The 72,089-nt window shown below is 34.2% G+C and overlaps 1 protein-coding gene across 1 annotated transcript; it reads left to right on the top strand.

The window, feature by feature from the left end:
• Positions 1-23,637: 23,637 nt before the first annotated feature.
• On the top strand, positions 23,638-49,151 carry LOC139873497 (aldehyde dehydrogenase family 2 member C4-like). The gene is made up of 9 exons (XM_071861425.1): positions 23,638-23,897; positions 23,989-24,131; positions 46,541-46,683; positions 46,784-47,024; positions 47,146-47,409; positions 47,942-48,079; positions 48,166-48,303; positions 48,391-48,452; positions 48,629-49,151. The coding sequence occupies exons 1-9, from the start codon at positions 23,789-23,791 to the stop codon at positions 48,939-48,941; spliced, it is 1,551 nt and encodes a 516-aa protein (XP_071717526.1). The 5' UTR covers positions 23,638-23,788; the 3' UTR covers positions 48,942-49,151.
• The last annotated feature ends 22,938 nt before the right edge of the window (positions 49,152-72,089 follow it).

Here is a 72,089-nt window from a genome sequence, read left to right as displayed (position 1 = left end):
TCACTCAAAATCATGCAATCCTAATTCTACCATTCGTGAAGGTTTAAAATTTGAGTCGCTTCACTCGACTCTTCCCCCAAACTTAGGTAGCTTTGGGGTCGAAGATGAGGTTGACCTCATCTTCAATGTTCATGGGTCCATCAACATATAGTTTGACCCTGTGCCCGTTTACCTTAAACGTGTCACCTTTTGCGTTTCTTAACTCCACCGTTCCATATGGAAAAACCTTATTAACCACAAATGGTCCCATCCATCGGGACTTGAGTTTTTCAGGGAAAATATTAAATCGTGAGTTAAATAACAAGAGACGATCACCCTCTTTAAAATCTTTTGGATTCCTGAGACGGTTATCGTGCCAAACTTTGGTCTTTTCCTTGTAAATGAGTGAGTTTTCATAGGCATTTTGTCTCAACTCATCCAACTCATTAAGTTGGTTTAGACGGAGGTTTCCCGCTTCCGTAAGATCGAGATTACATGTCTTAAGAGCCCAATGTGATTTGTGCTCTATCTCCAAAGGGAGATGACATGCCTTCCCATAGACTAGGCGGTAAGGTGTGGTTCCAATAGGAGTTTTGTAGGCGGTTCTAAACGCCCACAAAGCATCGTCAAGCTTTGTTGACCACACCTTAGGATTTGATCCAACTGTTTTCTCAAGGATCCTTTTCAATGCCCGATTCGTGTTTTCAACTTGCCCACTTGTTTGTGGGTGATAAGATGTAGAAATTTTATGGGTTACCCCATATCGTTTCAACACCTTTTCCAATTGGGTGTTGCAAAAATGGGTACCTCGGTCACTAATTAATGATTTCGGGGTACCAAATCGGGCAAAAAGCTCTTTAAGAAAAATTATAACAACTCGTGCATCGTTTGTGGGGAGAGCCTTTGCCTCCGCCCATTTTGACACGTAGTCAACTGCAACGAGTATGTATTGGTTGGAATTAGATTTTGGGAATGGTCCCATGAAATCAATGCCCCAAATGTCGAAAACCTCACAAACTTGGATTATGTTTTGAGGCATTTCGTCTTTCTGACTAATTTTTCCTGCCCTTTGGCAAGAATCGCATGATTTACATACTTGGTGGGCATCCTTGAAGATGGTAGGCCAATAAAAACCGGCCTCATAGACTTTTCTCCCCGTGACTTGGGGTCCGAAATGTCCACCAGTGGGACCAAGATGACATTGGAAAAGAATCTGATTGCATTCTTCCCCGGAGACACATCGACGGATTATCCCATCGGGACACCGTTTGAAGAGATACGGGTTTTCCCAAAAATAGTATTTTATGTCACTGAAAATCTTTTTTCGTTTCTGATGTGACATACCGGTTTCTAGGAATCCACCCGCAAGATAGTTGGCTATGTATACAAACCATGGATCATCAATTTTCTCAATCTTCATGAGATTTTCGTCTGGAAAGTTATCTTGGATAACAGTCTCATGGAGAACCCCAAGATTCGGGTTCTCAAGTCGAGAAAGGTGATTGGCAGCTAGGTTTTCGGCCCCCTTTTTGTCTTTAATATCGATGTCGAATTCTTGCAAAAGAAAGACCCAACGTATTAACCGAGGTTTAGCATCTTGCTTAGCAAGCAAGTACTTCAATGCCGAGTGGTCTGTATAGACAACCGTCTTTGCTAGTACCAAATAGGATCGGAATTTATCAAACGAAAAGACGATTGCCAGGAGTTCCTTCTCGGTGGTAGTGTAATTAAGTTGGGCTCCTTGCAATGTCTTGCTAGCATAATAAATGGGCTTGAAATGTTTTTCAATTCTTTGCCCCAAGACGGCACCAATAGCAAAGTCACTAGCGTTACACATAAGTTCGAATGGTATTGACCAATTCGGTGATATGAGAATGGGTGATTGTGTGAGCTTTGCCTTAAGTAGGTTAAAGGCGGTAAGACACTCGTCCGTAAAGACAAATGGAGCGTCTTTCTCAAGAAGTTTGTTCATGGGGGTTGCAATTTTGGAAAAATCTTTAATGAACCGCCGGTAAAAACTGGCGTGCCCCAGAAAACTTCTTACGCCTTTTACATTTGACGGTGGTGGTAATTTGGCTATGACTTCCACTTTAGCTCTATCCACCTCCAGACCTGCACAAGAAATTTTATGACCCAATACAATGCCCTCTTTTACCATAAAATGGCATTTTTCCCAGTTTAGCACAAGATTTGATTCTTCACACCTAATCAACATACGCTCAAGATTATGAAGACATGAGTCAAAAGAATCACCGAAGACTGAAAAGTCATCCATGAATACTTCCATAAAGTCTTCAATCATATCATGAAAAATAGCTACCATACACCTTTGAAAGGTAGCAGGAGCATTGCATAAGCCAAAGGGCATACGTCGATAGGAGAAAGTACCATAAGGGCATGTAAAGGTCGTTTTCTCTTGGTCCTCTGGTGCTATAGGGATTTGGAAATATCCCGAGAAACCGTCAAGAAAACAATAAAAGTTCTTTCCTGCCAACCTTTCCAACATTTGATCAATGTAAGGAAGACGAAAATGGTCTTTTCGGGTAGCATCATTTAATTTTCTGTAATCAATACATACCCTCCAACCCGTGATAGTCCTGGTAGAAATTAATTGGTCGTCTTCATTTGTGACAACGGTCATGCCACCCTTTTTGGGCACGCATTGGACCGGACTCACCCAAGGGCTATCCGAAATTGGATAAATGAGACCTGCATCTAGGAGTTTGACAATCTCCTTTTTAACAACTTCTTGCATATTAGGGTTGAGTCGCCTTTGTCTTTGTACACATGGCTTATAGTTATCTTCCATTAATATCTTATGCGTACAATAAGAGGGACTTATACCCTTGATGTCATGAATTTTCCATGCTAGAGCCGTTTTATGGGCTTTTAACATGGAAACAAGTTTAGACTTCTCACTTACAGAGAGTTCAGATGAAATGATAACCGGGAGAGTAGAACCTTCTTGTAGGTAAGCATATTCCAAGTGTTTTGGAAGTGGCTTGAGTTCTAAAACGGGAGGTTCTTCAATCGATGTTTTACATCGGTACTCATTTCCTAAATCCAACTTTCTGTATTCTTCATCATTTGGCTCATAACTGTTAGCCATCAAGGTGGTCAACATCTCCATTTCTTCCAACATATTCTCTTCATCACCTTCCGCAAAAATGCATTCTCCCGTACCTTGCAATTCTGGAAATTCCTGCAACAACTCCGAATATGTGTCTATGGTTTGCACATAATAACATTGATCATCAGTAGACTCGGGGTATTGTAGGGCATGGTCAACGGAAAAGGTAACCTTCATATCCTCAATACTAAGGGTCAATTTCTGCCCATGAACATCTATCATAGCTCTAGCGGTATTGAGGAAAGGTCGACCTAATATAAGAGGCACACGTGTGACCTCCTCCATGTCCAAAATTACAAAGTCAGCCGGAAATACTAGGGTACCTACTTTTACTAACATATTCTCTAAAATTCCACTAGGGAATTTAACAGAGCGGTCCGCTAGTTGAATTGCCATTCGGGTTGGTTTTAGTACCCCGGGGTTTAGCTTAACATATAATGAATAAGGCATTAAATTTATGCTAGCCCCTAAATCCGCTAATGCTTTAATGCATTCCAAATCTCCCAGGAGACATGGTATGGTAAAACTTCCAGGATCTGCTAATTTCTTTGGTATTTTGTTCATTAAAATTGCTGAACAATTAGCATTCATGGTGACGGATGAAAGTTCCTCCATTTTCTTCCGATTAGTAAGTAAGTCTTTTAAGAACTTAGCATACTTGGGCTTACATGAGATTACATCAATGAAAGGCATATTTATGTTAATTTGTTTAAACATATCTAGGAATTTTGACCTTTCGGCCTCTAGCCTTTCTTGTTGTTGTTTTCTTGGGTATGGGAGCGGTGGTTGATATGGTTTCACTACGGATTTTTCCCGTTCTTCCTTTTTAACCACTTTTTCTGGCTCCTTAACCGGTTCATCATTTCGGTTCAACGGAACACTAAAATCAGAATTTTCGGGCATTTTTGGAGCATCGTATGCTAAACCACTCCGTGTGGTGATAACATTGGCGTGCTCATTTCGAGGGTTCTTATTTGTATCGCCCGGTAAACTACCTGGTTTTCTCTCACTAAGTAAATTCGCTAAACCACTCATTTGTTTCTCTAAATTCTGAATTGAGGCTTGTTGATTTCGAAACTGGTGTTCATTTTTCTCGTTGGTTTGGTTTATATTTGTGACAAGCTGAGTTTGTGATGAAATCAACTTTTCCAACATACTCTCCAAATTTGACTTTTTTTCTTCCTGTTGTGGTTTTTGATAAAAACCCAGAGTTTGTTGTTGGAACCCACTACTTGACCCTTGTTGGTAATTGGAATTTTGACCTTGAGGGTTGTAGGGGTTGTTAAAGTTCCGGTTAAATTGGGCTCTTCCTTGAAATTGATTGTTATTTCTTTAGCTTATGAAAGCCACTTCTTCTTTTTGAGCCATTGTTAAACCGGCATCACAATCTTTTCCTAAATGAAGACCACCACAGTATTCACAACCTACTTTCATACTATGAATTTCCTTGGTGATTTTATCCATGGTTCGAGCAACACCGTCTATTTTAACACTTAGGGAACTAAGGTCATCATAGGCGCCGGCGCTCTGGACTTGAGCATTACGAGTAATTGGGCGTTCTTGATGCCACTCATGAGAATAATCGGCTAGCTTCTCGATTATTTCATAAGCCTCTTGCTCGGTTTTGTCCATAAGAGAACCACCGGCCGCTTGGTCAATTGAAATTCGGGTTGCTACATCACAACCTTTGTAAAAGATTTGGACCTTTTGAAAGGTATCCAAACCATGGTTTGGACAACCTCTTAGCATTTTGGAAAATCAATTCCATGCTTCGTACAGAGTTTCCATCGGCTTTTGACAGAATTGGGTAATTTCGTGTTGGAGTCTCGCGGACTTGGATGCTGGAAAATATTTCTTAAGAAATTTTTCCAACATACCATCCCACGTTTCTATCGTAGCCTCGGCCAATGAATCTAACCAACTTCATGCTTCCCCTTGGAGTGTCCAAGGGAAAAGTCTTAATAATATAGCCTGGTCAGTTTCTGGTTTAAGTTTAAAAAGAAGACATATCTCTTGAAAGAGACGAATATGTTCGTTTGCATCTTCATTCGGACCACCACCAAATTGACACCTGTTATTAATCATTTGAAGAATAGGTCCTTTTATTTCAAAAGTTACCTCACCAGTAGGTGGAGTAATAGCACTACCTTGTCCGGTCCGGGTTGCTTTCATCTTTGCTGCCATTGATTGTCGTGGTACCAATGGTCTTTCTCCTTCCATTTCAAAATTTGGGGGTTGAACGGGTTTACCAAAGTCTGAATATCGAGGCTTGGTCGTACTTGATTCTGAATCAAAGGTTTCTTGCTTTGATGAAGATTCAAAAATTTCAAGTACTTCTTTTGAAATCCTACCAAGCTTTCTATCAGGTTCTGTAAACGGTGTAAGTAATGGAGATTCTGAACTTCGGGTATGTGGCATATGCGACCTATAAACTGTCAATCACACAACTAACAAAAACTATTAAACATACCGATTCTATAAGTTTAAAAAAAATCAAAGACTTTTAATAATTTAAAATAATTAAGAAACTACTTAATCACGAATCAGTTAATAATTCTATTTTGACACAAAACTGCTCCCCGGCAGCGGCGCCAAAAACTTGATGTGCGAAAAGTGGTATATGAATTGTTGTATGGAAAATACCGGTTTTAAAGATTACACACACTAACGGGCAGTGTACCCGATCGTGTAGTAGTATAGATAATGGTAAAATCCGTGTATCGTTCCAAGGACAGTTGTATTAGTCAAACTAGAATTATAAACTATATTATGATTAACTAAGCAAATGAAGCTTAAAGGTACAAGTTTTATGTTTTGTGGCTTATTTAACGATTAGCCAAATCAGAGAAGAGTAAAAGTAAAAACAATATTTTTGGTCTTTTAAATTTATAAGTGCAAGGAAAGCAATTAAGATAGTTTTGATATCAAAGAGATGAAATATGCTCATCTAGACTTTTTACCCTCGATGTGAATGTTTATTTATGATTAAGATTGGATTGATTGGTTATGCACGAGAACTAATTGATCGGTTTACCAAGAGTAGTCTTGAATAAACACTCAAACGGGATTACACGACGCAAGTGATTTTCTTGTCATCTAAGACCTCCTATTTGTAATCAACTAATTCAACTAGTCTAAAGACTTGAAGAATGATCAAGTCAATGGTGTGTTGATCATGATCCACTCCTATGTCAACTAATGGTTTAGCTTAGTTCATTCCCTTAGTCTGGTTAAATGTTCAATTCACCCAACCCAAGTAAACAATTAAGTGTGGTAATAAGATCCCTATAAACGTCACTAGATAAGGCAAATTACTAACACCTATTAGTTATATGGAATTGAGTAGTGAAAATATGTATAACAGATTCTAGGGAATTGATCGTTCACCTAGACAACTAAACATATCAATTAAGCTATCTGAGAGTATCTACAAGAGTCGTTCTTACATTCCTATATAGATTAACCGTTTGAACGCAACTTACCCCTTTTGATAAAAGATGGGTAAACACTTGTCACTAGGTGTAAATCAATATACTAAATCAGCAAGATGGTGTTTCTTAGTTGAACAAGTATACTAACTAGTTGAATCGAAAAGATTAAACTTAACAAGAATGGTTCTTGTATTCAAACATCAAACTATCGTGCATGGTAACTATCAATCAAAAGTAAACATTCAACATCTCGGTTATTTATCTAGATGAACATAAAAGGAACTAGCCAACAATCATGCTAGAAAACTTAAACATAACAGTAACAAAGATAGAATTCATTGTAAATACAAGATTGACCTTTTTAGAGTAATCTTGGATGAAGCCCTTGAATGATCCTTGAATCTTCAATAATTTTAGTGTTTAGATGCAATTTGATAAGCTCAAGAACTGTTTTGAATGATATGTTTTCGTCTCTGAACAGAAAGAAAACTGGCACACTTGGAATGAAGCTGGAAAGAGGTTTAAAAAGGCTGAAAAGTAGCTGGAAAGCACTGTGCGCGGCGCGCACATAAGGGGTGCGCGGGGCGCACCACTCACCTACCACACTTTTACTTTCCAGTTCACGATCGCACTCCAATTAGAACGTTTCAGGTATTTGTGCGCGGCGAAGTGCGCGGCGCGCTCTCTTGTGCGCGGCGCGCTCTGTTGAAATTGCGCGGGGCGCTCTCTGGTTTCCATTTTAATCAAATGTTCTGATCAAAGTCTTAAGTGCGCGGTGGTGTGCGCGGATAGTGCGCGGCACGCACTGTAGCTTTCATTTTTCTGTTTCTTCATTTCTTGTTCTGGTTTTGATCTTTGAGTTGTTTCATTCATTATCTTCAACATTTCTTCAAGTGTTTAATGATTCTATGCTTAATTACAATACAACGGAATAATAATGGAAATATTACATATTCGTATGAAATAACCGACGATAGGACTTGATATTGTGACTAATGATATGTCTATTTTGAGTAATATCAATGATCTTCATGGAACTTAAAGATCTAGCTTTATGCATTCAAGATCTTCAAGAACATAAAAGATTCAAGCTTTCTAGCTTTGCAATCTCATAAATTTTGTTAAAAGGATCCAAGCTCTCTAGCTTAGGGTTCCATTACTTTGTTTGATCAAATCTATGTCTTGTTTGTTTGATTGAATGAAAATTTGTAGCTTTTGTTGTAAATAGAAATTCTGTTTGTGTTAAGACTAAGGATATGATGTAACCTTGGTTCATCATCCTTCTAAAACTCTTAAGTGAGTTGTATTCTTACTTGGTCTTAACATTTTGTGTGTTGATGGTTGAATCTTGGTCAAAGTGATGCTACTACATCAATGAGTTGTACACTTGAGGCTACAAGCATCAAGGATGAGAACCGTGATGAGCACCAACCACTAAAAATCCCACCGGAGCACTTGTTTACTGTTTTTCGGGGTCTGATCAGACTCTTTGTATCATGTCCGAAGGAGGATCCTGGAATGATGGGGATATTCTTATATGCATATTGTGAATGTCGGTTACAGGTGTTCAATCCATATGAATAATTATTTTTGTCTCTATGTATGGGACGTATATTTATGAGAACTGAAAATGAAATCTTGTGGTCTATTAAAATGATGGAAATGATTATTTATGTTAAACTAATGAACTCACCAACCTTTTGGTTGACACTTTAAAGCATGTTTATTCTCAGGTACGAAAGAAATCTTCCGCTGTGCATTTGCTCATTTTATAGATATTACTTGGAGTCATTCATGGCATATTTCAAAAGACGTTGCATTCGAGTCGTCGAGTTCATCAAGATTATTATCAAGTCAATTATAGTTGGATATATTATGAAATGGTATGCATGCCTGTCAACTTTCGATGTAATGAAAGATTGTCTTTTCAAAAACGAATGCAATGTTTGTAAAATGTATCATATAGAGGTCAAGTACCTCGCGATGTAATCAACTGTTGTGAATCGTTTATAATCGATATGGACTTCGTCCGGATGGATTATGTAATGACCCGGATTTTTCCGATCGTTCTATACTTATAAGACTAATATTTACATAAATTAAACCTTACCAACATGATAAGCAATCCCAATTTGTTAAGACTTATGTTTTTTTTTTGAAAAGAGTTTTACACAACGTTTGACCGTCCAATTTGACCGATGATATCATGAACTATATAACACACGATAATTATATGATTATGTATATATACATGTCTATAGGGCTGTGCATGGTCCATACCCGGACCGAACCAAGCAATACCCGAACCGGACCGAAACCCAAATTTTTGTGAAAATAGGAACCGAGGACCGGACCATAAATATATGGTTCGGTCCGGTCCGGTTTTAGCATTGGTCCAAATGGTTCGAGTAAAACCCGACCCGTTTTATCATTTTGAAAAAATAATATATATATATATATATATATATATATATATATATATATATATATATATATATATATATATATATATATATATATATATATATATATATATATTATTTTATTCTCATATTTAAAATGCACTTCATATAATTATCAATATACGACATACATAAATGGCAAAACTTAACATATAGATAAAACTAATCCAAGTTTAAAATTAAAATAATAACCAGAACTTCAAAGGACTATATCACGATAATATCTAATAGAATAGTTTTTGTTTACAATAGGTACCCAATCACAATAACTACTAAGATATTTTTTTTACAGTTGTTATCACGTACAAGTTTTGATTATTCAAAACCTACTATGAACATAATGTGTATCGAATGAGGAAGAAAACAAGAAACACAAGAATACAAGATACATGCCTAAACGTAATATAGTATTAAGAAATCGTAGATTGTAATTCGCAATTGTCTTGAAAAAAGAGAAGATATATAGTAACCTTAGAGTTTTTAATCAATTATTAAAGCAAAGAAAATTAATAATACATATAATGTTAATTTATGAAGAAAATAATTCTATGAAGAATACATGTATATATATAAGACCAGTTACTATAGATACTAAGGAATCTGTATTTAGTACAAATTTTACAATATTCATACTTGTTATATATCTAGAGAAGAAGATTATGCACATATATATCGGTTCGGTCCAAAACCATGGTTTTTCGGGTATGACCCGGACCGGACCGAAACCCGAAATAATCAAAATATATGGATCAAGGACCGGACCAAATATTCTCGGGTATTTCGGTTTCGGTTCGGTTCCTCTTCGGTCCTCGGTTTTTTTCGGTTCTACCCGAACCATGAACACCCCTACATGTCTATACATATTTAACTTGATTTAAGGATGGTTTAACATTTCATTGTGAACTAACAACAATGAGTTATAAGTATACTTTGAGACCACTAACTTAAGTTTTCAAAACGATAACTATATGTAACGTTCTTTGACATATATACTTACAATCTATAATGTGTTGGTGATTTATGTCACCAATATGATTTAAGTATAATGGGTTTAATTTGTAACCAAAATAATCTTGATAAATATCGAACAATTTTGGGAAGTGTGGAGTGCACACCTGTTTGAACTTATCTTGATTATAACGGGGGTTCGGGGGCAGCTCCCTCGATAAGTGGGGTCCAAGGGGTGGCAACCCCTGGCGGGGTCCAAGGGTAGAGCTTTATTAAAAATGTCTTAAAATTTTATTTTCGGCCCGGGTTGACCCAAAATAAAAGCCCGGTTTTGAGCTTCTTTTACCGTATCATACCCAGCATCTATACGTATTTACTATTGGTAAATACACATCAAATCCACATCCTTATCAGCCTTAGATCTGCCCTAGATAAGAGGGAATCTTATTTGTAAGCTAGCATACATTATTACTCAAAAATTCAACACAAAAATTTGTCCTTGTTCCCTCAACAACCAGACTGTCCTATAAGTATCACCATCACCTTGGTTTTTCATTTCATTTTTACAACCATCTTTCTCTAACCAAAAACACACTCTTAGGAACTCTAAGTGTTCTTCACAATCTCAGCAAATACTCATGAAGAACTAGCTTCGAGAACAACCTATAATCATCATAAGAAAGTTTAATCAAGATTATTTCCTATCTTTTCCAGTAGCTTTATCCAAGTAACTTGAGGTAGTAACCTTATTCATAATCTTATTCGATTCATATTTATATAGCTATCTTATTTTGTGTTATAAAATTTTTAACAACAAGAACATAGTTTGAATGATTTCAAACCTGTTCGCAAACTAAATAGATCCTTCTAACTTAAATTTTAAAACAAAATTGGGTATCCGAAGCTAGTTTAGCTACGAAATTAATTAGAGTAAAACTAAACTAATCATATCTTTGCTAATTAATATGATATTTTATATATATTTACTTATGATTTGATTTTATATATTTCAGGGCCACCCGTAAACAACACGAGAAGATTAATCATAAGACCTCATGATTGTACGCAACACGTCATTTGACAACACGGTACTTTATGTACGCAACACGTCATTTGACAACATGGTACCATGGGTCGAGATTAATTCTGATCAATACGAATACGATGGGGTCTTTATTTATTTTATTGAGCAACTAATTGTGGACCATTAACAACAGACTGCTAACTACGGACTAAGAAAATATTAAAAGTATTATAAGTATATATATATATGTAACGATTACTTGAAAAGAAAATATGTTGATATATTATATATATGGTTAGGTTCGTGATATCAATCGGAGACCAAGTCGTGTTATATATCTTCAAGGCAAAAGTGAGTATATAGTCCCATTTTTAAACTCTAAATATTTCGGGATGAGAATACATGCATTTTATGATTTACGTTATGGACACAAGTGATTAAAAATATATATTCTACGTTGAGTTGTACCACTGGCATACCTCCCTGTAACTTGGTAACTACTATTTACATGCGGTATTGTAAACGCGAATCCTGTTGATAGATCTATCGGGCCTGACAACCCCAACCGGACTGGACGACCAGTATTCAACGGTTGCACAGTACTTCGTTTCGGTGACTACACTTGGTACGGTGTAGTAAGATTTCATAATAAAGGGAATATGCGACGTTGATTAAATGTTAAGTATGGTTATCAAGTGCTCAACAACTTAGAATATTTTTTATTAAAACGTTTATATATGAAATCTTGTGGTCTATATTTATAACACTGCCGGCATTAAACCTATATCTCACCAACTTTATGTTGACGTTTTAAGCATGTTTATTCTCAGGTGATAACTAAAAGCTTCTGCTGCAACATGTTGAATTTAAGCAAGATCTTGAGTATGCATATTTGTGTCAAAAATAAAACTGCATATCGGAGAATTTGTAATGTAAAATACGTTGGAAATCGTGTTGTTATCATCACATGTAAAATTTGTAAGGCTAAGATTATCGCTAAACGATAATCATTATTATGTTGTTTAAACCTTGTATTTGTAATAAAAGCTATGGTTTGTATTGTAAAAACGAATGCAGTTTTTGAAAAACGTCGCATATAGAGGTCAATACCTCGCGATGAAATCATATGTTATTGTATTCGTCCTTATGGTTAAGGTCGGGTTATGACAGATTAGGATGGGTCTCTACACTTTGGGCTTCTGGAAAATTGATTTTCAGATAGTTCATTTCGAGTAGATGACTTTTTGTTTAAGACTCACCTAAATTCGATATATGGTTTAGGATTTATAGCCTTTTAAAAATCACTACACATTTGTAACGTTGTGCTGAAATTTCTGACCTACTCGCACTTAAACAGTCGCCACGGTTAAACGAAGATGAGTTAGGTTCTGAAACTTGGTCAGCGGTTAGAGGACTCACATACGGAGCCATGGCCACTGACTACGCATCTTTTTGATTCGTATAGAGGTCGTAACAGCTCTCCAAAGTCAGACTATTGTTTCGATCTCTACTCTTGTTAAACTTACTTAGCTTTTATGATGATGATGATGATGACACTTAAACTTAATTTATGCACTTTTAAACTTATGGGAACAACATACTGACCTAGTGACCTTTGACTTAGGTTGATGATCTCTCAGACCGACTTACTACTTGCATACATTTCATATCAACTTTTACTGCTTATTCACTGTGAGTTATAGCATCCCTTTTTACTTTAACTATTTTTTAGACTGAGAATACATGCGCTTTTTATGTTATACATACTAGACACGAGTACTTAAACTTTACATATGTGTGGGTAACCCCTTAGCTCGGTAACGTTTAATCATTGGTTTTCTAACCGTGAATGCGAATCTTAGATATGGATCCATAGGGTTTGACAACCCCACTCGGGCTAGTCGCGCTAGCAGACAACGGGTGTTTAATACTTCGAGGACAAACGCACTCGCCAAGTGCACTTAAAGGGGGTGATATACATTGTAGTGACCCGAACTTTTCCATGTTTATATATATTAATTGAGATTGATATTTACATGATTAAATGTTTCCAACATGTTAAGCAATCAAACTTGTTAAGACTTGATTAATTGAAATATGTTTCATATAGACAATTGACCACCCAAGTTGACCGGCGATTCACGAACGTTAAAACTTGTAAAAATGACATGAGGATATATATATGGATATACATATGGTTAACATGAGATTATGATAAGTAAGTATCTCCATAAGTACATTAACAATGAGTATATACATATAAACAAGACTACTAACTTAAGGATTTCGAAACGAGACATATATGTAACGATTATCGTTGTAACGACATTTAAATGTATATATATCATATTAAGATATATTAATATATCATAATATCATGATAATATAATAATTTAACATCTCATTAGATATAATAAACAATGGGTTAACAACATTAACTGAGATCGTTAACTTAAAGGTTTCAAAACAACACTTACATGTAACGACTAACGATGACTTAACGACTCAGTTAAAATGTATATACATGTAGTGTATTTAGATGTATTAAAATACTTTTGGAAGACTTCAAGACATATATCAAAACACTCATACTTAACAAAAATGGTTACAGTTACTTTTCCATTCTTTTCTTTCATCAAGAATTCTAGTCGTATTCTTACCCGTATTATACACAGCTTCAAAACGTACTTACTATGAGTATATACCAATAGGAACTAGCATGGGATTTCACTCTTGATTATGTCATGCATGACTAATCAATTTTAACTTCTACCATGAGCTAGTCAACTAACTAGAACTCCTTTTAACCCCACTCACCACTCACCAATTACCACTCATCATTCACTCCATTTCACTTCCAATTCTCTTTCTAATTCTCTCTCAACACACACACACTATTATGAACGTATTTTTCCAGTAGTTAATAATCATCTTCATCAAAAATCACTTCAAGAATCAAGCTATAATCATCATAGGAAGAACACTTCAAGAACACTTCAAAAATCCCTTCAAGTTTACTAATTTACTTCCAAGCTTTCTAATCCATTCCAAGTAATCATCTAAGATCAAGAAACCTTTGTTATATACAGTAGGTTATCTTTCTTATTCAAGGTAATATTCATATTCAAACTTTGAATTCAATTTCTATAACTATAAACTATCTTAATTCGAGTAAAAATCTTACTTGAACTTGTTTTTGTGTCATGATCCTACTTCAAGAACTTTCAAGCCATCCAAGATCCTTTGAAGCTAGATCATTTCTTGTCACTTCCAGTAGGTTTACCTACTAAAATTGAGGTAGTAATGATGTTCATAATATCATTCGATTCATATATATAAAACTATCTTATTCGAAGGTTTAAACTCGTAATCACTAGAACATAGTTTAGTTAATTCTAAACTTGTTCGCAAACAAAAGTTAATCCTTCTAACTTGGCTTTTAAAATTAACTACACACATGTTCTATATCTATATGATATGCTAACTTAATGATTTAAAACCTGGAAACACGAAAAACACCGTAAAATCGGATTTACGCCGTCGTAGTAACACCGCGGGCTGTTTTGGGTTAGTTAATTAAAAACTATGATAAACTTTGATTTAAAAGTTGTTATTCTGAGAAAATGATTTTTATTATGAACATGAAACTATATCCAAAAATTATGGTTAAACTCAAAGTAGAAGTATGTTTTCTAAAATGGTCATCTAGACGTCGTTCTTTCGACTGAAATGACTACCTTTACAAAAATTACTTGTAACTTATTTTTCCGACTATAAACCTATACTTTTTCTGTTTAGATTCATAAAATAGAGTTCAATATGAAACCATAGCAATTTGATTCACTCAAAACGGATTTAAAATGAAGAAGTTATGGGTAAAACAAGATTGGATAATTTTTCTCATTTTAGCTACGTGAAAATTGGTAACAAATCGATTCCAACCATAACTTAATCAACTTGTATTGTATATTATGTAATCTTGAGATACCATATACACGTATACAATGTTTCGACCTATCATGTCGACACATCTATATATATTTCGGAACAACCATAGACACTCTATATGTGAATGATGGAGTTAGCTATACAGGGTTGAGGTTGATTCCAAAATATATATAGTTTGAGTTGTGATCAATACTGAGATACGTATACACTGGGTCGTGGATTGATTCAAGATAATATTTATCGATTTATTTCTGTACATCTAACTGTGGACAACTAGTTGTAGGTTACTAACGAGGACAGCTGACTTAATAAACTTAAAACATCAAAATATATTAAAAGTGTTGTAAATATATTTTAAACATACTTTGATATATATGTATATATTGTTATAGGTTCGTGAATCAACCAGTGGCCAAGTCTTACTTCTCGACGAAGTAAAAATCTGTGAAAGTGAGTTATAGTCCCACTTTTAAAATCTAATATTTTTGGGATGAGAATACATGCAGGTTTTATAAATGATTTACAAAATAGACACAAGTACGTGAAACTACATTCTATGGTTGAATTATCGAAATCGAATATGCCCCTTTTTATTAAGTCTGGTAATCTAAGAATTAGGGAACAGACACCCTAATTGACGCGAATTCTAAAGATAGATCTATCGGGCCCAACAAGCCCCATCCAAAGTACCGGATGCTTTAGTACTTCGAAATTTATATCATATCCGAAGGGTGTCCCGGAATGATGGGGATATTCTTATATATATGCATCTTGTTAATGTCGGTTACCAGGTGTTCACCATATGAATGATTTTTATCTCTATGTATGGGATGTGTATTGAAATATGAAATCTTGTGGTCTATTGTTACGATTTGATACATATAGGTTAAACCTATAACTCACCAACATTTTTGTTGACGTTTAAAGCATGTTTATTCTCAGGTGAATACTAAGAGCTTCCGCTGTTGCATACTAAAATAAGGACAAGATTTGGAGTCCATGTTTGTATGATATTGTGTAAAAACTGCATTCAAGAAACTGATTTCGATGTAACATATTTGTATTGTAAACCATTATGTAATGGTCGTGTGTAAACAGGATATTTTAGATTATCATTATTTGATAATCTACGTAAAGCTTTTAAATCTTTATTTATGAAATAAAGGTTATGGTTTGTTTTAAAAATGAATGCAGTCTTTGAAAAACGTCTCATATAGAGGTCAAAACCTCGCAACGAAATCAATTAATATGGAACGTTTTTAATCAATAAGAACGGGACATTTCATACATACGTTAAGTCTAGTTACCGGGTGCCCACGGTTAAGCATATTCTTTATACTGATTTGAAGTGCTGATCTAAACTGTTGGTTGAAGCACTGAAATCTCGTGGTCTACATTACATTACTGATTACAAACAAACTATAGCTCACCAACATTCGTGTTGACTTTTTAAGCGTGTATTTCTCAGGTGCTTAGACGTTGTTGCTTCTGCTGTTAGACTTGCTGTCTTGGTTTTATAGACTTGCTGTTACGGACCTGCTGTGTTAGATTTCTGCTGCATTACTTAGAGATGTCTCAATCATGGAACTTTTATTTTGCATTCGTAACTTACGTTATTTTCAAATAATGGCTTTGTAACGACCTTTGGGTCACATATTTATGTTTATGCTTCTATTCATAGGAAGCACGTTATCTTTTGTAAAACAATTGAAGTTATCTTTTTATGAATGCAAAACTGGTTTTTAAACAGCATATAGTGTTTGACCTTGTAATGGTCCTGTTGTTGATGATCCGTACACGATAATTTTGTACGGGGCGTCACATAGAACTTTCATCATCTTCTTCATCGATATCATCTTTATTAATTCCAATAACGCTTTCAATAATTTCTTCATCAGTCAACAACTGTGCAACTACATTTTCTTCTAGGTGAGTCAGAACATCTTCGACATCCATTGCATTGTGATAACCCAACTCTTTGATCAAATTCTGGAGTTCTTGAGTACTATTAATATATGAATTATTAATTATTAATTTATCGATTAATTAATAATTTTTTTAATTAATAAATTTTAATGATCCCAAGTGTATTATTTTATAGAGTTTCTACTATACTACTCTTTTGTAAATTCACAATCTACCTTTTACCTACCAGTTTTCTAGTTACAGTATTTCTTTGAGGCAAAATATTGTAAATAAAAACACGTTAACATCTAATTTAGTTTGTATTCTAGTTTGTGTTTTTGGGTGAAAGGCCCGCTTTCACCTCTGAAAAGTCGTCCATGCTCATATCAATATCCATTTAAATAATCCATATCCGTATCTAAATTATTTAAGTTCATCCATATCAATTACGAAGCGAGTGAATCCGATGAATATTCACTAAATCGAATGGCCATTCACATCCATATCCATTAACACCTGAAATACATATACAAATACATAAATATAGATATATGCTTACATATTTACTATTACAAATGCATTTACCGTAAGATTTATATCTTGCTTTCAATCTTATAATGAAATAATTATGATATGTTACAGTAAACACGTATAACAAAATAAACATACAAATTACATATTTAATGTTTTAAAGTATATGTTTAATAGTAAATTTAAAAATTATGGTCTATCTTCGTCAAAGATCACACATTCTTGTTGATTATATTTATATTTGTTATACTACGTTCTTTTTTTGTCATCTAAGAAATAATATAACATTATTTTAAATTAATATTCATTATCTCGCTTAATTTAATGGATATGAATATGGATAGATGTACCAAAATTAAATGGATATGAATATAAATAAAAATGAAAAAAACTTAATGAATATAAATAGGAATATGGCATTACCCGATTCATATAGAATCCATTGGCATACAATATTTATTATTCCATATTATATCACTTTTGTTATAATTCAGTAGGCTTATAACTACCTTTAGTGGTTTGATTCTTGATTTAGAATATTAATAATGAAGTGTAAGAACAAAGATGATAATGGAGAGAAAGAAAGAAACACTTTGTAAGTGTGAGAAATGGTGCAAGTTTAATGCTTGCATTCATGAGTATTTATAGCCTAAAATCTCAATATAAAAATACATACTTTGTGTACCAAAATTGACTATATGTATACACCAAAATTGACTATCCATATCTATATTATTATTATTATTATAACACTCCCCCTTGGATAGCAATTTTATTTTGTTGAAGATCAACTATAAATTACTGCCTCGTTAAAAACCTTGCTAAAGAAAACCCAGTGGGAAAAAACTTTAGCTAAGGGAAAAAGAGTGCAGCATGGAGTTGACTCCCCCTCAAGTAGACATCGCTTCAGCTGTTACATCTTTTGAACATGTCTCATGCCAATGTTATGAACGTGTGTTCTGAAAATAGCAGTTGGAAGTGCTTTCGTGAAAAGATCAGCAGAGTTTTTGCTGGATTGAACATATCTCATTTCAATCTCGTTGTCCTTAATGAGATTTTGAGTGTATGAGAAGAATCTAGGAGGTATGTGTTTGGTTCGGTCACTTTTGATATACCCTTCTTTCATCTGTGCTATGCAAGCTGCATTATCTTCATAGATAATTGTTGGACTTTTATCGCGTTCTAGTCCACAAGAATCAGTAATGATTTGTGTCATTGATCTCAACCAAAAACATTCCCGAGTAGCTTCATGTAATGCAATCACTTCGGCATGATTTGACGATGTAGCAACAAGTGTTTGTTTTTGAGAACGCCATGATATTGCAGTACCTCCATTTAGGAATACATATCCAGTTTGAGATTTAGCTTTATGTGGATCAGATAAATAACCTGCATCTGCATAACCAACCAAATCTTGTTTTGATTCGTTAGAATAAAATAATCCTAAATCAGTAGTTCCTCGAAGGTATCGAAATATGTGTTTGATCCCATTCCAGTGTCTTTTGGTAGGAGCAGAGCTGAACCTTGCCAACAAATTAACTGCAAAAGAAATGTCAGGTCTTGTACAATTTGTAAGATACATAAGAGCTCCAATTGCACTAAGATATGGTACTTCTGGTCCAAGAATGTCTTCTTGATCTTCACATGGACGAAATGGATCAGCTTCAACATTGAGTGATCTAACAACCATAGGAGTACTTAATGGTTTTGCCTTGTCCATATTGAAACGTTTCAAAATCTTTTCAGTATATGTTATTTGATGTACAAGTAAACCATTAGGCATATGCTCAATTTGTAAACCAAGGCAATACTTGGTTTTTCCGAGATCTTTCATTTCAAATTCTTTCTTTAGAAGTTGAATGGCTTCATGGATCTCTTTATTTGTACCTATGATGTTAAGATCATCAACATAAACAGCTATGATCACATATCCGGATGTTGTTTTCTTAATGAAAACACAAGGGCAAGTAAGATTATTTGTATACCCTTTGTTATCAAGTAATCACTTAATCGGTTATACCACATACGTCCCGATTGTTTTAACCCATATAAAGATCTTTGTAATTTAATCGAATACATTTCTTTGGGTTTTGCATTTGATGCTTCTGGTACCTTAAATCCTTCAGGTATCTTCATATATATATCACTATCAAGTGATCCATATAGATAAGCAGTCACAACATCCATGAGATGCATTTCTAAATTTTTAGAAACTGCCAGACTGATTAAGTACCTAAAAGTAATTGCATCCATAACAGGGGAATAAGTTTCTTCATAATCAATTCCCGGTCTTTGAGAAAAACCTTGAGCTACAAGTCTAGCTTTATACCTTGTAACTTCATTTTTCTCATTTCTTTTTCGGACAAAAATCCATCTGTATCCTACAGGTTTCACATCTTTAGGAGTGAGAATGATGGATCCGAAAACTTTTCTTTTATTGAGTGATTCTAATTCAGCTCGTATTGCTTCTTTCCATTGAGCCCAATCATGTCTATTTTGACATTCAACCATAGATGTTGGTTCTGGATCATCATCATTATTCATGATGTCATATGCAACATTAAATGAAAATTTCTCATCAAGATTTTTCATTTCATTTCGGTTCCATAATATTTTTGAATATGCATAATTGATTGCAATTTCTGTATTGACATCATCAATCTCCTCTGCAGTAGGAGTACTGATTTGTGGTTCTTCTTGAACACTTTCTTTTACTTCATTATCAGCTGATTTTCTTTTTCGAGGATTTTTATCCTTTGAACCGATTGGTCTTCCACGTTTCTGACGTGGCAAAGATTCATGAGTGACGTTATTGCCAGCTTTTGGAATTTCAATTCGAGCTGGAGTATTTACTGCTGGTATATATGATTTTGTCACCGTTTTTGTATCTGTAAATGCATCAGGCAATTGATTTGCAAGTTCTTGTATATGCATTATCTTTTGAACTTCTGTCTCGCATTCTTTTGTGCGAGGATCAAGATACTTTAATTGAGGTTCACACCATGAAACATCATTTTCTTTATTTTTCATTTCTCCCCCTAATCTAGGGAACAATGTTTCATTAAAATGACAATCAGCAAAACGTACTGTAAAAACGTCACCTGTCATAGGTTCAATATACCTTAATATTGAAGATGTTTCATATCCAACATATATTCCCAACCTCCTTTGAGGACCCATTTTTGTACGTTGTGGTGTCGCAATTGGAACATACACTGCACAACCAAATGTTCTAAGATGGGAAATATTTGGCTCTTGACCAAAAGCAAGTTGTAGGGGGGAATATTTATGACTTGCACTTGGTCTGATGCGAATCAATGCAGCAGCATGTAAAATTGCATGACCCCATATAGATACAGGGAGTTTTGTTCTCATTATCAATGGTCTAGCGATTAACTGTAAACGTTTAATCAATGACTCGGCTAAACCATTTTGTGTATGCACATGAGCAACAGAATGTTCAACAACAATTCCTATAGACATGCAATAGTCATTAAATGCTTGAGATGTAAATTCACCAGCATTATCAAGTCTCACCCTTTTAATGGTGTAATCAGGAAAATGAGCTCTCAATTTAATAATTTGGGCAAGAAATTTTGCAAATGCCACATTACGGCTTGATAACAGACAAACATGAGACCATCTGCTAGATGCGTCTATTAGAACCATGAAATATCTAAATGGTCCACATGGTGGATGAATTGGTCCACATATATCACCTTGAATTCTTTCAAGAAACATTGGTGATTCTTTCTCAACCTTAAGTGGTGAGGGTCTAGTTATCAATTTTCCAAGAGAGCAAGATGTACATGGAACCATTGTATCATGATGGATTTTTCTATCCTTTAGTGGATGTCCATGAGTACATTCAATAATCCTTTTCATCATTGTTGATCCTGGATGGCCTAATCTGTTATGCCATAAACTGAATACACCAGGATCAATATATTTTTCGTTAACTACCATATGTATTTCTGGTACATTTATATGTGTATAATGTAATCCAGAACTAAGTCTTGGCAGTTTTTCAACCACATGACTCTTGTCAGTGATACTTAAATATTTCTCATTTTCTGTTGTCACTGACTGATAATCATACCCGTTAAGGTATATGTCGGAGAAACTCAATAAATTTCTGCTTGACTTGGGAGAAAATAAGGCATCATTTATTAAAAATTTTGTACCATTTGGTAGTATGAAATTTGCCTTTCCTATCCCTTTTATCAAGTTAGCAGGTCCTGATATTGTATGTATAGTTCCTTCCGTTGGTTTTAGATCAATAAAATATTTCTCGGATTTAAGTATAGTGTGTGTAGTTCCACTGTCTGCTATACAGAGATCTCCACCACTTGATTGATGTTGTATTCCAGCAAAATTCATATTGAACTTCATATATAAGAAATAAATAGTGAGTACATTAATATTACACAATATTTTAAACGCAAATAGATAGTACTGAAACATTTAGCAAACATAATGACAAAGACAGACGATATTAAATCGTTTATTTTTCGAAAGACACACAACTTAAACATTCAAGAAATCTTCATATAAATCAGATGGTTTCTCAGTGACTGTTGGATCGACGTTATCCACAAAGTTTACTTCCTTTTCTTTATCTTTCAGCGAATCCTGATACATCTTAACAAGATGTTTAGATGTTCGGCAAGTATTAGCCCAGTGGCCCATTCTACCACATCTGTAGCAAGATTCTTCAGAATTTTTAGAAGAATTTTCTTCAACATCTTGTTTAATGGGCTTGTTTTGTGGTTGATATTTATATTTTCGTGGATTACTATTTCTTTGACCACCACGGCCACGACCACGACCACGTCCACGCCCATTACCATTACCATAAGGATGGTTTCTACCATAGTTATGGCTTTTGGCATGATGATGGTGATGGTTATTATAACCACGACCTTGCCCGCGTCCTTGTCCCTGTTTATAATTATTTGCAGTATTTGCTTCAGGGATTGCAAGTGTACCAGTAGGACGGGATTGCTGATTTTTCATTAATAGCTCATCATTTTGCTCTGCAACTAAGAGATATGAATTAAGTTCAGGATATGTTTTGAACTTTAGCATTCTCAAATTTCTTTGCACTGTGATGTTTGCAGCATTCATTGTGGAGAAAGTTTTCTCCATCATGTCTGCATCACTAATTTCATGTCCACAGAATTTAAGTTGTGAACATGTATTATACAGAGCTGAGCTGTATTCATTTACTTTCTTAAAGTCTTGGAACCTTAATGTTCTCCATTGTTCCATTGCAGCTGGAAGTAAAATTTCTCTTTGATTATTGAATCTGCTTTTGAGACCTTCCCATAAAACATGGGGATCTTCTACAGTCACATAATTATTTTGTAAGCATTCATCAATATGTTGATGAATAAAGCAACATGCCGTAGCTTGTTCTTTTTCAGAACAAGTGTTGTTTTCATTTATGGTTTCAAGAATGCCCATTGATTTAAGATGCATTTTTACTTTTATAACCCATGGCATGTAGTTGTTTCCAGTTGATTCTAAAGGAGTAAATTTAAGCTTTTCCAGATTCGACATTTTCTATTATCAAAAATTAAAACAAACATCATGATAAATTAGAGTCAATTTATATTCATAAGTATATAAACATTAAACATAAATTTAATATAACATAAATGATAAGTAGGTGACAGTGTCGACCATGTGTAAGCAATCATAAATAAATGTTATATAACAAAAATATAAATATTAGTAAACATAAATGAAAATTTGGCGACAGTGTCGACCATATATTTTTTCAGGTGGTATAACCGACCTATATCATTCTGGTGGTATAACCGACCATATATCATTTTGGTGGTATAACCGACCATATATCATTTTGGTGGCAGAGCCAACCATATTTAGTATTAAGATTATCGTGCTGATAACGTGTTATAATTCAGTAGGCTTATAACTACCTTTAGTGGTTTGATTCTTGATTTAGAATATTAATAATGAAGTGTAAGAACAAAGATGATAATGGAGAGAAAGAAAGAAACACTTTGTAAGTGTGAGAAATGGTGCAAGTTTAATGCTTGCATTCATGAGTATTTATAGCCTAAAATCTCAATATAAAAATACATACTTTGTGTACCAAAATTGACTATATGTATACACCAAAATTGACTATCCATATCTATATTATTATTATTATTATAACAACTTTTATCTAGTTTAGTTTAATTTAATGAGAAGACGGCTGATATTTTTGTTTAGAGGTTAACAGAGTATTATTCTTCCACTATCTTGCACTCCGTAGGACACGACAAAAAGTAGTAACATGGGTATCTAATCAAACGGCAGATTGAGTATCGTTCACAACATAAATATACACCACGTACCATTCGAAACATATATTATCCACCTTCAATAACAACCATTAGAACATAAATCAAAAAACATAATGGCAGCTGAAAATTACACTAATGGCAACTCCAAATCCTCATTCAAAATCCCTGAAATAAAGTTCACAAAGCTGTTTATTAATGGAGAGTTTGTTGATTCTGTTTCAGGTGTAATTGTTGTTACTAAGTTCATCAAGTTCTTTAATTTGTTACCTATTAAGTCTTGTTTTTGATTTTGTAATGTTTTGTTATGCAACAGGAAAAACGTTCGAAACGATTGATCCAAGAAGTGAAGAAGTTATTGCGAATATAGCCGAAGGAGATAAAGAAGATGTTGATTTGGCTGTTAAGGCTGCTCGTGAAGCTTTTGATCATGGCCCATGGCCTCGTATGCCCGGTTCGGTACGTATTCCAATACCGTTTTGTCCCTTAGCTATTATCATCAACAAATTCGAGTTGTTTTGGTTTATGGTTTTTGGGTCAAGCTGAAGTAACTTTCAACTGATCTGAACTATGTGTATCATTCTTAATCAATCAATAATAATATACTGTACCAAAATTGATACTGGTAGTTATTAATCCCTACTTCCCATATTTATTATTCCCCACAAAAATCACAAACTTTAGAAAAATTGAATGCACTCTTTTATTAACTTTTCATTTTTACATCTTATTTTTGTACATTTTTTTTTTGTTTTTTTTTTGTTTTACATGCCTAGAGTAAGGGGATAAAAGAATCTTGTTATTCTTATACTTCATATTTTTGAAAGTTGACAATTATTTTGAGTCAACCTAAAAATCAATAAGGAGTAGTAGACAATAGATAAAAAAGGAGTTGGCGTAGTTGTGATGACCTAACTTTCCACATGGGAGGTCGTCAGGGGTTCGACTACCACACGCTGCAGAATTTTCCTTGTTGTTACCCGTCCATTCCACGGGCCTTTGCGGATGTTGTTGGAGTATGGAGACCTTTAAACAACAAGAAAAGTGGTCCTGGTGAGCGATGAGGCGCATCGCTCAAGCGATGAGGCGCATCTGTGATGACCCGGAAATTTCTGACAAAATTTAAACTTAATCCGACACGATAAGCAAAGTCTATGAAGTTGAATCTCAAAATTTTAAACTATTCAAATACCTTTCGATTGTTCTCAACGATTCGCGAACCATTATATGTAAATAGATACATATATATACTATAACTTGAAAACGTAACAAAGTTTTAATTGCATGATACCGTACATTAAACTTATTGGTTTATATATCTATTTGAATATATATAATTTCAAGTTATTTAGTAAACGATAGTAACATTCGTTTATTGATTCGATTGATATTTAGATAAGTTAACTAAAGCGTTTAAGATGAACCAGTAAAACACTAATTTGCTACAGTGTTTTCAAATTGCCACATTACTCAAAATGCTACAGTGTTTTCGAAAATCACTATTTGCTACAGTGAAATTGACTTTGCTACAGTGAATTGCTACAGTAAACACTATTTTAAAATGTATTTTAACAAATAGCGAGACGATGATTTATAGAAGTAAATGACCAAAACACTCAAATGTATAAGTTATAATTTGAGTGATATAATTTAGGGATAATTTAAGTTTATATTGTGACAAAGGTACGAGTCACAAAACGAAAAGTACTAGTTTTATAAGCGTACGAAAATGCGTTCGAGAAACCGGAACCGGGACATAAGTCGATTGATGACGTACGACTTATCGGAACGAAAATTACAAATCAACTATGCACGTGAATTTAATATAATATATAATTAATTATATAAATTATATATATTATATTAATATTTAATTATGTCGACGAACTACAAAACAAATCAAATGTGAGCTGTCATTTAAGCTCATGCGATCGCATGAACATACCAAAGAAGCTCCATGCGATCGCATGGAGGCTGGATCCAGAAAACATCTATAAATTCAGTCGAATTCGTTCCATTTTTTTTCACATATATTACTCCGTATAATATTTATTATTATTATTATTATTATTATTATTATTATTATTATTATTATTATTATTAAGATTATTATTAATCTTATTATTTTTATTATTAGTGTTATTATTTTTGCGATACAAAAATAATAATGTACATAAAATATTACAACGGAGTGCTGTCCAAGTAATTTTCAAAAAGAGTTTCCAAGCGAGCTAGAGCTAAGGAAAATATGGGTTATTACCAAGGAGATTATGGGTAATGTTCGAGGGTATTTTTGTGAAGCAAACCTCGTGTTTATCATTTCCGATGCGTCTACGTGCTTTCCTACAATATTGTATATCAATATTAAACAGTGAGTTTCATTGATCCTTTTTTATACATATTTTTGGGCTGAGAATACATGCGCAGTTTTATAAACTGTTTTACTAAATGGATACAAATACTAAAACTGATTTTGTGTGAGTTTCATTGATCCCTTTTTATACATATTTTTGGGCTGAGAATACATGCGCAGTTTTATAAACTGTTTTACTAAATGGATACAAATACTAAAACTGATTTTGTGTGAGTTTCATTGATCCCTTTTTATACATATTTTTGGGCTGAGAATACATGCGCAGTTTTATAAACTGTTTTACTAAATGGATACAAATACTAAAACTGATTTTGTGTGAGTTTCATATGATCCCTTTTACCCTTTACATTTTTGGGCTGAGAATACATGCAAATGCTTTAATAACTGTTTTACAATAATTATAAAGTGTGAGTTTCATTGCTCCCTTTTTAATTGCTTTTGCAATATATATTTTTGGGCTGAGAATATATGCAATTTATTTTAAACGCAATTGATACAAGTACATACTTAATTCTACACTGAGTTTGAACCGAAAATCCCTTAGCTTTGGTAACTAGTAGCTGCCAGTACATAGGATATGGACTGGTGGGCGCGAATAACAGTATATGGATCCATAGGGCTTGACATCCCCGTCTGTTCCAGGTATAGAAAGAAACTCTAGCCTGAACTATAAAACAGACGTATGCTATTTGAAGTTAGTACACGTTGGATTGCGTGTATTGTACATGTTGGTTGCATGTTAAACGAGGGGTACTTATTATAAACGTTAAGGCTTGGTTACCAGGGTGCTCAACTTTGTAGAACCGATTGATAAACGTTTCGGATGAAACAACTGAAATCTTGTGGTCCACCTTTTATTTAAAACATATTGAAAACGTTTTGAATGAAACAACTGAACTTTTGTAATCCACATTGATATACGGATTATGTGTAATATTAAAACTATGAACTCACCAACCTTTGTGTTGACACTTGAAGCATGTTTATTCTCAGGTTTCTAGAAGTCTTCCGCTGTTTGCTGATACGTGATACAAGTTATGTGCTTGGAGTCATACATGCTATATACAGGAAACTTGCATTCACCAACCATTACCATGTACCTTATTTTGACTATATTGTCAACAGATGTATTATTGTAAACCATTTAAATGGTGATTATCTATACGTAGGAATCATCAGATGTTAAAAACCTGGAATTTATATATTCATTTATGAAATACCTTTTCAAACGAATGCAATGTTACAAAACGTATCACATAGAGGTCAAAACCTCGCAATGGAACCAGATGTTGATGTATTCGTCCAGGTGGATTAGGACGGGTCATCACAGCATCGCTCAAGCGATGAGGCGCATCCATGCAGTGTTTTTTGCCGAAGGTTTTAGATGCGGGGTTTTCAACTGATATGGCGCATCAAACTAGTGAGATGCGACGCATCGTGAGATAGATGTGGCGCATCTTGACCTGGCACTTGAACCTGCAGTTGCAAACTTGGATCTGTCGTAGAAAAGCAAGGTGATGCGGCGCATCGACCTGGAAATCAGCAAGTTGATCAAGTTGCTCAAATGGGTTCCGTATTTTATTGACTAACCTTTTGCTTTAGGTGCAAAGTGGGTACTTTACACCTTGAATTGAGGATGTGATCATGCTAATTCAAGGGTGTAAAGCATGGCTAGTTGGTTCTAAGTTGATGATTACTAGCACACTTGAAGATCAAGTTGTAGTTTGGTTGGTTTCTTGTTTGCTCTATATATAGAGCTCATTCATAGTCATTGTAACACACCACTCTCAAATATTCAGTAAATAAACGATCTCTAGTTGGTCCGTGGACTAAAGCAATCACAACGATTGCATATAACCACGTTATATCTTGTGTCGTTCTTACATTTCTTGCATTTTAATCTTTTGTTCATTAAGTGGGTTGAGTGATCTTGATAGTATCACTACTCGGCTAGTAGTCTTGTAGAATTACTAGCGTTGTTTGGGTCCTAATATCCTAACAACTGGTATCTAGAGCACAAGGTTTCGTTAAGGGAACGATGGTGGAAGATGGAAAGTTTAAAATCGACCGATTCGATGGGAGAGACTTTGGATTTTGGAAGATGCAAATTGAAGATTACTTGTATCAAAAGAAGCTACACCAACCCTTGTTAGAGACCAAGCCCGAAAGCATGAACTATGCCGATTGGACGCTTTTGGATCGTCAAGCTTTGGGTGCTATTCGTCTTTCACTTGCTAAGAACGTTGCATACAACGTTGTGAATGAGAAGACTACGTTTGCTTGCTTGAAAGCACTCTCTAACATGTATGAGAAACCTACAGCTTCAAATAAGGTATTTCTCATGCGTCAATTGTTCAATACTAAGATGAAGGAAGGTACGAGTGCAACGGATCATATCAATGAATTTAATAATATCGTTTCAAGGCTTGAATCTGTAGAGATTAAGTTTGATGATGAACTAAAAGCACTTATCTTGCTTTCATCATTACCGGAAAGTTGGTCGGGTACGGTTACCGCAGTTAGTAGCTCTACGGGAACTACTAAGCTAGCGTTTGAAGCTATAAGGGATTTGATTCTTGGTGAAGATACTCGTAGGATAAACTCGGGAGAATCAACGTCCGGTTCTTTGTTAAGTACCGACAACCGGGGTAGAAAATTTGAACGCGGTGAGAAGAAGGATAGGAAGAAGTCTAAGAAGAGGAATTCATTGAAAGATAGAAGTGAAGTTACTTGTTGGGGTTGCAATCAAAAAGGGCACTTTCAAAGGAATTGCAAAAATGGTTCCGCGAAAGGTGTAAACTTGGCTGAAGGGGAAAGTGATGATGCACTTTTGTGTAGTGTTGAAAATTCTATGGAGTCTTGGATTTTGGATTCGGGAGCTTCGCTTCATGCTACTCATGTCAAAAGCATGATGAAGAATTTTCGTTCATATCAAGGCAAGGTGAGATTGGCGGACAACAAGCAACTCAACATAGAGGGCATTGGAGATGTTGTTTTGAAGACTACTCTTGGTTCTAATTGGACTTTGAAGAACGTAAGGTACATTCCTAAATTGAAAAGGAAACTTATTTCGGTTGGTTAATTAGATGATGTAGGTAACGTGGTTACTTTTGAAAACCGCCAATGGAAGGTGGTTAAGGGTAGTTGTGTAGTGGCTCGTGGACATAAAAGGGGAACTCTTTAGATGGTTGAAGTGTTAGATGAAGACACGGTGGTTGCTACGGTTAATGTTGAGTCCGAATCAACTCTATGGCACCGAAGACTCGGGCATATGAGTGAGAAGGGTATGAAGATGCTTGTTTCGAGTGGGAGAATTCCGGATTTGAAAAAGGTAGAACTTGGGTTTTGCGAACCATGTGTATATGGGAAGCAAAAGAAGGTGACTTTTGGGAAATCGGGGAATGCACCTAAGTTGGAGAAATTGGAGCTCGTTCATACGGATGTGTTTCGTCCAACCAATGTAGAATCACATGGAGGTTCTCGTTATTATGTCACCTTCATTGACGAATCCACTCGAAAGGTATGGATTTATTTTCTTAAAGCTAAATTCGATGTGTTTAATACTTTGTGAAGTGGAAAGCTATGGTAGAAAATGAAACTAACTTGAAAGTCAAGTGCTTGAAGTTGAATAATGGAGGGGAATATGGTAGTCTTGAGTTTAAAGACTATTGTGCAAAGCTCGGTATTCGAATGTTGAAAACGGTACCGGAGACACCGTAACACAATGGGGTCGCCGAACATATGAATCGTACGTTAAATGAAAGGGCTAAGAGTATGAGACTACATGCCAGTTTGCCTAAGATGTTTTGGGCAGATGCAGTAAGCACGGCGGCTTATTTGATAAATAGGGGACCCTCAATGAAATGTCCCGTTCTTATTGATTAAAAACGTTCTATATTAATTGATTTCGTTGCGAGGTTTTGACCTCTATATGAGACGTTTTTCAAAGACTGCGTTCATTTTAAAATAAACCATAACCTTTATTTCATCAATAAAGGTTTAAAAAGCTTTACGTAGATTATCAAATAATGATAATCTAAAATATCATGTTTACACACGACCATTACATAATGGTTTACAATAAAAATATGTTACAACAAAATAAGTTTCTTGAATGCAGTTTTTACACAATATCATACAAGCATGGACTCCAAATCTTGTCCTTATTTAAGTATGCGACAGCGGAAGCTCTTAATAATCACCTGAGAATAAAATGCTTAAAACGTCAACAAAAATGTTGGTGAGTTATAGGTTTAACCTATATATATCAAATCGTAACAATAGACCACAAGATTTCATATTTCAATACACATCCCATACATAGAGATAAAAATCATTCATATGGTGAACACCTGGTAACCGACATTAACAAGATGCATATATTTAAGAATATCCCCATCATTCCGGGACACCCTTCGGATATGATATAAATTTCGAAGTACTAAAGCATCCGGTACTTTGGATGGGGTTTGTTAGGCCCAATAGATCTATCTTTAGGATTCGCGTCAATTAGGGTGTCTGTTCCCTAATTCTTAGATTACCAGACTTAATAAAAAGGGGCATATTCGATTTCGATAATTCAACCATAGAATGTAATTTCACGTACTTGTGTCTATTTTGTAAATCATTTATAAAACCTGCATGTATTCTCATCCCAAAAATATTAGATTTTAAAAGTGGGACTATAACTCACTTTCACAGATTTTTACTTCGTCGAGAAGTAAGACTTGGCCACTGGTTGATTCACGAACCTATAACAATATATACATATATATCAAAGTATGTTCAAAATATATTTACAACAAACTTTTAATATATTTTGATGTTTTAAGTTTATTAAGTCAGCTGTCCTCGTTAGTAACCTACAACTAGTTGTCCACAGTTAGATATACAGAAATAAATCGATAAATATTATCTTGAATCAATCCACGACCCAGTGTATACGTATCTCAGTATTGATCACAACTCAAACTATACATATTTTGGAATCAACCTCAACCCTGTATAGCTAACTCCAACATTCACATATAGAGTGTCTATGGTTGTTCCGAAATATATATAGATGTGTCGACATGATAGGTCGAAACATTGTATACGTGTCTATGGTATCTCAAGATTACATAATATACAATACAAGTTGATTAAGTTATGGTTGGAATATATTTGTTACCAATTTTCACGTAGCTAAAATGAGAAAAATTATCCAATCTTGTTTTACCCATAACTTCTTCATTTTAAATCCGTTTTGAGTGAATCAAATTGCTATGGTTTCATATTGAACTCTATTTTATGAATCTAAATAGAAAAAGTATAGGTTTATAGTCGGAAAAATAAGTTACAAGTCATTTTTGTAAAGGTAGTCATTTCAGTCGAAAGAACGACGTCTAGATGACCATTTTAGAAAACATACTTCCACTTTGAGTTTAACCATAATTTTTGGATATAGTTTCATGTTCATAATAAAAATAATTTTCTCAGAATAACAACTTTTAAATCAAAGTTTATCATAGTTTTTAATTAACTAACCCAAAACAGCCCGCGGTGTTACTACGACGGCGTAAATCCGGTTTTACGGTGTTTTTCGTGTTTCCAGGTTTTAAATCATTAAGTTAGCATATCATATAGATATAGAACATGTGTTTAGTTGATTTTAAAAGTCAAGTTAGAAGGATTAACTTTTGTTTGCGAACAAGTTTAGAATTAACTAAACTATGTTCTAGTGATTACAAGTTTAAACCTTCGAATAAGATAGCTTTATATGTATGAATCGAATGATGTTATGAACATCATTACTACCTTAAGTTCCTTGGATAAACCTACTGGAAAAGTGAAAAATGGATCTAGCTTCAACGGATCCTTGGATGGCTCGAAGTTCTTGAAGCAGAATCATGACACGAAAACAAGTTCAAGTAAGATCATCACTTGAAATAAGATTGTTATAGTTATAGAAATTGAACCAAAGTTTGAATATGATTATTACCTTGTATTAGAATGATAACCTACTGTAAGAAACAAAGATTTCTTGAGGTTGGATGATCACCTTACAAGATTGGAAGTGAGCTAGCAAACTTGAAAGTGTTCTTGATTTTATGTAACTAGAACTTGTAGAATATATGAAGAACACTTAGAACTTGAAGATAGAACTTGAGTGAGATCAATTAGATGAATAAAATTGCAGAATGAAAGTGTTTGTAGGTGTTTTTGGTCGTTGGTGTATGGATTAGATATAAAGGATATGTAATTTTGTTTTCATGTAAATAAGTCATGAATGATTACTCATATTTTTGTAATTTTATGAGATATTTCATGCTAGTTTCCAAATGATGGTTCCCACATGTGTTAGGTGACTCACATGGGCTGCTAAGAGCTGATCATTGGAGTGTATATACCAATAGTACATACATCTAAAAGCTGTGTATTGTACGAGTACGAATACGGGTGCATACGAGTAGAATTATTGATGAAACTGTACGAGGATGTAATTGTAAGCATTTTTGTTAAGTAGAAGTATTTTGATAAGTGTATTGAAGTCTTTCAAAAGTGTATAAATACATATTAAAACACTACATGTATATACATTTTAACTGAGTCGTTAAGTCATCGTTAGTCGTTACATGTAAGTGTTGTTTTGAAACTTTTAGGTTAACGATCTTGTTAAATGTTGTTAACCCAATGTTTATAATATCAAATGAGATTTTAAATTATTATATTATCATGATATTATCATGTATGAATATCTCTTAATATGATATATATACATTAAATGTCTTTACAACGATAATCGTTACATATATGTCTCGTTTAAAAATCATTAAGTTAGTAGTCTTGTTTTTACATATGTAGTTCATCGTTAATATACTTAACGATATGTTTACTTATCATAGTATCATGTTAACTATATATATATCCATATATATGTCATCATATAGTTTTTACAAGTTTTAACGTTCGTGAATCACCGGTCAACTTAGGTGGTCAATTGTCTATATGAAACATATTTCAATTAATCAAGTCTTAACAAGTTTGATTGCTTAACATGTTGGAAAAATTTAATCATGTAAATATCAATCTCAATTAATATATATAAACATGGAAAAGTTCAGGTCACTACAGTACCTACCCGTTAAATAAATTTCGTCCCGAAATTTTAAGCTGTTGAAGGTGTTGATGAATCTTCTGGAAATAGATGCGGGTATTTCTTCTTCATCTGATCTTCACGCTCCCAGGTGAACTCGGGTCCTCTACGAGCATTCCATCGAACCTTAACAATTGGTATCTTGTTTTGCTTAAGTCTTTTAACCTCACGATCCATTATTTCGACGGGTTCTTCGATGAATTGAAGTTTTTCGTTGATTTGGATTTCATCTAACGGAATAGTGAGATCTTCTTTAGCAAAACATTTCTTCAAATTCGAGACGTGGAAAGTGTTATGTACAGCCGCGAGTTGTTGAGGTAACTCAAGTCGGTAAGCTACTGGTCCGACACGATCAATAATCTTGAATGGTCCAATATACCTTGGATTTAATTTCCCTCGTTTACCAAATCGAACAACGCCTTTCCAAGGTGCAACTTTAAGCATGACCATCTCTCTAATTTCAAATTCTATATCTTTTCTTTTAATGTCAGCGTAGCTCTTTTGTCGACTTTGGGCGGTTTTCAACCGTTGTTGAATTTGGATGATCTTCTCGGTAGTTTCTTGTATAATCTCCGGACCCGTAATCTGTCTATCCCCCACTTCACTCCAACAAATTGGAGACCTGCACTTTCTACCATAAAGTGCTTCAAACGGCGCCATCTCAATGCTTGAATGGTAGCTGTTGTTGTAGGAAAATTCTGCTAACGGTAGATGTCGATCCCAACTGTTTCCGAAATCAATAACACATGCTCGTAGCATGTCTTCAAGCGTTTGTATCGTCCTTTCGCTCTGCCCATCAGTTTGTGGATGATAGGCAGTACTCATGTCTAGACGAGTTCCTAATGCTTGTTGTAATGTCTGCCAGAATCTTGAAATAAATCTGCCATCCCTATCAGAGATAATAGAGATTGGTATTCCATGTCTGGAGACGACTTCCTTCAAATACAGTCGTGCTAACTTCTCCATCTTGTCATCTTCTCTTATTGGTAGGAAGTGTGCGGATTTGGTGAGACGATCAACTATTACCCAAATAGTATCAAAACCACTTGCAGTCCTTGGCAATTTAGTGATGAAATCCATGGTAATGTTTTCCCATTTCCATTCCGGGATTTCGGGTTGTTGAAGTAGACCTGATGGTTTCTGATGCTCAGCTTTGACCTTAGAACACGTCAAACATTCTCCTACGTATTTAGCAACATCGGCTTTCATACCCGGCCACCAAAAATGTTTCTTGAGATCCTTGTACATCTTCCCCGTTCCAGGATGTATTGAGTATCTGGTTTTATGATCTTCTCTAAGTACCATTTCTCTCATATCTCCAAATTTTGGTACCCAAATCCTTTCAGCCCTATACCGGGTTCCGTCTTCCCGAATATTAAGATGTTTCTCCGATCCTTTGGGTATTTCATCCTTTAAATTTCCCTCTTTTAAAACTCCTTGTTGTGCCTCCTTTATTTGAGTAGTAATGTTATTATGAATCATTATATTCATAGATTTTACTCGAATGGGTTCTCTGTCCTTCCTGCTCAAGGCATCGGCTACCACATTTGCCTTCCCCGGGTGGTAACGAATCTCAAAGTCGTAATCATTCAATAATTCAATCCACCTACGCTGCCTCATATTCAGTTGTTTCTGATTAAATATGTGTTGAAGACTTTTGTGGTCGGTATATATAATACTTTTGACCCCATATAAGTAGTGCCTCCAAGTATTTAATGCAAAAACAACCGCGCCTAATTCCAAATCATGCGTCGTATAATTTTGTTCGTGAATCTTCAATTGTCTAGACGCATAAGCAATCACCTTCGTTTGTTGCATTAATACACAACCGAGACCTTGCTTTGATGCATCACAATAAATCACAAAATCATCATTCCCTTCAGGCAATGACAATATAGGTGCCGTAGTTAGCTTTTTCTTCAATAACTGAAACGCTTTCTCTTGTTCATCATTCCATTCAAATTTCTTCCCTTTATGCGTTAATGCAGTCAAGGGTTTTGCTATTCTGGAAAAGTCTTGGATGAACCTTCTGTAGTAACTAGCTAGTCCTAAAAACTGGCGTATGTGTTTCGGAGTTTTCGGGGTTTCCCACGTTTCAACAGTTTCTATCTTTGCCGGATCCACCTTAATACCTTCTTTGTTCACTATGTGACCGAGGAATTGAACTTCTTCCAACCAAAATGCACACTTTTAAAACTTAGCATACAATTCTTCCTTCCTCAATACTTCTAACACCTTTCTCAAATGTTCACCGTGTTCTTGGTCATTCTTTGAGTAAATAAGTATGTCATCAATGAAAACAATGACAAACTTGTCAAGGTATGGTCCACACACTCGGTTCATAAGGTCCATGAACACAGCTGGTGCATTAGTTAAACCAAATGGCATGACCATAAACTCGTAATGACCGTAACGTGTTCTGAAAGCAGTCTTTGGAATATCATCTTCTTTCACCCGCATTTGATGATACCCGGAACGTAAGTCAATCTTTGAATAAACAGACGAGCCTTGTAGTTGATCAAATAAGTCGTCGATTCTCGGTAGTGGGTAGCGGTTCTTGATGGTAAGTTTGTTCAACTCTCGGTAGTCGATACACAACCTGAATGTACCATCTTTCTTCTTGACAAACAAAACAGGAGCTCCCCACGGTGATGAGCTTGGTCGAATGAAACCACGCTCTAAAAGTTCTTGTAATTGGCTTTGCAGTTCTTTTATCTCACTGGGTGCGAGTCTGTAAGGAGCACGAGCTACTGGTGCAGCTCCTGGTACAAGATCTATTTGAAATTCAACGGATCGATGTGGGGGTAATCCCGGTAATTCTTTCGGAAATACATCGGGAAATTCTTTTGCAATGGGAACATCATTGATGCACTTTTCTTCAGTTTGTACTTTCTCGACGTGTGCTAGAACAGCATAGCAACCTTTTCTTATTAGTTTTTGTGCCTTCATATTACTAATAAGATGTAGCTTCGTGTTGCCCTTTTCTTCGTACACCATTAAGGGTTTTCCTTTTTCTCGTATAATGCGAATTGCATTTTTGTAACAAACGATCTCTGCTTTCACTTCTTTCAACCAGTCCATACCGATTATCACATCAAAACTCCCTAACTCTACTGGTATTAAATCAATCTTAAATGTTTCGCTAACCAGTTTAATTTCTCGATTCCGACATATATTATCTGCTGAAATTAATTTACCATTTGCTAATTCGAGTAAAAATTTACTATCCAAAGGCGTCAAAGGGCAACTTAATTTAGCACAAAAATCTCTACTCATATAGCTTCTATCCGCACCCGAATCAAATAAAACGTAAGCAGATTTATTGTCAATAAGAAACGTACCCGTAACAAGCTCCGGGTCTTCCTGTGCCTCTGCCGCATTAATATTGAAAACTCTTCCGCGGCCTTGTCCATTCGTGTTCTCCTGGTTCGGGCAATTTCTAATAATGTGGCCCGGTTTTCCACATTTATAACAAACTACATTGGCATAGCTTGCTCCGACACTACTTGCTCCGCCATTACTCGTTCCGACACCATTTGTTCCTTTCGTTCTATTAACCCCTGGTCCGTAGACCTAACACTTCGCCGCGCTATGACCATTTCTTTTACACTTGTTGCAAAATTTGGTGCAGAACCCCGAGTGATACTTTTCAAACCTTTGGCATAGCTGTTTCTGATTGTTGTTGTTGTTGCGGTTATTATTGTTGTTGAGATGATTGTTGTAGTTGCTGTTGTTGTTGTTGTTGTTGGGCCGTTTGTTGTAGTTGCGATTGATGTTGCGATTGTTGGGATAATTGTTGCGATTGCTGTTGTTGTTGTATTGGTGATTCTTATCACCATTTTCCTCCCACTTTCTTTTGACTTGCTTCACATTGGCCTCTTCAGCAGTCTGTTCTTTAATTCTTTCTTCAATCTGGTTCACTAGTTTGTGAGCCATTCTACATGCCTGTTGTATGGAGGCGGGCTCGTGTGAACTTATATCTTCTTGGATTCTTTCCGGTAATCCTTTCACAAACGCGTCGATCTTCTCTTCCACATCTTCGAATGCTCCCGGACACAATAGGCACAATTCTGTGAATCGTCTTTCGTACGTGGTAATATCAAATCCTTGGGTTCGTAACCCTCTAAGTTCTGTCTTGAGCTTATTGACCTCGGTTCTGGGACGGTACTTCTCGTTCATCAAGTGCTTGAATGCTGACCACGGTAGTGCGTACGCATCGTCTTGTCCCACTTGCTCTAGATAGGTATTCCACCATGTTAACGCAGAACCTGTGAAGGTATGCGTAGCGTACTTCACTTTGTCCTCTTCAGTACACTTACTTATGGCAAACACCGATTCGACCTTCTCGGTCCACCGTTTCAATCCGATCGGTCCTTCGGTTCCATCAAATTCCAAAGGTTTGCAGGCAGTGAATTCTTTGTAGGTGCATCCTACACGATTTCCTGTACTGCTAGATCCAAGGTTATTGTTGGTATGTAGTGCAGCCTGTACTGCGGCTATGTTTGAAGCTAGAAAAGTACGGAATTCCTCTTCATTCATATTCACTGTGTGTCGAGTAGTCGGTGCCATTTCCTTCAAAATAGTCAAATGGAACAAGTTAATCATACAGAATATTAAGAGTAGTTAATAGTATTTCGTAGCATAATATGAACTCATTTATAAAAGCTTTTTCTTCATATTAGCGTTTTATAAGTTTAAATTCGGGTAGTACCTACCCGTTAAGTTCATACTTAGTAGCTAATATACAATTCAACTACTACAATTCTATATGAAAAACTGATTATAATAATATTTCGCGTTCAAACTTTTACACAATATTTTACAAACTTACAATACCGCTTATTTTACATATAGCATGAAATATAACACACAATAAATTTGATACAAGATGGTTGTGAAGATAATTCTAGCTAGTACACAAGTCGTTCAGCAAAGGCAATAAAGACACGTAATTCATACGTCCAGAAACAAGTCATGCATTCTGGTTTTACTAGGATTACTTCCCATCCTTGGTCTTGTGGAACATAACCGTTATGGCCGTTGATAAGACAGCGTGTTGTAACGTCGTCAAAGGGACGAGGGTTACGTAATGTCCAACAGTCCCGTAACAATCTAAAAACCTCATTTCTTACCCCAATTACCGACTCCGTCACTTGTGGGAACGTTTTGTTTAATAGTTGTAGCCCGATGTTCTTGTTCTCACTTTGGTGAGAAGCGAACATTACTAATCCGTAAGCATAACATGCTTCTTTATGTTGCATGTTAGCCGCTTTTTCTAAATCACGAAATCCAATATTCGGATATATTGAGTCAAAATAATTTCTTAACCCATTGCGTAAAATAGCATTTGGGTTCCCCGCAATATATGCGTCAAAGTAAACACATCGTAACTTATGGATTTCCAAATGTGATATCCCCCATCTTTCGAACGAAAGCCTTTTATAAACCAAGGCATTCTTGGAACGTTCTTCGAATGTCTTACAAACGGATCTCGCCTTAAATAGTTGTGCCGAAGAATTCTGACCGACTCTAGACAAGATTTCATCAATCATGTCTCCGGGTAGATCTCTTAAAATATTGGGTTGTCTATCCATTTTGTGTTTTTATACTGTAAAATAGACAAGAGTTAGATTCATAAAAAAATACTTATTAATACAAGCAATTTTTACATATATCATAAAGCATAAGCACACTATATTACTTATATTACACCACACGAATACAACTATCTTATTCCGACTCGCTTGTTTCTTCTTCTTCGGTTTTGGTTCGTTTTGCCAAGTTTCTAGGGATATATGATGTTCCCCTAATACGAGCCGTCGTTATCCACATTGGTTTAGAAAAACCTGGTGGTTTAGAGGTTCCCGGGTCATTGTTACAACTTAAGGACTTCGGGGGTTGACGATACATATACAGTTCATCGGGGTTGGAATTAGATTTCTTTATTTTTATGCCCTTTCCCTTATTATTTTCTTTTGCCTTTTTAAATTCAGTTGGGGTAATTTCTATAACATCATCGGAATTCTCGTCGGAATCTGATTCATCGGAGAATTGGTAATCCTCCCAATATTTTGCTTCCTTGGCGGAAACACCATTGACCATAATTAACCTTGGTCGGTTGGTTGAGGATTTTCTTTTACTTAACCGTTTTATTATTTCCCCCACCGGTTCTATTTCTTCATCCGGTTCCGATTCTTCTTCCGGTTCCGATTCTTCTTCCGGTTCCGACTCTTCTTCCGGTTCCTCTTCGGGAACTTGTGAATCAGTCCACGAATCATTCCAATTTACATTTGACTCTTCATTATTATTAGGTGAGTCAATGAGACTTGTTCTAGAGGTAGACATCTATCACATAATATCAAACGCGTTAAGAGATTAATATATCACATAATATTCACATGTTAAAAATATATAGTTTCCAACAAAATTTGTTAAGCAATCATTTTTCAAGTAAACACGGTCGAAGTCCAGACTCACTAATGCATCCTAACAAACTAGATAAGACACACTAATGCAAAATTCTGGTTCTCTAAGACCAACGCTCGGATACCAACTGAAACGTCCCGTTCTTATTGATTAAAAACGTTCCATATTAATTGATTTCGTTGCGAGGTTTTGACCTCTATATGAGACGTTTTTCAAAGACTGCATTCATTTTAAAATAAACCATAACCTTTATTTCATCAATAAAGGTTTAAAAAGCTTTACGTAGATTATCAAATAATGATAATCTAAAATATCCTATTTACACACGACCATTACATAATGGTTTACAATACAAATATGTTACAACAAAATAAGTTTCTTGAATGCAGTTTTTACACAATATCATACAAGCATGGACTCCAAATCTTGTCCTTATTTAAGTATGCGACAGCGGAAGCTCTTAATAATCACCTGAGAATAAACATGCTTAAAACGTCAACAAAAATGTTGGTGAGTTATAGGTTTAACCTATATATATCAAATCGTAACAATAGACCACAAGATTTCATATTTCAATACACATCCCATACATAGAGATAAAAATCATTCATATGGTGAACACCTGGTAACCGACATTAACAAGATGCATATATTTAAGAATATCCCCATCATTCCGGGACACCCTTCGGATATGATATAAATTTCGAAGTACTAAAGCATCCGGTACTTTGGATGGGGTTTGTTAGGCCCAATAGATCTATCTTTAGGATTCGCGTCAATTAGGGTGTCTGTTCCCTAATTCTTAGATTACCAGACTTAATAAAAAGGGGCATATTCAATTTCGATAATTCAACCATAGAATGTAGTTTCACGTACTTGTGTCTATTTTGTAAATCATTTATAAAACCTGCATGTATTCTCATCCCAAAAATATTAGATTTTAAAAGTGGGACTATAACTCACTTTCACAGATTTTTACTTCGTCGAGAAGTAAGACTTGGCCACTGGTTGATTCACGAACCTATAACAATATATACATATATATCAAAGTATGTTCAAAATATATTTACAACAAACTTTTAATATATTTTGATGTTTTAAGTTTATTAAGTCAGCTGTCCTCGTTAGTAACCTACAACTAGTTGTCCACAGTTAGATATACAGAAATAAATCGATAAATATTATCTTGAATCAATCCACGACCCAGTGTATACGTATCTCAGTATTGATCACAACTCAAACTATACATATTTTGGAATCAACCTCAACCCTGTATAGCTAACTCCAACATTCACATATAGAGTGTCTATGGTTGTTCCGAAATATATATAGATGTGTCGACATGATAGGTCGAAACATTGTATACGTGTCTATGGTATCTCAAGATTACATAATATACAATACAAGTTGATTAAGTTATGGATGGAATATATTTGTTACCAATTTTCACGTAGCTAAAATGAGAAAAATTATCCAATCTTGTTTTACCCATAACTTCTTCATTTTAAATCCGTTTTGAGTGAATCAAATTGCTATGGTTTCATATTGAACTCTATTTTATGAATCTAAACAGAAAAAGTATAGGTTTATAGTCAGAAAAATAAGTTACAAGTCATTTTTGTAAAGGTAGTCATTTCAGTCGAAAGAACGACGTCTAGATGACCATTTTAGAAAACATACTTCCACTTTGAGTTTAACCATAATTTTTGGATATAGTTTCATGTTCATAATAAAAATAATTTTCTAAGAATAACAACTTTTAAATCAAAGTTTATCATAGTTTTTAATTAACTAACCCAAAACAGCCCGCGGTGTTACTACGACGGCGTAAATCCGGTTTTACGGTATTTTTCGTGTTTCCAGGTTTTAAATCATTAAGTTAGCATATCATATAGATATAGAACATGTGTTTAGTTGATTTTAAAAGTCAAGTTAGAAGGATTAACTTTTGTTTGCGAACAAGTTTAGAATTAACTAAACTATGTTCTAGTGATTACAAGTTTAAACCTTCGAATAAGATAGTTTTATATGTATGAATCGAATGATGTTATGAACATCATTACTACCTTAAGTTCCTTGGATAAACCTACTGGAAAAGAGAAAAATGGATCTAGCTTCAACGGATCCTTGGATGGCTCGAAGTTCTTGAAGCAGAATCATGACACGAAAACAAGTTCAAGTAAGATCATCACTTGAAATAAGATTGTTATAGTTATAGAAATTGAACCAAAGTTTGAATATGATTATTACCTTGTATTAGAATGATAACCTACTGTAAGAAACAAAGATTTCTTGAGGTTGGATGATCACCTTACAAGATTGGAAGTGAGCTAGCAAACTTGAAAGTATTCTTGATTTTATGTAACTAGAACTTGTAGAATATATGAAGAACACTTAGAACTTGAAGATAGAACTTGAGAGAGATCAATTAGATGAAGAAAATTGAAGAATGAAAGTGTTTGTAGGTGTTTTTGGTCGTTGGTGTATGGATTAGATATAAAGGATATGTAATTTTGTTTTCATGTAAATAAGTCATGAATGATTACTCATATTTTTGTAATTTTATGAGATATTTCATGCTAGTTGCCAAATGATGGTTCCCACATGTGTTAGGTGACTCACATGGGCTGCTAAGAGCTGATCATTGGAGTGTATATACCAATAGTACATACATCTAAAAGTTGTGTATTGTACGAGTACGAATACGGGTGCATACGAGTAGAATTATTGATGAAACTGAATGAGGATGTAATTGTAAGCATTTTTGTTAAGTAGAAGTATTTTGATAAGTGTATTGAAGTCTTTCAAAAGTGTATAAATACATATTAAAACACTACATGTATATACATTTTAACTGAGTCGTTAAGTCATCGTTAGTCGTTACATGTAAGTGTTGTTTTGAAACTTTTAGGTTAACGATCTTGTTAAATGTTGTTAACCCAATGTTTATAATATCAAATGAGATTTTAAATTATTATATTATCATGATATTATCATGTATGAATATCTCTTAATATGATATATATACATTAAATGTCTTTACAACGATAATCGTTACATATATGTCTCGTTTAAAAATCATTAAGTTAGTAGTCTTGTTTTTACATATGTAGTTCATTGTTAATATACTTAACGATATGTTTACTTATCATAGTATCATGTTAACTATATATATATCCATATATATGTCATCATATAGTTTTTACAAGTTTTAACGTTCGTGAATCACCGGTCAACTTGGGTGGTCAATTGTCTATATGAAACATATTTCAATTAATCAAGTCTTAACAAGTTTGATTGCTTAACATGTTGGAAACATTTAATCATGTAAATATCAATCTCAATTAATATATATAAACATGGAAAAGTTCAGGTCACTACACTCAACACCGTTGGGTTTCCGAATTCCCGAGGAAGAATGGCAAGGCAAGAAGGTTAGCTATGGTCATCTTAGGATCTTTGGGTGTAATGCATATGTGAAGACCAAAGATGCGGATAAAGACAAGCTTGAAGCTAAGTCAAAGAAGTGTATTTTCATAGGCTACGGGTCGGATGAAATGGGTTATCGTTGTTGGGACAACGAAGCTAGAAAAGTAATTCGTTCGCGAGATGTTACTTTTGATGAAGATTCGGTCTATGGAAAACCGGAAACGGGGAGTCCTAAACCGAGTCAAGTTACTTTTGACGATGTTTCTATTGATGATCTTGTAGGTTCTAGTGGGAGTTTGGGAAACAATGAATTGCCGAATGACGGTGAGGCGTCGAAAAATGCTAATGATAGGGATGATTCGGAAAGCGGTGATGATTCCGAACATAGTGCGAGTTCTAGTGATGAGGAGGACACAAATGAAACCGGTCAAACCATTCCAGTTACTCCTACACCAAGACGCTCGACTAGAGTGCCCAAACCTAATCCTAGGTATTCTCCATCAGCAAACTACTTGATCTATACCGAGAATGGTGAACCCGAAAGTTACTTTGAGGCAAGAAAAACAAAAGAATCCATACAATGGGAGCTTGCCATGAAAGAAGAGATGAGATCACTTGAGAAGAACAAGACTTGGTCACTAGTGAAGTTACCTCATGATAAAAGGGTATTGCAAAGCAAATGGGTGTATAGATTCAAGAATGAGTTAGATGGCAAGAGAAGGTACAAGGCTCGCTTGGTAGTCAAAGGCTTTCAACAAAAGGAAGGGGTTGACTACAAAGAGATATTTTCATCGGTAGTTAAAATGACTACTATCCGTTTGGTACTTTCTATGGTTGCATCCGAAGACTTACATCTTGAGCAACTAGATGTAAAAACTGCATTCTTACATGGTGATCTTGTTGAAGAGATCTACATGAGGCAACCCGAGGGCTTTGAGGTAAAGGGTAAAGAGAAGTGGGTTTGTAAGCTAAAGAAAAGTTTGTATGGATTGAAGCAAGCACCTCGGCAATGGTACCTGAAGTTTGACGAGTTTATGAAGAAGATTGGTTTCTTAAGATGTGAAGCGGATCACTGTTGCTACTTGAAGAAATTCAAATCTTCTTACATAATCTTATTGTTGTATGTTAATGACATGTTGCTTGCAGGTTCTAACATGTCCGAAATTAACAAGTTGGAGGGATTACTTTCTCGAGAATTCGAGATGAAGGATCTTGGTGGTGTTAAGCAAATACTTGGCATGAGTATTGTGCGTGATCGTGTGAAGGGTACTCTATACTTGTCTCAATCTAAATATATTGAGAAAGTAGTAGAGAGATTCAACATGGAAGATTCAAAGGCTCGTTCTATGCCTTTGAGAAGCACCTTAAAACTATCGAAAAGTCAATCACCAAAGACGGAAAGAGACAAGAAGGATATGGAAAAGGTTCCATATGCATCGACCGTGGGTAGTATTATGTATGTCATGGTTTGTACAAGACCTGATATTGCTCAAGCAGTGGGACTTGTAAGTCGTTATATGTCTAATCCGGGGAAAGAGCATTGGGAAGCGGTCAAATGGTTGCTTCGTTATTTGAAAGGTACTTCTAATATGGGATTGTGTTTCTCTAAGAACAATCTCATACTTAGAGGTTATGCGGATGCTGATTTGGGTGGATGTGATGATTCGGGGAAAAATTACTACGGGTTATGTTTTCACAATGGGGAAGACGGCGATTAGTTGGTTATCTCGATTTTAAAAGATTGTTGCTTTGTCAACCACCGAAGCCGAATACATGGCTATTGTGGAAGCTTCTAAAGAGCTAGTGTGGTTGAAGAACTTCTTAGGCGAGTTGGGTAAAAGACAAGACTATTGCGTCTTGTATTGTGATAATCAAAGTGCGGTTCATCTTGGGAAGTATCCGGTATTTCATAGTCGAACGAAACACATCAAGATAAGGTATCATTTTATTCGACAACATATAAATGATGGCACTTTATTCTTGGAGAAAATCCTTGGTACGAAGAATCATGCCGATATGTTTACTAAGGTGGTTACGACGGAGAAATTGAGGTTTTGCATTACCTCAATTGGTCTTCTCATGAATTGATGAGAGAAGACCCCAGCTAGAGATGTGAATGGTGTTACAAAGTTTAACAAGTAGTATTGAAGACCTTTTATCGAAAGTCTACTCATCCGAAGTATGTGTTGAGCGTGCGTGTCCCAAATGGTATTTGGCGGTAATCAAAGGTGGTTTAATGTTCTTGGTTAATTAATTGATATGATTGGAGTTTTGTTAAAAGTCTCCAAGTGGGAGATTTGTTGGAGTATGGAGACCTTTAAACAACAAGAAAATTGGTCCTGGTGAGCGATGAGGCGCATCCATGCAGCGTTTTTTGCCGAAGGTTTTAGATGCGGGGTTTTCAACTGATATGGCGCATCAAACTAGTGAGATGCGGCGCATTGTGAGATAGATGTGGCGCATCTTGACCTGGCACTTGAACCTGCAGTTCAGGGGCGGAACATTTAAGGGACCAAAGGGGGTATCCGCCCCCCCTCGATTTCGAAAAAAAAAATTTACACTAAAAAAAAATTTTAAGAAAAAATAAGATTTTTTTTAGTGTTTACCCCCCTTCGATTAGTTTAGCCCCCTCCCGAGTCGGGGTCAAGTTCCACCACTGCTGCAGTTGCAAACTTGGATCTGTCGTGGAAAAGCAAGGTGATGCGGCGCATCACCCATGAGATGCGGCGCATCGACCTGGAAATCAGCAAGTTGATCAAGTTGATCAAGTTGCTCAAATGGGTTCCGTATTTTATTGACTAACCTTTTGCTTTAGGTGCAAAGTGGGTACTTTACACCTTGAATTGAGGCTGTGATCATGCTAATTCAAGGGTGTAAAGCATGGCTAGTTGGTTCTAAGTTGATGATTACTAGCACACTTGAAGATTAAGTTGTAGTTTGGTTGGTTTCTTGTTTGCTCTATATATAGAGCTCATTCATAGTCATTGTAACACACCACTCTCAAATATTCAGTAAATAAACGATCTCTAGTTGGTCCGTGGACTAAAGCAATCACAATGATTGCATATAACCACGTTATATCTTGTGTCGTTCTTACATTTCTTGCATTTTAATCTTTCGTTTATTAAGTGGGTTGAGTGATCTTGATAGTATCACTACTCGGCTAGTAGTCTTGTAGAATTACTAGCGTTGTTTGGGTCCTAATATCCTAACAGATGTCTTGCGTTCGAACCTCACCCCGAGGGGGTTTTATCACACTCGATACCCGTATGGATTCGTCGTGGGGTTTTCTCCTGAGGGGCGGTAGAACTGTAATAGTTCAACCAAAGATATATGATCGAGTGAGTGGGTTCCAACATCGTGTTCGCGCCTCCGTCAGTGACTCCTAACCGCCGTTAAAAAAAATTGGAGAATAAATATGTGACGAAAGAAGTATATTCATTTATTTGTATACTTTTACAAAGTTAAATATTCTTAAGCAACTGTTCAAAATTGATGTAACAGGAGAAGAAAAAGATAATGATGAAATTTGTGGATTTAGTTGAACAAAACATTGAGGAATTAGCTGCTTTGGACGCCATTGATGCCGGCAAGGTGTTCTCTCATGGCAAGATCAGGGAAATTCCTTTTGGAGCTAGCATACTTAGGTCCGAATTGAACTTTATACTCATAGTAAAAATAGTACTTTCTATGCACTTATTATATGTGTGAACTGTACACTTTACTTACTGTAAATAAATGTATCAGAAATTATGCAGGTGCAGCTGATATGTTATACTCAAAGACAGTGAAACTAAACGACCAATTGCAAGGCTACACATTAAACAAACCTATCGGTGTCGTTGGGCATATTATCCCATGGAACTTCCCCTGTGGAATGTTCTTTTTCAAAGTTAGCCCAGCCATGGCTGCAGGGTGCACCATGGTGGTCAAACCAGCTGAACAGTCTCCACTTTCGGCTCTTTATTGTGCTCATTTAGCCAAACTGGTATGTATTTGATCATAAACTATATTTTAATATTTCATATAGTTTTTTTTTTTTTCTGTGTACATATATAGGGGTTCTTGAGTACGATTGATGTTTAAATGTATGAGTGTGAATGAATTAGGCAGGAGTGCCTGATGGGGTGATTAATGTAGTAACTGGATATGGGCCCACAGCAGGGGCTGCGATAAGTTCTCATATGGATATTGATTGTTTGAGTTTTACTGGGTCGACTGAAGTGGGCCGACTAGTAATGCAAGCTGCTGCAACAAGTAATTTGAAATCGGTGTCTCTCGAGCTTGGGGCCAAATCCCCTCTCATAATCTTTGACGATGTGGATGTTGATGACACTGTTAAGCTTGCTCTTATGGGCGGGTTCGCTAACAAGGTATATATATATATATATATATACACACACACACACACAACGTCTGATTCATAGTATATCTTATTTTTTACGCATATAGTACCACATATAAATTGTGGTAAGATTAGATAATTAAGTACATTAGTTACTGTGGTTTCTATTTTATATATATATATATATATATATATATATATATATATATATATATATATATATATATATATATATATATATATACACACACACACACAAACAACGTCTGATTCATAGTATATCTTATTTTTTACGCATATAGTACCACATATAATTTGTGGTAAGATTAGATAATTAAGTACATTAGTTACTGTGGTTTCTATTATACCAGATGATTTGGGTCAACTTGACTCGTACCCATTTTGACCCATATCAAGAAATTATCGTTTATGGTTTACATGTTTCTTTTAACTGTAGCTCAACCAATCAGTGCCATTTCTTTATGGACTTTGTATTGGTCAATTTTCCATAATATTTACTAGTCAGAGTTCATATAACAATTACTTTTGTTCATATTCAGGGTGAATTTTGCGTGTGTAGCTCGAGGATATTCGTTCAAGAAGGAATCTATGATGAATTTGTGACCAAGTTTGCCCTATATGCAAAAGGAATAACTGTTGGTGACCCATTTGATCCTTCAAGCATTCAAGGACCTCAAGTAATCAGAAGTTTTTTCATATACAAATTTCTAACTCTTTCATAAACATGCATCTCTTGTTACAGTTTTAACAGTTAAATTTATAGGTTGATAAGGCACAATATGAGAAAGTACTTTCGTATATCGAACATGGAAAACGACAAGGTGCAACCTTACTAACTGGAGGAAAGCCTTGCGGCGAAAAGGGTTACTATATCGAGCCGACAATCTTCACAGATGTTACAGTAAGTTCCCTTAAGTTGCAGTTCAAAATATTAAAATATGCATACATTTACTCCTATAAACATTTACTTTGTTTTTGATGTTTTCAGGATGACATGCTTATTGCAACAGATGAAATATTTGGCCCTGTTATATCTGTCATTAAGTTCAAGTAAGATTAGATTCATAAAGAATATCAAATATTTCAAGTAAGATTAGATTCATAAAGAATATCAAATATTACATTTAAGCCGTAGTTAATGTACATATTTATAAAGCAGTGGTTATTATAAAATCATTTCTGGAATAATCAATTCATGTTATGTATTAAATTTATTTATTTTATAGGACGATTGAAGAGGCGATTGCTAGAGTGAATTTGACACGTTATGGTTTAGCAGCAGGGATAGCGACTAAGGACTTGAACATAGCAAACACTGTTTCAAGATCAATTCATGCCGGGATTATTTGGATGAACTGTTACTTGGCGTTTGATGCGGATTGCCCTTACGGAGGTTATAAAATGAGCGGATTTGGAAGGCAGTTTGGAATGGAAGGTTTATACAAGTATATTCAAGTTAAATCAATTGTCACACCAGTTCAAAATCTCCATGTTTGGAATGGAGGTCAGTCACGCCCACGTCGCACGCTTCGTCGCTAGTCTCCCCACTCCCCACTCCCGTCGCCTGGTGCCGTCCCCCTTCGGTCAGTCGCATAGGCGACGTGAAATGCACCCTTCAGTTTTTTTTTTTTTTTTTTTTATATCCAATTTTATGTTTTAATGAAATGCACCCTTCGGATTTTTTTATCCAATTTATTTATCCAATTTTATTTTTTTATGAAATGCACCCTTCAGCTTTTTTTTATCCAATTTTATTTTTTTATGCAATGCACCCTTCGGCTTCTTTCGGTTTGTATTTTTATTTTTAGGACTTGTAATTTTTTTTTTTTTAATTTTTAGGTTCGTAATGTTTTTCTTTTAATTTTTAGGTTCGTAATGTTTTTCTTTTTATTTTTAGGAATCGTGATTTTTTTTATTTTAATAAAAGTTATTTTATTTATGTTAATTTTTGTAATTTTATTAATTTTTGTTATATTTAAAATCATTAAAATAATAATAAAAATAAAAACTGACATAACCCAAGTGATATAGGTCACCACTCCCCACTTTTTCTGACTCAGCAAGTCAGGTCTGATATGACAACTGTCCTCAGTCACCACTCCCAGTGCTCTAAATAAATGTAATTATCACTAAAATCTAGTATCTTGGTTATACAAGCATGCATGTTATCTTTGAACAGTTTCAATTAAACTTCCGGGAGAAATGAGAATTTTTAGTTTATGGCACACCAAAATATCGTAAGAACTTTAAGGTAAAAACACATTTTATCAATAAAGAAATAGCTACTCAAGAAATTAAATAAGTCGTTCTTATATATATACTTGTATAACTTCTATATATACTAAAAAAGTAGTTAAGTAGGTCTTTTTGGATATACAATTTTAAATATACTTTACATGATTTCCAACTCATTTGACATGTTTCCTATTAAATCAATTTTTCTTGTATATATAATAAAGTTAACCCAAAATAACCTATTCAATAGTAAATGGGTCTCACTTAGTCACTTACTACCTCAAGTAATTACATTTCATACTTAGTCATTTGGAAACATGAGGCTTAAAAGTTGTGTAAGAAAAATACTTACCAAGTGCTCTAACAAACTACAGTTGATATGTGAAATCAGAGCCTGCAAGTTCAAAACAGATTCTAAGATTAAGTCGTTGCATCACATTAGATCCATGGTCTTCTTAACTGATATTAAAAGCTTGCAAAGTCACCTTCAGAAACACCATATATAGAATCTACTAAGCTCATTGTTATTGATACAAGAACAATTGACTTCTACTTTGTTCCAAAACATATATATCACAACCTTAATAATACAAATGATCGAACACCTAATGTATGTATAGTCAGTCAGTTACTACGTAACTGAATATCAATATCATTAATATCAAGTATTTTCGAAGAAAAGGTTACAGTATATCTAAACCAATCCCAAAGTTAAAAATCAAAAATATAAACCATCAATCAAATCAGTTGATGTTCTTAAAGTAAAATCTTCATGTACTTTTAGCTGGTCACCTTGGCCAATTATATGTCCAATTTGGGAGATGTATATACCCACTTTCCTCTGAAATTAAGACATCCGGTATCTGTATCTCAAAATTTATTTTCCCAGATGAAGTAATTTGATGGCAACTCGACATGTATAACACCGATAACAGTTTGCAACCATTACCCAAAGCTAGTAATCCAGTGTCACAAAGATTCTTGCAATGGTTTACGCGTAGTCTCTCCAAATATTGACAATGCAATCCAATCGACACCAAACCAGGAAGCGTGATTCCACAACAATGTCTAACATTCAACTCTGGTAGCAATGGACACCCTTTTGAGATTTTTATGATGCAATCATCCATAACAAAATCGCACCCCTGAAAGCTAAGAATTTTAAGATTTTTAGCAATGCCAGAACCAATTACCGTTAAACCATCTTCAACACATTCAAACGTATCCACATAGCGAATACTAGAACAATAAATATCTAGATACTCAAGACTACCTCCACTTAAAAAACCAATCGGATAAAGGACATGACAAGCTGCTTGTAAATAAGACAAAGTTTCCGAAAAAGCATGTTATAACAACAACTTTATAGCACTCCACTATTTTGATTGCTCGGAGTTTATGACAATTTTGGTTAAGAAACCAAATTCCAGTGTTTGTTATGTTGGAGCATTTGGAAAGACTCGCGGATATTATGGATTTACAATATCTGATTATCGTTTCTAATTTGTTGTCCGTAACTGCACAGTTACAAAGAATAAGAATCGATACGTATGAAGGTGACTCAAAGAGCCTAAAACGATTGAGATATTTACCAAGGATAACTGAATCAAAGTTGTATGACTTACTTAATCTGGTTGAGCTTGTAACTTTGATCCCTTACGAAAATATGAACACGACGACTTTCGTAAGGATGAGAGTTTAATTGTTGTTTTTATGTGATAGTCATGATCGACTAACAATAGAAATAATATGTAGTGATAGAACAATGAAGACAATGAGAGCAAATATTTGGGTTTAAGTATTTTTGTTTATTTTCTCTCTCAAAGTTACAAGTACATGTATAGTAACTAAGAGGCATACTAAACCCCTCTCTCATCTATTCTATTTATACACTAAATAAAATAAATGAGGCTAAAAAAATCTCATGTATCTACAGCATGAGATCGTGGGCTTTAGTGGAGCAAATAGTGGATTTTGACATAATTATGTAAAAGAAGCTAGCTCTCCATGTCCTATATAACTGTAAAAGCATGAGATCATGGGTGTGATCATGACTTTGTCCAACATCCCACTACCCACGTTAACTGTTGAGGAAGTACGGAGCCTCTCTTTGACTCTCAGATTCGGGTATGGTACTATCCACCCAGATCACTCCTCCCCTTCTCCGGCAAAGACGACTAGCGCCTGCTAGTCCTCAATATTTTATGACGAATTCTCTCAAATTACAACAATATGTTATTTTTCATTTGAGGCTTTTTTTCTACCTCCTTTTTATCAATAAAAAGAAGATGCATTTTCTTCATTTTAACCTTATAGGCTTGAAAACATGAGATTCTCTTCCACCGCTATCAAGTAAAAGGCATTTTTTTCCTCCATATATTCCCAAGAACATATTTTTTCATGGGGCTAGAGGTCTTTTTTTTTCTTTTTTCTTTTTTCTTCTTCCATTTATAAACAAAAGGAAGAGTTCACAAACTTCTCATGTTTAACATTTTTAAAAATGTAAACATGGCAAATATTATTTTTTTTCTTCATACCCATTCTTTATTGTCTTTTTTTTCTTCTTCTTCCTTTTGGCCATTTCTATGCAACTTGAACTAAATTTGCGGAAACTTTTAATTCGTCACCCGCAGAAACGAATGCTCTGAATACCACTTGATCCGTTACGAAAATATGAACACGACGACTTTCGTAAGGATAATAGTTTAATTGTTGTTTTATGTGATAGTCATGATCGACTAACAATAGAAATAATATGTAGTGATATAACAATGAAGACAATGAGAGCAAATACTTGGGTTTAAGTATTTTGGTTTTATAATCTCTCTCAAAGTTACAAGTCCATGTATAGTAACTAAGAGGCATACTAAACCCCTCTCTCGTCTATTCTATATATACACTAAATAAAATAAATGAGGCTAATAAAATCCCATGTATCTACTGTGATAGCCCGTCTTAATCCACCTGGACGAAGTCATCAACATTTGGTCCCATTGCGAGGTACTGTCCTAAATATGCCATGAACGACTCCATGTACTATCCTTAAAATAAGCAAATGCACATCGAAAGATTTTTTTCATACCTGAGAATAAGCATGCTTTAAAGTGTCAACCAAAATGTTGGTGAGTTTATAGGTTTATCTTAATCAATCATTTCCAATAATATAATAGACCACAAGATTTCATTTTTCATAGATAACCTTACACTCGCAAGTGTATAAAAAATCATTGATATGATGAACACCTGGTAACCGACATTAACATAATGCATATAGAATATCCCCCGCATACTCGCAAGTATGCTATATAACGGCGATCACAATCACCTTTTAAATCGAAGTACTAAAGCAGTTCAAATTCTCTGACTGGGGCTGGTCAGTGCCAGTAGATCTACCTTTAGGATTCGCGTCAATTAGGGGCCATTTCCCTAATTCTTAGGTTACCAAGTTAAAAAGGGTGATATTTGATTTCGATAATCCAACCATAGAATGTAATTTTTGAGTACTTGTGTCTATTTCGTCAATCATTTATAAAACAGCGCATGTATTCTCAGTCCCAAAAATATATATAGCAAAAGCATTTTAAAAGGGAGCAAATGAAGCTCACAATATTGTATTTTGTAGTAAAAATACATATGACGACATTGAACAAGTGTAGGGTTGGACTCGGATTCACGAACCTATATTCAATCATGTATATTAATACATGTAATGGTAATCGAACAAATATATATTATTAGTGATTTTATTTGTTATTTTATATTATGTGTTTTATTAATAACTTAATTAGATATATTTATCTTTATATAGATAATTAACATTTATTACAAGAGTATTAATATGGTTAGTTCTATATAGAAAATCTTCATTTGATATATTAATAATACTAATAATAATAATGATAAAAATAATACTAATTATGATAAAAATTATGGTAATAATAATAATAATAATAATAATAATAATAATAATAATAATAATAATAATAATAATAATAATAATAATAATAATAATAATAATATTGATAATCTTAATATTAATGATAAAGATAGTACTAATAATAATAATGTTTGTAATGGTAATACTAATAATGTTTAATGATAATACTAGTAATTATGATATAAATTTTATTAATAATAATAAATAATCTAACAATAATAACAATAATAATAATAATAATAATAATAATAATAATAATAATAATAATAATAATAATAATAACAATAATGATAACAATAATAATAATAATGATAATAATAATAATAATAATAATAATAATAATAATAATAATAATAATAATAATAATAATAATAATAATAATAATAATAATAATAATAATAATAATAAAAGTAACAATGATATTAATATTAATATTAATATTAAAGGGTTATACCATAATTATCATAATCATCATTATAGTCATTCATAATACCATCCTCATCATCGACATGAACCCGATCATCACCATCTTATCATCATATACTCATCATCATACTCGTTAATCATCCCGTACATCATCATTATTAACATCGAACCATAACCTTATCATTAACATAATCAAGCTCGTTACACTATCATCATCATACTAACCATCATCTTCATCCCAATATCATTATTATTATCACGGTATAATAATCATCAACATTATTCTCGTTTTAAATCTTAAAAGAAACAACAAAATAGCGGTAGGCAGCAGAAGCCATGTTGGGCTTATGATCCATTCGTGGGTCTATGTTACATGCCTAGTATTAAAAACAGGCCCAACACTCTTTGAAATATGGATCAAAAATTTTAAGTTCAGTAGCCCACAAATTGTTCCCCCATTCGGTATAATATCCATCTTTGCAAAATTAATTAAGTCGACAGAATATAGTGGTAGGATATTCGTTATATATTCAAAAAAAAAATAAAAGAAGCATCGAATTTCAGCAGCCTTTTACAACCACTCCCATCATCATCTTTCTTTTAAACCCTCATCATCATATTTAATATCATCACCCTTCGTCACTGTAGCAGAAACAAAAAAAATCGTACACCAGTAGTAGCAGTTATCGGGGTTGTGGTGTTGTTCGATCTTCGTATAGCAGCAAGAATAAACAGAAATAGAAAGTTTTAAAGGATGTTTTCGTACGGGACATGCCAGGAACAAAAGCAGTTTTTATGGGTTTCGTTTGGTTTTGTTTTTGGTTTGTTTGAAAATAGAAAAACAGAAAGTATAACTGCAGTAGCAGTTTGTAGGTTGGTGTTCATAAGGGAGATGGTCGTTGGTTATGGTGGTGTGAAGAAACAGAAACATGGTAGTTGACTTGATGGTTTGTAGTTGAGTTGTAATTATACGAAGGAAGAACAAGAAACGACTTGGGTTTTAGTAGTTGTAGTAGCGTTCAAAGAATAAAGATATTGAGTACCGTAATGTTGATCCGGTGTGTAAGATGAATGCACGTTTGATCCAGGAGGAGGAGCATGCGAAGTGTAAAAAGGAGATTGTGGTTCACTCAAGGTGGTTCATAGTTTTGTTTCGAATTATGGTGTATGTGACACAAGTCCACGAACAATAATCTATTTTGGTGTTCCATGTATCGAGTTCTTCGAATGAAATGAAATCGGGCGAGTTGGGTTTGGTTATCGGACAGAAGGAAAACAAGTAGCATGAAGATGGTGGGTTGTGGGTGTTGAAGTGTATATATCTATATGTCCTCTATATATGTTAAGTATCTGTATCTATATATTATAGAGAATAGATAGGTGGTTAATCAAACAGAAACAATGGTATAAATATAATAATAATTATAATATATTAAATTCTTAACACATGTGAATTGAAACAAAAAACAGCCATAAATTTTGTAATGTAGTTACCGACAGCTTTCACGGACTGTGTATCGTCTACTATTTAAAATCAGTGGCGGATAAAAGTCTTCAGAAAAATTCCAAACTTTCACAGTAATTATCTTTATTTATTTCGGTCATTATGGTATAAAATTTGATCATTAATTTATTAAATAAAAATTACATCAACTGTCCCGCTCGATTCTGGGTAAAATATAAAAAGTGCTAAAATTTAATAACTAGATCTTAAATACATTTTTAGTAAGCCTAAAATTTATAGAACTCATTTTCGAATCACCGTTTATTTTAAAATCATATAAGTTCGAATTAAACTTCTCTAAATAATAATCGAAACGTCCAACGAGTATTACAATTATTATATAATTATATTTGATATACTCTCTCTCTATATATATATATAGATTTATTTTAATAACAATTTAATTATATTGTATATTATTATTTTAAGTTATTATATATATATATATATATATATATATATATATATATATATATACACACACACATATATTTATATTTATATGTATACACATTTATTTACAATTAGTGGTTCATGAATCGTCCTGAATGGTCGAAGTCAAATGATTTCATGAAATTTTTCAAAAATTTTGAGATTCAATTAAATAGACTTTGCTTATCATATCGAAACCATATAAGAATAAAGTTTAAATTTGGTCGGAAATTTTCGGGTTGTCACAGTACCTACCCGTTTAAGAAATTTCATCCCGAAATTTGATTGGAATCATCATGGCTGACAATAAGTATGTTTTCATGACGCATACGAGCTGCAAATTAGAGTTTTATCATCATTGCGTAATATAGATAAAACAATTTGATTTTTGTGAAGAGTACGAGTGAAGCTACCACAAAAGAGTGAAATGAATAAATGCAGGTTCATCTTAACTGGTGACGTAGTCACGGTTGGTTTCCGGAAATCAAGGAATTTAGAGGAAATCTTCGTAATAAGATTTGGTTCTTCGGTAATTAAGGAAATTAGAATCTTCTTTGATTAAATGCAATGATCTATTTTGATTGCCCTGTCGGATGTTTCACTATAAATCCACTCCATTCGTCTCCTTATTTTCACAGCTCACACCTTCTATTCTTTCTCCCTCAATTCATACCTTAAATCACTCATCAATATGCTCCATCCAGTTCTGATTCTTGATATACTCCTAACTTTCATATCTGTCATTCTTCGGTTTCATCTACCGCCGGAAGAATGTATTTACTTCTACTATACTCTTGATTTTATAGTGTTTTTAGTTCTCCCGTGTCTTTATATTGCTATATGCATCATATGGTTTGTAAATTTCTGGGTTGTTGTTGGGCTTTATATCTTTCCCTATATTTCAAAGTCCCTGCTTCTGTCTTCTATAATCATTGTCATCCACAGTTAATGCTCTCTCCTATTTGCTGCGATTTATACTCCAATTTCTATTTCGGAGCTTCATTCTTTTGTTTTCTCTTCTTGCCATTAAGTACAGTAAGTAATTGTCCAGGATTCATAGGTATGGAGTTTTGTATGAATATGACTAATGTTCTAAGAGAGAAATTGTAGTAGCACGATATTGATTGGTTAAATTACCAGAAAGATAGAACTGTCAAGAAATTTTGTTATTAATATGTTTGGAGATTAGGTAAAATGTAAGATTCGTGTAACATGGCACATGATGACGTTATGATCTGTGAATTATCACGTTCCATTGGAAACTCAGCATGACTTACTGTAATATAATCACGTTGATCAAATGTCATTATATTATACTAACTCATGCTTCAGTTTCCAACATTACTTCAAAACATTCATATTTTTAATTCGAATTTTTTAGAAATTAGAAACTAAAACAGTTTCCTTTCTGATGTAACATTGATATCGCGAAGAGATAAATGATTTCAGATAAGAATAGTTATGAAAATATCTTCAGAAATATCGAACATATTTATAATGAAAGATATGATGATATCTTAGAATTTTAGAATCATAGTGTGATGAAGAAATTCATTCACAATGATTTAGAGCAATTAAGGAGTAAGGTATTCGCTAAGGATTTCATCAGAAACAGAATCATCAGGATTCTTTAAATACAGAGTTTGGTCCTTGTATTTGTCCTTGGTCTCCTTCATGGTTTGCTCAATCCGTTTTTCAGTATCAAAATTTTTGAGCTTTTTCAGCCTGCCATTCTTTATTATCAAACTTTTGACTGTTAAGGCAGTCTTCAGTTTTCACTGCTTCATCAGCTTTTTCAAAACTCGGAAAACTGATTCATAGGCTAAAGCGCTTTTCAGAAATTCAGAATTGAAGTTCGTAAATCCAGGAGATAGAAGTTATATATATATATATATATATATATATATATATATATATATATATATATATATATATATATATACATATATATATATACATATATATATATATATATAATTGTTGTCATAGAATCGCTGAGAAATTCGAGATTATCGATTGATGCCTCCTGGTATTTGGTATGGTAATTATCGTTATAAAATGCCGATGAGTTCATGATAAGACTTCAATTGATAAATATAGTGATTTGTCGAAGAGATTTAAGCCAAGGAGCAACGAGGTTGCTGGTACGTCTGCTGGTAATATGGTGGAATATAAAAGGTTCCCCGGTAACAATAAAAGAGCACGCATATATATATATATATATATATATATATATATATATATATATATATATATATATATATATATATATATATATATATATATATCAAGGTGATAATAAGGCTAGTCCGACTGAAAAGTCGAAATTGATTTGCTGGAGCTGTGACAAAACTATCTACTTTAAGAAGAATTGCAAGGTTATTTTGGGAAATAACACTGCCAATTGATTTGGTGCAGATACGTAGTAAACTTTTTTAAGTTCCGAGTGTTTTCAGGTGCATAACTATATGCATCAATCTTTTCTTCCGTAGATGAAGTGCGGTTGGTTCATCCTCTCGATTGAGGTGTTTTCAAGAATCTTGAAGAGTTTGAACGCAGATTGTAATTGTCAAGATACAAATGAGGTTTAAGATGAAATCAAGTGGTAAACTTGAAGAAATGTTTAGTTTCATATGTTATAATCAATATTATAATTCATTTTAATTATCCAATGTTAGTAGTCCACAGTTAGTAGTTCAATAATTCATATATAGTTTAATATATAATATTTGAATTAATTAATACGTATCGTGACCCATTGTATACATGTCTCAGACTCGATCACAACTCAAAGTATATATATTATTTTAGAATCAACCTCGACCCTTTATATGCTAACTCTAGCATTACCGCGTATAGAGTGACTTACGGTTATTCCAAATAATATATATAGATGATGTCAATATGATATGTCAAAACATTGTATACGTGTCCCGATATTTAAAATGCGTAAATAACAGTATTTAAATGACGATAAATAAAGTACGTAAAATAAATAACAGAAATTAAATAAAATTGCGAGAATTAAAATTGTGATAAATAAATTGAGATAAATAAAATGTAATAAGGAATTAACAGTTAGCTATGAACAGTTAGCTAGGATTTTGTTACCGTGGATTCTTAACAAAATTTCTCATAGTTAATTTGTTTGTTTCTAACAAATTTTATTTTTGTCCAGTGTTTTCTTCATTATGCCACTTGTTAGATTCTGATAAGTCAAAATCCAAATATGAAATTGAATGAAAATGGTTATTCTGTGGTGAACGGATTCGTACATCTGTGGATGTAAGTAGGATAGTAAATGACTGTTGAATCAGATTCAAAGAATGTACAGTGTAACTTATTAATGTGAAATCTAAATATTCTTCGGGTATTACCTACCCGTTAAAATATTTTCACCATTAACAGTTTGTACAAAAGAATTTTTAATTACAATTTTTATGAAAACATATATACATATATATTTTCTTCAGATGTAATCATGGATTTAATGAGTTAATATGATATTAATCTCATTTGCTTTTAAGTTTGAGCTAGAATAAATAATCTCTAAAACTTTAGAGATTTCATAATTGCTGCAGGATATTTCCGAAATGAAGTTATAAATTAATACTTCATCGTTGATTTTTATTAGTACTCATTGGTATCTATGGAGCATACGACGTTGATGCTCGTGGGACAGATTATGAAGTTGAGGTTTGCGGTGTGGATGTGGTTGTTGGTGGTACTACTGATGCTAGTGGTGCTGCTGGTACGGATGGTGCTATCTGTGATACCTGCAAGTTGTGCATCACATTTTCCAAAGTCACTACTCGAGCGCGAAGCTCATTGACTTCTTCTATTACTCTGAAATGATTGGCGGTTCGGACGAGTGGATGAATAAGATCTAGAATTTGAGATAGTATATAATCATGACGAGATACTCTGGAAATGAGAGAGAAAATGGTATTACGAACAGGTTCGCCGGTAAGTGCTTCAATTTCTTCGCCAAGAGGTGAATTTGATTTATGGAAAGGATCACCTTTTTCTTGTCTCCAATGATAAAGTAAGCTACGAACCCATCCCCAATTCATCCAGAATAGGTGATGGCTAATTGGTTGATCCATTCCAGTCACATTGCTTTCGGAGCTCGAGTGAAAATCCATATCGGAATCCGAGGGACTTGAACTAGTGGCGAGTTCCATTTTGTACGATTGAATAAAGAATTTTTTGATATGAAATGATTTACGGCTATCGGATGGTATTCTAATTATATAGAATATCTATATCTATATATATATATATATATGTATATATATATAGAACAAAAGATTTTGTAGATTACGGAGAAATTTACGGAATATGTCAGGCAAAGTTTACAGTAACAGATACGCTAAGATATGAATAGCAGATACGCTAAGATATGAATTAGCAGATACGTTAACATATGAATTTTGTCTTTACATTATTCATGCAATCAATGCAGTAAGATGTGTCTAGACTAATAATGATAAGCATGAAATTTTCCGACAAGAAATGATAAGCAAAACTTTTTGACATGCAGCTAAGGTCGAAGTCCAGACTCACTAATGTATCTTAATAACTATCCGTTAGACACACTAATGCAATACCTGGTTCACTAAGACCACCGCTCTGATACCAACTGTGATAGCCCGTCCTAATCTACCAAGGCGAAGTCATCAACATTTGGTCCCATTGCGAGGTACTGTCCTAAATATGTCATGAATGACTCCATGTATTATCCTTAAAATGAGCAAATGCACAGCGGAAGATTTCTTTCATACCTGAGAATAAACATGCTTTAAAGTGTCAGCCAAAAGGTTGGTGAGTTCATAGGTTTATCTTAATCAATCATTTCCAATAATATAATAGACCACAAGATTTTATTTTTCATAAATAATCTTACACTCGCAAGTGTATAAAAAAATCATTCATATGATGAACACCCAGTAACCGACATTAACATAATGCATATAGAATATCCCCCGCATACTCGCAAGTATGCTATATAACGGCGATCACAATCACCTTTTAAATCGAAGTACTAAAGCAGTTCAAATTCTTTGACTGGGGCTGGTCAGTGCCCGTAGAGCTACCTTTAGGATTCGCGTCAATTAGGGGCCTTTTCCTTAATTCTTAGGCTACCAAGTTAAAAGGGGTGATATTCGATTTCGATTATCCAACCATAGAATGTAATTTTCGAGTACTTGTGTCTATTTCGTCAATCATTTATAAAACAACGCATGTATTCTCAGTCCCAAAAATATATATTGCAAAAGCATTTAAAAATGGAGCAAATGAAACTCACAATATTATATTTTGTAGTAAAAATACATATGACGACATTGAACAAGTGTAGGGTTGGCCTCGGATTCACGAACCTATATTCAATCATGTATATTAATACATGTAATGGTAATCGAACAAATATATATTATTAGTGATTTTATTTGTTATTTTATATTATGTGTTTTATTAATAACTTAATTAGATATATTTATCTTTATATAGATAATTAACATTTATTACAAGAGTATTAATATGGTTAGGTTTTATGTCATAAATATATTTCTATATAGAAAATCTTCATTTAATATATTAATAATACTAATAATAATAATGATAAAAATAATACTAATTATGAAAAAAATTATGGTAATAATAATAAGAATAATAATGATAATTTTAATATTAATGATAAAGATAGTACTAATAATAATAACGTTTGTAATGGTAATACTAATAATGTTTAATGATAATACTAGTAATTTTGAGATAAATTTTATTAATAATAATAAATAATCTAACAATAATAACAATAATAATAATAATAATAATATTAATAATAATAATAATAATAATAATAATAATAATAATAATAATAATAATAATAATAATAATAATAATAATAATAATAATAATAAAAGTAACAATGATATTAATATTAATATTAATATTAATATTAAAGTGTTATACCATAATTATCATAATCATCATTATAGTCGTTCATAATACCATCCTCATCATCGACATGAACCCGATCATCACCATCTTATCATCATATACTCATCATCATACTTGTTAATCATCCCGTACATCATCATTATTAACATCGAACAATAACCTTATCATTAACATAATCAAGCTCGTTACACCATCATCATCATACTAACCATCATCTTCATCCCAATATCATTATTATTATCACGGTATAATAATCATCAACATTATTCTCGTTTTAAATCTTAAAAGAAACAATGAAATAGCGGCAGGCAGCAGAAGCCATGTTGGGCTTATGATCCATTCGTGGGTCTATGTTACATGCCTAGTATTAAAAACAGGCCCAACACTCTTTGAAATATGGATCGAAAATTTTAAGTTTAGTAGCCCACAAATTGTTCCCCCATTCGGTATAATGTCCAGCTTTGCAAAATTAACTAAGTCGACAGAATATAGTGGTAGGGTATTCGGTTTATAATAAAAAAAATAAAAGTAGCAGCGAATTTCAGCAGCCTTTTACAACCACTCCCATCATTATCTTTCTTTTAAACCCTCATCATCATATTTAATATCATCACCATTCATCACTGTAGCAAAAACAAAAAAAAATCGTACACCAGTAGTAGCAGTTATTGGGGTTGTGGTGTTGTTCGATCTTCGTATAGCAGCAAGAACAAACAGAAATAGAAAGTTTTAAAGGATGTTTTCGTACGGGACATGGCAGGAAAAAAAGCAGTTTTTATGGGTTTCGTTTGGTTTTGTTTGAAAATAGAAAAAACAGAAAGTATAACTGCAGTAGCAGTTTATAGGTTGGTGTTCATGAGGGAGATGGTCATTGGTTATGGTGGTGTGAAGAAACAGAAACATAGTAGTCGACTTGATGGTTTGTATTTGAGTTGTAATTATACGAAGGAAGAACAAGAAACGACTTGGGTTTTAGTAGTTGTAGTAGCGTTCAAAGAATAAAGATATTGAGTACCGTAATGTTGATCCGGTGTGTAAGATGAATGCACGTTTGATCCAGGAGGAGGAGCATGCGAAGTGTAAAAAGGAGATTGTGGTTCACTCAAGGTGGTTCATAGTTTTGTTTCGAATTATGGTGTATGTGACACAAGTCCACGAACAATAATCTGTTTTGGTGTTCCATGTATCGAGTTCTTCGAATGAAATGAAATCGGGAGAGTTGGGTTTGGTTATCGGACAGAAGGAAAACAAGTAGCATGAAGATGGTGGGTTGTGGGTGTTGAAGTGTATATATCTATATGTCCTCTATATATGTTAAGTATCTGTATCTATATATTATAGAGAATAGATAGGTGGTTAATCAAACAGAAACAGTGGTATAAATATAATAATAATTATAATATATTAAATTCTTAACACATGTGAATTGAAACGAAAAGCAGCCATAAATCTTGTAATGTAGTTACCGACAGTTTTCACGGACTGTGTATCGTCCACTATTTGAAATCAGTGGTGGATAAAAGTCTTTAGAAAAATCCTAAACTTTCACAGTAATTATCTTTATTTATTTCGGTCATTATGGTATAAAATTTGATCATTAATTTATTAAATAAAAATTACATCAACTGTCCCGCTCAATTCTGGGTAAAATATAAAAAGTGCTAAAATTTAATAACTAGATCTTAAATACATTTTTAGTAAGCCTAAAATTTATAGAACTCATTTTTGAATCACCATTTATTTTAAAATCATATAAGTACTTGATTAAGCTCTTTCCATGAATCAAACCCCTGGACACGAGTTTGCATAACTGAAACTAACGAATGTCGACGGCTCAATGCATCAGCTACTTGATTAAGTGAACCCGCTTTATGTCTAATAACGAAAGAATAAGCTTGCAACTTCTCAACCCATTTGGCATGGCGAGGATTCAACTTGTGTTGACCATGAATATATTTTAACGATTCATGGTCCGAGTAAAGGGAAAACTCACTAGGCAGTAAATAATGTCGCCATGCCTCGAGGGTACGGACTATAGCATAGAATTCACGATCGTAGGTTGAGTACTTCTGGCGGGTTTCATTCATCTTTTCACTAAAGTATGCAACGGGTCGTTGATTTTGGCTCAAAACGCCTCCAATACCCACCCCGGACGCATCACATTCAACTTGAAAAACATCATTAAAATTAAGTAAAGCGAGTATAGGCGCACGAGTTACCAATTATTTCAGATCGTTGAAGGCTTTGGTGGCTTCCTCCGTCCACGAAAAGCGACCGCCTTTCAGGCATTCCGTTACGGGCACAATAACCGTACTAAAGATTTTAATAAACCGCCGGTAAAAAGATGCTAAACCATGAAAACTTCGAATGTCATGAATAGTCGATGGGAGAGGCCAACTCGTTATTTCTTCGATCTTGTTCTCATCCATCCTGATCCCTTCTCCTGAAACAATGTATCCCAAGAATCTGACTTCCTTGGATAGATAGGGACACTTCTTTCCATTAGCATATAACTTCTGAGTGCGTAACACATTTAAAACCTCTCGCAAATGCTCCAAGTGTTGTGTGGTGGTGAGACTATAAACAAGTATATCGTCGAAATAAACTACCACAAAACGGCCAATAAACGGTTTAAAGACTTGATTCATTAACCTCATAAACGTGCTTGGCGCATTAGATAACCCAAAAGGCATGACCATCCATTCGTACAACCCATCACGTGTTTTAAACGCGGTTTTCCACTCATCACCCGGGCGCATTCGAATTTGGTGATAACCGCTCCTTAAATCTATCTTCGAAAAAATTGTGGCACCATGCAACTGATCGAGAAGATCATCAAACCGGGGAATGGGAAAACGATACTTAATCGTGATTTTGTTGACGGCTCGACTATCGATGCACATACGAAATGTTCCTCCCTGTTTTGGTACTAGTAACGCGGGTACCGCACAAGGACTCATACTCTCACGAATTAAACCCTTCTCCAACAACTCCGACACTTGTCTTTGTAGCTCTTCAAATTCTTTCGGGTTCAATCGGTATGCGGGTTTATTCGGAATAGTTGAACCAGGCATGAAGTCGATACAATGTTGGATATCACGCATCAGTGGCAATCCTGGGGGAATTTCGTTGGGCAATATGTCACTAAACTCAGTGAGTAAAGGCTGAACCTCCTTTGGAAAATTATTGGTTTCACCATTGCCTTCTGTAACTACCAATGCATACAACAGATCAGTTTTAAGTGCTTCCTGTTCGAAGTCAGTGCGACTAAGGAATAGGTTTGGATCAACGGCGGCCTTCTTACGTGTGTCCAGAGGTGCTAATACAATATTGACACCATCTTTAGAAAAGCTATAAGTATTGCAGAAACCATCGTGACGTGTTTTTCTATCGTATTGCCAGGGTCGTCCCAATAGTAGGTGACACGCATCCATGGGTATGACCTCGCACCAAACTTCATCGCTATATTTTTCCCCAATTGAAAAACTAACCAAACAACGTTTATTGACTTTGACATGATTACCTCGTTTAAGCCACGTCAACTTGTAAGGTTCTGGGTGATCTTTGGTTTTGAGGCCAAGTTTCTCCACCATCTCGATAGACACGACATTCTCGCAACTTCCACCATCTATTATCATCGAACAAACTTTGCCTTTAGACGTTACCTTGGTGCGAAAAATGTTATTACGAAGCCACGTGTTATCATCAACGTTGCTTACAGTAGCATTCAGTACCCGAGTGATGACTAAAGCCTCGCCCTGATCGGCATAGAGGATGATGTCACCATCATTATTGAACTGCTCTTGGTCAGCGCCAGTATCGCTGTCATAAACGGGTTCATTGTCTTCCTCCTGTATGGTAACAGCCCTATGATTAGGACATTCACGAAAGTAGTGCCCCGTTCCGCCACATTCATAACACTTAGGTGTTCGATTACTACTTCCTGGAGCTGTTGAGAGACGTGCTTCACCCTTGCCTTTATCAACCTGCTGTGCAGTTTTGGTGGGGGTAACACTCGGATTGCGAACAAAAGGAATTTTATTTTTTCCTTTCATTTGTTGCTTCTCTACTTGTAACACAAGGCGACACACCTCCGAAAACGAATTATACTGTTGTAGACTAACAACATCAGAAACTTCCGGTTTAATAATGTTCAAGAATCGAGCGATGACCTGCTCCTCTTCCTCTTTTGCACCGCATCTCATACGCAATTTCTCAAATTCTTGAATAGTTTCCTCCATACTTGGTGAACGTTGTTGAAAATTTTGATAGTCAACGAACGACTCCTGCCGAAAATTTGCAGGCAAGAATTTTCGTTGTAATAAATTTTTCATCTTTTCCCACGTGTGTACTTTAGATTTTCGGGCAGCAGCCCTATCTTTCTTCACGTGTTCCCACCACAAAGATGCGTGCTTGCGCAACTTTATGGCGACTAATTTCACTTTGAGGTTGTCGGGGATGTCTTTGAGATCAAAAATACGCTCCACCGTGCTAATCCAATCTAGGAAATCATCCGGATGCATAGATCCGGTAAACTCAGGAATCTCCAATTTCATCCCTAGACCACGCAACGGATCTTCTCTGTGTTCCCAACGATGACCTCTTGGCCATTATATCCGGTTTAATTTGGTAGCAAACATGTTTTACCAGCTCTATTATTTTAATGCCTCTTACAATTATAATGAAATGGTTATTCGATTTCCTGATACACAGCAATTTATACCGTCTCTTTACAAAGTTTGATTCATCATCGCTTAGCTATGTTTTAGTGTTTTTTGTGGGCTCTAGTCTTTGTAATTATTGATCGTATACTTCATCATGTTATTGGCTCAATTTTATTTTATTATTTGTCATCGTACAATTATGATTTATTAAGCATGAAACTGCTGTTTAAGAGCTAAATGTTCTGTTTTTTATCTGTAAATGTGGCTATTCCTTTGGCCAAAATCTGATTTATTAAGCAGTATTTGCAATAAAATAATCTCGAAAGCTTTTGTGCCTTTCGCCAAAATCTAATGATAATATATACTTAGAGAATTTGATGATCGTGTAATACATTGAGAAGTTGAAACACATTGGAATTTCTTGAAATACCATGTATATCCACAACATAGTCTATTCCCTTGCTTCTGATAATTTTTTTTTTTTGTATTATCTCAAATAATTCAAGAACTAGCAGAGACTGTACCCTTGCTTGAGTTGCTTCTGATAAAAAACTTAGACTCTTTGTAGTCTCAAAGAGAAGTCGTTGACCTATAAAAGTCAAAGCATTTATCTTTATTGGGACTGGACTTGTGACCTATAAATTCGAACATTTTTTTCCAACATATCAAATGGGTAATTCTTTAACAGTGTACCAGTATATCCTTAGTCACAAAAAGATGTGGGAATTTGAACCCGCTTACTTATAAGTAGGCTAATTTTGGATTATCTTTTAGTCTCAACTGGATCAAAGAAAATAATCTAGGCTAAAATGGGTACGTTAAGCGTCTCAGGTCATCTTATTTAAATTCTGATCATTAGTCTATGAATGGAATCTTGTCATGAAGCTATAAATTTTGAATCTTGATTATGCACTTATAGTATTAGATTCAGCAAACCTGTACCATACCAACAAAGATGAAAAGAAACTATAAAGCTATGTAATAAGTAGATACACACTTAAATATTAAGGAAGGTTGCAGTTTATTCGGAACCAATAATATTGATGTGATTGTTATTTAAAATATTTTGATATTTTTAATTATAAATTCCATCCTATCGTTAAAGACTTAAAGTTAACATAGCATGCGGGCTTATTGTTGTGGACTATTAAGTTAATCAAAGGAAGATGTATACAATTTCTTAAAACGGGGACCATCTCTATGGTTTTGTATAAATCACAAGTACTAACACAAATGTAAAATACAAGCAGTCGTCCAGAGCATTCAAGTTAATGGTATTTGAATTGATGAACCTGTTGGAAAATCGTGTGTACTTTTAACAATTCAGATTAACACAGCGGATAATTAAAATAATAATCTTTTATTATTTTATGAATAAAAATTACAAAATTAAATAATCACTTGTATAAAAACATGAACACGATTAATTTATCCCATGGATCCAATTACACCATAATAATTGTCATGAAAATAAAACAAAAGAGGAGTTAAACGGTATACCTTCCTGAAGAAACTGATGAACGGTGAGAAACCTACGATCAAAGAAGATGACCGTCTCTTTGGATAGTCTACTACACTTTCAAACAACGCCAATGGATGCTAGTTCAAACCCAAGTAACTTATTATAATAATCAAATTATTATAATAAAACTATAAAAGAAAATGCTCCGTAATATGTTAACTGCTTCGTTTCGTTTTGCTTTTCGTACGGAATAAAGGAAACATAATAATCTTTTGACTTTGAATGACAACTAATATAATAAGTTGTGTTTTTTTGTTTCTCGTGTATGTCTCAAAAACCAAAAAGAGGTCAATATATATACAAGTCAAAAGTTGATATGTACACCGACTTTGAGTCGGTTGTCAAAACCGTGTAAAATAAAATTGTTTCCAAATCTATTTTATTCTCAAATCCATTCCCTTTTAATTTAGTACGTAGCCTTCAAGCAATTAGTATTTAATAGATGTACCAAAGTTACATATTATTAATTAATTAATTAATTAAAGTTAACTATTTAAATTATTTCATTACTTGAATAATATATATGCAACATACATATATATATATATATATATATATATATATATATATATATATATATATATATATATATATATATATATATATATTTTTTTTTTATTTGACGTCTAGGTGTATATATGTGTGACCCCAAAAGCTCAAATGAATTTAGCCATATAGTTATATGTTGTACCTTGCACATTAATCCTACAGACTCCCACTTGTGCATGGTACAACACAATGTAACTATACAAACAATGGATACCGTCTAGCAACAGGCCATTGTCCCTAAATTCACGTGAGGGTAATTTCTCGAAACTGCTTATAGTAAGTGTTAAATGTCATTCGTCCCTTTGTTTCAGATACTTTAGTTAAACTTGAGATATGGATCATCAGTCATTCTCATTTGTTTAACAATTTTATTTCTCGATCTTAGAACTGAATTAGATCACCAAACTAATTAAGTATCATCTTAATTACATCTGGGTGCGGCCACACAAATATCTTATTCATTCATCGAGGAGCTCAAAAGTATCTAACTCCAAACATTTAGGAGAAACAAATCCTTTATTGCATACACGTGTTTGTCACGAGCTTTACATTATACCCAATAATGGCCTTTATTACAGCCTTATTCAGGACAGCGTTTAACCATATCAAAGTATAATGCTCCACACATCAAAACCAGCGTGCATCTCAAGTCTAAGGACATAAAGACATAATCACTAAAAGATTCACTACTGACAACGATCCATGTAGTGATATCTCGGATGGGTCATTCCAATATTCATCATCAATGAATACATATGAATTTGGTCTCTACAAGTTAACTATTTATCATCAATAAATATAACCAAACATTCATATTAATCTTAATTCATGTTATTCCCATAACATGACCGATTATGGAGATTTTGAATAATCAACAACTATTCATGGATTAAACATGTTAATATAGAACACAGTGATATAAATGAAAACGATCATACCAACTATATATCAATTCATTAAGATAAACTGCTTAATGTTCCAAAAATATCCAAATACTAAATTACAAATTAAAAAGATCAGCAGCATAACGAACACCAATACTACTAGCATGATCATCATGCTTGTTATGTGTCATGGGCTTCGTGAATGGGTCAGCCACATTATCATCTGTATGAATCTTAAGAATACTAATATCATTCCTCTCAACGACTTCATGAATGTAGTCAAACTTTCGAAGAATGTGTCTGCTACCCTTACGTACACGTGATTCTTTCGTAAGTATAATAGCAATTGAATTATCACAGTACATTTCCATAGGGGATTCAATGCTGAGAACTACTCCGAGTTCAGCAATAAACTTCCGAATCCAAACAGCTTGATGTGCAGCTTCTGAGGCAGCAATGTATTCTGCTTCCGTTGTAGACTGTGCAACTGTGCTCTGCTTCGAGCTCTTCCAATCAACTGCCCCGCCATTCATGACAAAGACATTTCCTAACTGGGATCGAGAATCATCTCGATCAGTTTGAAAACTAACATCTGTATAGCACTTAATACTCAACTCTTCTTTCAAACCACCGTAAACCAAGAACATATCTTTAGTTCTCCGCAAATACTTAAGAATGTTCTAAACAGCCATCCAATGTTCTTCACCTGGATTCTGTTGATAGCGACTCGTCAAACTCAAAGCTAACGAGACATCAGGTCTAGTACATAACATGGCATACATGATGGATCCTATAGCCGAAGTGTGATGACCCAGAAAATTTCGACTTATTCTGAACCAAATTCTCGATATGGTTTAATATTCCTGACACGATAAGCAAATGGATATGTTGATTTAAAATAATTTCATACATTTAATTGTTCATAGGACTTAACCCTACAATTCACGAATAAACTGTAAGTAAAAACTGGAAACCATTATGACGTATATATTATATGATTTTACTTTATTAAATAAAAATATTTTATGATATAATAATTTCTATAAATTAAACCTTTTAATAAAGTGATTTTGAATATAAGTAGTTTTGGAAAACTAAACCTTATAGTATTATTTGATTTAGTTTCAAACGTACGAAAACATTTTTTTTCGATATAATAGAATTTGATTGTTAAAATGTTTTTATAGATTTTCAATGATATGAAAATAAAAATAGAGATAAAATAAAGGTTTCTAATGAGCACTAAAAGACTACAACATTTTATCTCAAGATTTCAAGTTAAAAAGATGGAAATCACTAAACCTGCGCACTTGCACGATAAAAATCATAACTAAATCATACTGACTCGAAAAAGGGTGATTCCGGTGTCCAGACGTCCGTAACTCAATAATCTACAACTTTCGTGAAGACACCATACGCGGACCGCATACCTATCTACGCGAAATGCGTAATGTTTGTCGACATAAAAAGTTTGTCGACATAAAAAGTGATGGCGGCTTACCTTTTTATTATTATTATATTATATATTATATTATTATATTATTATTTTACATATATATATATATATATATATATATATATATATACATATGAACGAAGTACTTGTGATTAGGAACTTAAAAACACACACTCACATAAATAAATCACTCTGTATATTTCCTAGCTTAAATTTTAAATTAGTAGTATGGTACTGTAACAAGTGATACACGGGTATTTTAATTCGAGTTACAAACCGATTATAACTAAGGAAACTATGGGTTATTGCCAAGGAAGTTATGGGTAATATTCGGGGATATATTTATGAATCAAACCTAGTATTTATCATCTCCGTTACGTCTACGTACTTTCCTATAATATTGAATCTCAATATTGATATGTAAGTACTTATATTTTATCTTTTATATAATAATTGTGTATCCATGTCTAGTGCTCGAGTATATATATATATATTTACACATGCTTGTATGCTAAATTTCGTCGCTAAACAGTTTATAATGAATCACGAATTAAATACATATATTACTGGTAAAAGGTATATGATATACATGTTTTTGGAAAGCTAGCGAAAAATCAATAACTTTTCATTTAGATATCGAATAGTTTCGATGAACGGATTAAAAGATATAAGCAACTGAATTATGATTGACGTTAATTGAAATTGCTTTTGAATCTACAATTAAGATTTAAACAACTTGTTTACGAGATTGATAAAATGGATTTTTAAATATTACCAACCGAGTAAATGAATCCTTATATAAGGCATGTCTCGTTTTGTTGAACTAAAGTCAGAATGACTTTTTGAAATGACTTTTGATAAACTTTTGTATGTCGATCTCGAGCATTAGGATTGTGATACACTATGACCTGACCTAGCTTGATAGACATTTATTGACCAACATATGTTCTCTAGGTTGAGATCTACGATTATTTGATATTTCGAGTTTCGGTCACATTACGATGAACAACTTTATGTGCTGCTAAGGTGAGTTTCATTTGCTCCCTTTTTAATTGTTTTTGCAATCTATATTTTTAGGCTGAGAATACATGCACTTTATTTTAAATGCAATGGA

Source organism: Rutidosis leptorrhynchoides, chromosome 10 (assembly GCF_046630445.1).
Source record: "Rutidosis leptorrhynchoides isolate AG116_Rl617_1_P2 chromosome 10, CSIRO_AGI_Rlap_v1, whole genome shotgun sequence".
NCBI classification, from domain to species: Eukaryota; Viridiplantae; Streptophyta; class Magnoliopsida; order Asterales; family Asteraceae; genus Rutidosis; species Rutidosis leptorrhynchoides.
Note: the sequence above shows the minus strand (reverse complement) of the source record. Positions and strands in the feature narration are given on the sequence as shown.

Coding starts and splice junctions, on each gene's coding strand:
- LOC139873497 (XM_071861425.1), top strand. CDS start 23,789: ATGGCAGCTGAAAATTACACTAATGGCAACTCCAAATCCTCATTCAAA. Junction 48,304..48,390: donor CAATCTTCACAGATGTTACA/GTAAGTTCCCTT, acceptor TGATGTTTTCAG/GATGACATGCTTATTGCAAC. Junction 48,453..48,628: donor ATATCTGTCATTAAGTTCAA/GTAAGATTAGAT, acceptor TTTATTTTATAG/GACGATTGAAGAGGCGATTG.